This window comes from Helianthus annuus, chromosome 8 (genome assembly GCF_002127325.2).
Source record: "Helianthus annuus cultivar XRQ/B chromosome 8, HanXRQr2.0-SUNRISE, whole genome shotgun sequence".
NCBI lineage: Eukaryota > Viridiplantae > Streptophyta > Magnoliopsida > Asterales > Asteraceae > Helianthus > Helianthus annuus.
The window spans coordinates 30,981,215-31,051,957 of record NC_035440.2 but is presented as its reverse complement, the minus strand read 5'-3'; the positions used below and the strand labels follow the sequence as shown (position 1 = coordinate 31,051,957).

At 37.2% G+C, this 70,743-nt stretch overlaps 4 protein-coding genes across 5 annotated transcripts; 3 read left to right on the top strand and 1 right to left on the bottom strand.

The window, feature by feature from the left end:
• The first annotated feature begins 23,133 nt into the window (after positions 1-23,133).
• On the top strand, positions 23,134-26,505 carry LOC110872533 (ankyrin repeat-containing protein ITN1-like). The gene is made up of 4 exons (XM_022121344.2): positions 23,134-23,299; positions 23,893-24,393; positions 24,482-24,891; positions 25,464-26,505. The coding sequence occupies exons 1-4, from the start codon at positions 23,287-23,289 to the stop codon at positions 26,289-26,291; spliced, it is 1,752 nt and encodes a 583-aa protein (XP_021977036.1). The 5' UTR covers positions 23,134-23,286; the 3' UTR covers positions 26,292-26,505.
• Positions 26,506-27,398: 893 nt separating this feature from the next.
• LOC110869810 (splicing factor U2af large subunit B) lies at positions 27,399-28,311 on the top strand. Its single transcript, XM_022119027.2, has 3 exons — positions 27,399-27,547; positions 27,655-27,722; positions 27,810-28,311. The coding sequence occupies exons 1-3, from the start codon at positions 27,523-27,525 to the stop codon at positions 27,876-27,878; spliced, it is 162 nt and encodes a 53-aa protein (XP_021974719.2). The 5' UTR covers positions 27,399-27,522; the 3' UTR covers positions 27,879-28,311.
• Positions 28,312-35,429: 7,118 nt separating this feature from the next.
• Positions 35,430-37,776, top strand: LOC110872532 (ankyrin repeat-containing protein ITN1-like). 2 transcript variants are annotated; one of them, XM_022121342.2, is made up of 3 exons: positions 35,430-35,552; positions 36,030-36,488; positions 36,561-37,776. In XM_022121342.2, the coding sequence occupies exons 1-3, from the start codon at positions 35,525-35,527 to the stop codon at positions 37,637-37,639; spliced, it is 1,566 nt and encodes a 521-aa protein (XP_021977034.1). In that variant the 5' UTR covers positions 35,430-35,524; the 3' UTR covers positions 37,640-37,776. The 2 variants fall into 2 exon arrangements, with proteins under 2 accessions (XP_021977034.1, XP_021977035.1); XM_022121343.2 differs by having other exon boundaries at positions 35,462-35,530.
• Positions 37,777-38,432: 656 nt separating this feature from the next.
• LOC110872531 (sporulation protein RMD1) lies at positions 38,433-42,336 on the bottom strand. Its single transcript, XM_022121340.2, has 7 exons — positions 41,823-42,336; positions 41,128-41,239; positions 40,821-40,986; positions 40,435-40,583; positions 39,306-39,457; positions 38,831-38,945; positions 38,433-38,742 (listed from the first exon to the last, which is right to left on the bottom strand). Exons 1-7 carry the CDS (start codon positions 42,248-42,250, stop codon positions 38,605-38,607), a joined length of 1,260 nt encoding a protein of 419 aa, XP_021977032.1. The 5' UTR covers positions 42,251-42,336; the 3' UTR covers positions 38,433-38,604.
• Between the last annotated feature and the right edge of the window lie 28,407 nt (positions 42,337-70,743).

Sequence of the window (70,743 nt, the reverse complement as noted above, 5' to 3'; positions counted from 1 at the left end):
GCATTTAATTATCAACATCACACAACATAAACCTCATCACAATTATCCATTATTTTTGTGGGCTACGGTTGACGGCTGAACAGTTGGGCCGCACATGAGACTTGGATTTCTTTTAGTGGGCCGATATCATCACATCATCAGCTAGTATCGTGGGCTTGAGGACATATTGGGCCGAATTGGACGGCAGTAGGTTTTCAACATCAATATCATCATCTTCGACGGCAGGAGAGGTTTTGAATCTCTTCATCAACATCATCGATCATTCATCATCCGCACAAACATCGAATCGATCATGAGTTCAACCTTCGACCAAGCTTTTAATCGAACGAGTATCATGAGCGGCTAAATCTCTTATGGACACTTCGGGTGAATGATTGTTGTTAGACACTTTTAATTCTAGTTTTTGTTTTGTATTGAGATTTGGATTTGTAGTCGGGTGACAGCTGACTATTTACATGATTATATTATTTGTGTGACAGACAAATCCTGAGTGACAGTCAGAGTTATAGTTATGTTTTGAATCCAATTATGCTTTTGTTGATTGAATGATTCCTATGAATGTTTGTTTTAATATTTTTGATCAATTAATATTAAGATTTTGAACTGCATAGGTAATTGGTAGATGTGACAGATTTACTATTCAATCAATAGCATCCAATAAAATCAGAACTAGATTATTAGTAATTACAGAATCTGAATCCCGGAGTGACCACGTTTTTTTATCATTGTTTTTACAATCTCAAAGTTATTGTTTATAGTTTTCTAGCAAGTTCTCAAAGTAATTCAAATATTTAGAAACAAATAATAATTAGCATTAACCACAGACTCCTCTGGATTCGATACCCTGCTTACCCTAGCTATCTAGGTTAATTAGGTTTTTGCATGTCACTAACGACAGACATCAAAATGGCGTCGTTGCCGGGGAGTCGTTCGCTTAGTGCTAGTTTAGTTTAGTTTGGTTTGTTTGCTTTCGTTTTACATAAAAACTAAAAAAAAAATCCAAAAAGTATTTGCCTTTTCTAGTTAGTTTGTTTTTTTTTCTTTCACTTTTGTCTTTGTTTTCTTTTTGTTCGATACTGCTTTTCGTTTGCTACTTGTGCAGGAAATATGAGCTGGGAATATAAAGAATATGTTTCATGCACAAGGTGTGGGTGCCAAGGACATTGGGCATTCATATGCCCAACATTCAAGAGTAAGGCTGAATTTGATGAGTGGGTATGGTCCCAACGCATGCAAAGACAAGAAGATGCGGGTTACCAGTGTTATTCTTATCAAGATAGATATCAAGAAGAGATCGATGAAAGGGACTACCATCATGACCCAAATTAGGAGTACAGTGGTTATGAGATGGATGATGGTCACCGGTACAACCCAGATTAGGGTTGTAATGGAAAATCAGAATATTTTGAGGACTCTGGTTATGGAGGCAATGGTCATTTTAATGAATATGACTCATCAAGTTACGCCCAAGACATCCCTGATATATATCAGATTTATGAAGATGTAGTCAAGCTAGGTGAATTCATAAATGCACTATGCAATGAGCAGGTTAAAAGAGAGTCCGAGAGGTTAGGAAGCAACAATCAAGTGGACTCACAATCTCAAATATCTGAGTCAATCGTGGATTCCTAAGATGAGGTTTGTATTGAAGAACCAGATGTAGAGGCAGTAACTCCTGCACGGGTAATAGTTGATGATAATGATTCACCCGCCCGTTTAAATATTTACAAACAAATAATAATTAGCATTAACCACAGACTCCTCTGGATTCGATACCTTGCTTACCCTAGCTACCTAGGTTAATTAGGTTTTTGCATGTCATTAACGACAGACATCAGAGGTGTAGGATCGTTTGTTGACCTGACGAGTCGTTCAGAAGAGTGCTTAGACTAATTCAGAGGCGGAATTCATTGAATTAGTCTTCGTAAAGCTTGATTTCACTACTTAACGTCTCCTGTATTGATTAACTATCAAATTACAAGCTCTTGGAGACAAACGGGCAGAGCTTCGCCGTTACACTTTGAAAAACACACATATGCTACTCTACACTGCTACTGGAACCGCTCAAATGACCCCCATATATATAGACCTTCTGGTTCGCTTATATGGACATTTCCATATAAGCGACCCACTCATCACGTCACAAAAGCGATCCATATTAGTGACATATGAGCGATCCTATATATATAGTGACATATAAGCGGTCCACCCTATATACCCTATAAGCGACCCTGTCTAATATAAGATTTCTCGTTTACTGTTCACAGTACAATCAGCCCTACCCTAAGACTCGAACGAAGATGTAGTCGACAGACAACTGCACCAACAGACTCCCCCTTGAATGTTGACGGAATCTTCAGTGAGAGTCTTCAATCATTCACAGCTCTTCAATCTTGTTCGGTCTTCTTCAGGAACTCAGCCTGGAATCAAATCTTCTTCAGAAATTCCTTCCTGACACCATATGCCTGTATCTTTCTCTGGCTCTAACTTTCGTCAAACTCCCCCTATCATCATGCTGGGATCTCTGTTTGGAAATCGTTATCACCATTGAAATCAACTCCTGGCTTTCTCTGTTTAAGCTCTTCTCTGGTTCTGATGTGTTTCCTGGCTATCTGTAGCAACAGAATCAGAAACCTGCAAAACTCAAACACTCTATCACAAACCAGAATAATTGTGATTCAACTTAATGAATCAACTAATCATTTGATACTTTTTACAATTAAACACTGATTCACAAATTTGAAACATTCCAATTTCTGATTCAACCTAATGAATCATTTTAAACATTTCAAATGACTTAACCAACCTGTCTGTTCATCAAGTTTAGCCTTTAAGATTTTGAAAATCAGCTCTTCAACATCAGTTGTCGAAAATCTTTTTGGATTTTTTAAAATAAATGTAAATGCAAAGACAGAAATTTAATTGCAGAACAAACATATTTTTGTGAGTTTGTGCAAGAGGATCATATCAGTTTTTGAGACACATCACAAGCACCGTTAAGCTTCTAATCGTTTTAAGTTCTAAACGATTCACGTTGATTGACGATATATTTGTCCTCTTAAATTTTCATACAATTTTCAATCTATTCAGGATACTATTTAGGTGTTTTATGAACTTAGTTCAATTCATGTGTCCCACCTCTTGAATATACTCCCGTATCCAGAATCCCAATATTCAGTCTTACAGGTATGAACACTACAATGATATCTGTACATAAATTAGGGGAAAAATGCGAGAACTGAGGGATCTCAGGTCAGAACTTCCGTTCAGCAGAGAGATATCAGCTTCGACTTAGCAGTGTGTCCCCTTTAGAGGATCTTTTCAGCTACAACAGATGATTATCAATTTTATTGTCTAATCAGCTGAGGGCTTTATGCTATGTTTCAAGCATTTTGCGGAAAGTATTAGCCAAGGACTAGGTCAGAACTACCGTTCAGCAGAAGTCCCGGAATAATACCCCAGACATCATAGAGTATAAACACCTAGTATATCAGAATACGAGACCTTTCAAACGAGATTTCAGGGGTTACCTATATATCCAAGTAGTGTTCCCCACAAATTTCACAAGTTTGAAATTTTAGGTTTATATCCCGAATAAATCTGCTAATTGTACAAAAACCTATCGTCACATCATTAGTGAGACCGTTTATCACATTTTGGCATTACATTTCTTTAGCGTGCTGTGATAGTCCACTGATTTACAATCATTTCCTCTTTTATGCAACAAAAACTCATTTTTACAATTTTTCAATGTTTTTGTCTTTTTCAAATTTTCTGATGTTTTTGGATTTTCTAAAAATTCTTACTCCCCCTAAAATTCAAATACATCTAAAGAAAATTGAAAACAAACTGTACAGAACATGACAACTTGATGAGAATCACTTCAATTCTCCATCCGTTTGGCTTAAACAATCAGAACTCCCCCTCACAACAAACTATTTCCCATAATGATTTCAAAACACTTAAGTTTGTTTTAATCAGAATGGTTTTTCCGGAAAATAAGTTTAGTTGCTTTTACCTTTTGTAAAAATGGGGCAAAATCATCACATTGTTTACCAAATTCTTGAATGATAATTAAATCAAGTCCAATTCAATGACCTTGATTTAACCACTTGTAAGATCTACACCAATCACTACCATACAACCACTTGTAGGTTTAGCAATTAAGCTTATCAAATCTGTTTTTCAACCAATTACCATCTTTTGGTTGAATTCTCAAGGTGCCGATTCCTACTCCTCGCTTACAAACCTGGGAGTTCCGGCAAGTCCTGCAACTTCTCACAAACAGATTTAAAAAGATGCCGATTCATGATCCGCAATACCATCTTGGGATCTCCGGCAAGTCAGGTTTTTCATTTAAAAAGATCCACCCAAGCCCGACCAGCCTTGGGTGTGTTCGACAATTTTTCCTCAACCAATGGCTCTTCTGGCTTTGACGAACCAGAATCATTGCCTGACTTAGGCTTGTCTGACTTTGATGAGCCAGATTCATCGCCTGAAGGTGGCTTGTCTGACTTCGGCACGTCAGATTCATCGCCTACCTTTTCCTTCTTTTTCTCCTCTTTCGTCCCCAGATTTGTATCTGATGAATTCTTTTTGCTTGTCTTTGCAACTGAAGGAGTAGATTCATCAGAACTGTTATTCTGTTTGTCCCGTGAACCCGAGGACAAAATCTTCTCGAGATATTCTCTTGCCCTCTTTCTCTTTTTCCTTAGTCTGTCTTTTTGCCCCTGTGAAAGTTTAACTTTCTTTTCCTGAATTGACTGTTCTTGAACTTTAGGTTTCAGAACCTTCTGTTCCTGGGGCTTGACTTTGACTGGAATCTTTGCCGATTTCTGAGAATTAGCCCTCAATCTTTCATTCGATTTCCTTGGGCAATCTCTGGCAATGTGACCTTTGATGTTGCAGTTAAAGCACCTCCTGGTCTCATAATTCCAATACTGGCAGTTAACAGCAATGTGTCCGTGATATCCACAGCTGTAACACACTCTGTTGTCGTACCAATCACCATTTTGAGTCCAAACGCTCAGATCAAAGCATTGTTTGGCTTGGTGATATTCCTTCCTCAAGTTTGCTGGATTTGGCGCTTTAGCACTGTGGTCCGACCTGCACCACTTATTACCAACAATTTTTGAGTTTTCATTTTTTACTTTTTGTGATTTTTCTTTTTGATTGGATGATCGATCTGATGAGCTTTTATAAACTTTTTGAACAATTTTCTCATTTTTAATTTTTTGTTTCTGTTCTGCTTTCTTCTTCAAAGGTTTTTGCTTCGAGCATTCACCCTTTTCAGTTGATTGCAGAACAGTTTTCTGAAATTTTTCCTTTTTATCATCAGATTTTTCACCACAATCTTTAACTTTGACTTTGTCAAAGTTTGTGACATTGTCACTCATTGGAACAGAATTGATTGGTTTTGGACAGGGAAACTTCAAATTGTCTGATGAAGTCACAAAACCTATCAATTTTTTCTCAAGTTCATCAATCTTGCTTCTGGAATTCTCAGCTTCTTTTTCAAACTGAAATATTTTTTCAAGATGAGACTTGATAGAATTTTCATTTTCATTTTTCAAGTTTTCAAGAACAGATTTTTCATTTTCCAAGACATTTATCTGTTCTTGAAATTTCACTTCATTAGCTTTCAGATTTTTGTTCTCCAATTTTATCCAGAAATCTTCATTTTCTGATGATTTCTGTTTGCTTTCAAAAACCTTTACATTTTCTTTCAAAATTTTGTTTTCTGATGTCAAACTGTTCAGTTTACCCAACAGTTTGTCATTTTCAATTAGAATCTGTTTAATATCAGCTTGCTTCTCGTCTTCCAACTTCTTGACTTTTGATATCAAACTTTCCGCATCCTTCAAGAGTTTGTCATTTTCCGTCTTGAAGTTGTCGCATTCGAAGCATACTGTTTCAGAACATGAAGTTTCATTCTTCACAGATTCTTCAACCTTCGGCACTTGTGCTTTCTCTATCTTATATGTACCTGCACCAAAGATTGTAACAAGATCAAGAGGATTTCTATTATCATCAATATAACAACCTCTTTTCATATCATATACCAAATTTCTTTTCGCTGCCCATCACACATTGATTCTTTTATATATCTCAGTTATCACATCTAAATTCAAATCATCCAAATTCATTTTTATTTTATCCAATATTTCTCTCTTCTTTTGATAATTCTCATTATCATGATTTTTAAGTTCGCTGATGAATGTATTCAAAGTTAATTTTGAAAAATTAGAATTTTCTTTCAAATTTTTCAAAAAATCATCCCATTCAGCTGATAATCCACTAGCAAACTTTGATACCATCTCAGCTTCTGATATCACTATTTGATTTTCCTTCAAATAGTCAATCAAACGATCAAAACGTTTCTCCAAATCATCCAAAGTTTCATCTTTCTTGCTCAGAAAACATTCAAAACGTTTACACCAAACCTCTTTGGACAATTTCCGATAAGAATCACTAAAATATCCTCGATACCAACTATTCATTCTCTCAAGATCATTGTTTTCTTGCACATCAAACCTCATTGTCATTTTTCAAATATCCCGACAAATATTTTGTGAACACAAACGCGAACCAGATGTCCGAATCAGCGAATCAAATGAGCGAACCAAGATATCCGGACCAAATAAGCGGACCAGATGAGGTGTCTAAATAAGCGATTCAAGATTGTTCTAATAAGCGGTCCAGAATGTGTTCCAAGAGCGATCCAGAAAGTTACTTTGGAGCGATCCAGAAACTGTATTGTGGAGCGGTCCAAAAAATGTTCACACGAGCGATTTAGAAACTGACTAATGAACGGTCCAAACAACAATTTTGAGCGAGTCAGAACCAAATTTGTACGAAAAAGCGGTCCATGTTGATGTCACTACGAACGGTCCACATTTCGAACATGATTTGACTGCTAAAAACTTCGAATTTTTGCTTCAAACTTTCCAGGATTTGTCTTGGTACAATTGCGCACAAGCTGTGAAAATTTGAGCGAATTTTGACCGTGAAAACTTCCTGACTCAGTAAAAGAAGGTGTAGAAGTGAGAATTTTGAGCGAAAATCGAGCTAAACGGCAAGAACTCTTCCTCCTGAGCTCTGATACCACTTGTAGGATCGTTTGTTGACCTGACGAGTCGTTCAGAAGAGTGCTTAGACTAATTCAGAGGCGGAATTCATTGAATTAGTCTTCGTAAAGCTTGATTTCACTACTTAACGTCTCCTGTATTGATTAACTATCAAATTACAAGCTCTTGGAGACAAACGGGTAGAGCTTCGCCGTTACACTTTGAAAAACACACATATGCTACTCTACACTGCTACTGGAACCGCTCAAATGACCCCCATATATATAGACCTTCTGGTTCGCTTATATGGACATTTCCATATAAGCGACCCACTCATCATGTCACAAAAGCGATCCATATTAGTGACATATGAGCGATCCTATATATATAGTGACATATAAGCGGTCCACCCTATATACCCTATAAGCGACCCTGTCTAATATAAGATTTCTCGTTTACTGTTCACAGTACAATCAGCCCTACCCTAAGACTCGCACGAAGATGTAGTCGACAGACAACTGCACCAACAAGAGGGTTGTCCGTTTGGGATGGGTGTGTTTGTGTATGATGTGAACTTTGAAGTTTTCGTTGTAGCGTTTTAAAAAGAGAGAAGCATCTCTACCTATTAGGTCGTCCGGTCGAACGGTCATCCGGACGGATGGTCGTTCGTTCGGATGATGATCCGTTCGAGTGAGATGTTTCAAAGATCCAAGTCCCCTGGTAGAATAGTCATTCAATCTTATGGTCGTCCGATTGGATGACTATTCGTTTGGGACTAATATTCTTCATGGTTTTGCAAAATGTTTAACTGTTGAAAGAAAATCACAAGCCATCCGTTCGGATTGTCGATCGGAGGGTGATCCGATCGGATGGCGATTCGTTCGGTAACCTGTTCGTTCGAGTACTAGCAAAATTTGTTAAGTTTAGAAAGTTTTGCGTCTGAACCGAGACGGTATGACTACGTGTCAAACAACGGAAACCCCATGGAGTCCAAGTCATCCGATCGGATGGGAGTCACCCCGTCCGATCAGTAACTGATCTTGACGGAACTTCATGTCCAACCCGCTAAGTCGGTCATCTCTTCGATAGTAATCCGTTCTCAGACCGGCACTTCACTAGAGGATGAGTAGAAGGCCTGAACAAGCTCAGATTCTATCGGTTTTGAATGAAAAGTTGAGGATGTTGAAGAAAAGTTTGAATCTAGTTGAAAATGTTTAGATTTAGGTGAAATCAGTGTTTAAAAATTGTAGAAATCCTTTAGATCTGAGTTGTTCTTGGTGGAATGAGGTCACACTTTGGTGTTCACGAGAACCCATGATGACATCATCCTAGAATAGCCCAAATCCATAGATTTCATGGTGAAAAGTTGAGATTTGATGGTGAAATTGATGAGAAAGTGTGTGCTGATTAAGGAAGTACAAGATTTGAGATGAAAACTTACAAGAATCGTGGGGAATCGAGAGAAAATGGCTGAGAATGCGAAGGGCCGGAGGAGTGCTGTCACATCACATGAACAGTGATGTGACAGGTGAGTATTTATAGGGGAAAGAGGAGAAAGGCGGTGTGGGTTAGTGGGTCGGATGGCCTTTCGATCGGATGGCCATCCGATTGGATGGTAATCCGGTCGGACAGTGGCGGACCCAGGATTTTTTTCATTGGGGTCCATTTTTTGTGTAAGGATTTTTCACAACCAAACATTAAAATTTTCGGGTTGGTCATCGTAGTCGGGTCGGGGCTAGGAAGTAATGTAGAAGCATTATATGTTGGAAGTTTTATTTGCAATAGAGTTGCGATTGCGTTTGCGATTAGTCACCTCAAACATATAATAAACATGCACAAGTAACACATAATAGCACACACACGTAAAACAATATCCAGACTGTGATTCAAGTTGCGATGCGATAGCGATGAGAATAGCGTTAAGTAGATTTATCGTTTAACAGCGTTTATTGCATTGCTACTCCACATAATACAACTTAAATAACATAAACCAAATTATCGATTTTCGACATTCGAGAGTACAAGTAATAATTAAGCAAGGAATGGCAGATCGAATTAGCAATATTTTCCTCATTTGACTTTGACTTTGACTTTGACTTCAAAAAGTCGGGTTGTTACACCACGATATCCGAATACTTACACACCTTCGTTTCCCCAATGTAGGATAACTTCGGTGTTCCAACTCTCAACGCTCGTCAATCTCGCGGTTAATCGGAAAGCTTTGCAAAACCGTGAGTGTACATGACCCCTTTTTACTTTTTGTCACTTTAGGTGAAATACGTATACTTTACGAAACTCACTCATTCACATACTTTATGCTTAAACACAAACAAACAATCCGATATACATGCTTAATACGTTATGCTAGGAATTCAAACATGCTAGAAACTTATTTGCAGTATGCTTTGTCATTAACTTCGATCAAGCCTCCCTTAACATGTATAGCGTTATAGGATTAATGCACCACCAGTATTTTTGAGGTCATGTTAAGTTAAACAAAACGGTATCGTCGTTGCTACGACGAGATTACGCTAGCGGGAAACTTTTAGTTGACAAGTAGGATTGCATGTTAGTATTGCTATGATATGTTATAGATTACGTCTATACCATGTGGATTTGTTTAATCGTTTTATACTTATGCTAGTGACCAAACTTGTATGCTCGCTAATACTCTATGTGTTGACATGTACCTTAATACGTATTGCAGGAAATTGAAGATGATGATGAGCGGAATCTAGTAGGATGGACTAGAAACCCATTTAAATTTTAGTACTTTGTTGTATTTTGCTTCTCGTTCAACTTTGTTGTATTTTGTTTCAAATGATGTACTTGAATTTAGCAATGAAATGAAATTTTGATTTTATTAAATATTGTCACAAATAGTATTATGAAGTCTCTTTCAATCTTGTTTTCGTCTCACTCCGATATTTTCATCATCGGTTGAGTTGTGACACACATGTAGCGCTTTTACAACACCAGAGACCCAGGAAACAAAAAATATCACTCGTATGGTCCGAAAATTTGAAGCTTTTTGGTGGGTTACTCAAATTCAAGAACTAATTCCAGATTTAGAACAAGAACCCAGATCTACTTATATCCCAAACCTTGACTTGGTAACAAGAACAAGTACCCGGATCTACTCGATAACAACACTTGACTGCGAAACTTACAATCACTGGGACCTTAATATAGGTTTATCCTTAACATGTTAAACATATATAAAAAGAAAGTGTGATCGAACAAACCAAAACCACCAAAATCATGCATTTTCAACATACCAGATCTCCTTTATCATTTTATTTAAATTCATATAACTATGAAAACTTTGAAATTTTATCATCATTTTTTGTGTATAAAAAGTTTAAAAGAATGACAAAAGTATTTGGCTTGGTCAACTAGCCCAAATCCCTTACCAAAATCGCATGTTGGGTGACTTGGGTCCATTTCGCTACCTCTAGTCTGAAATTTAAATTAGAGATGGGCATAATACCCGGTTCCAAACCCGAACTCGTAGAACCGGCCCAGAACCGGTTCCAGGTCCTACTAAATACATAGGAGAACCGGGTCCATGTTCAAAAAACCCGGAGGTTCTTACCCGATTCCACTTTTTCTCATAACAAATGGGTAGTACCTGGTTCCTAACCCGTACCCGGTTAATACCTGTACCCGGTTCCTCCAGTACCCGGTTCCTCTAGTGTACCCGGTATAATGTTACCGTTAGAACCGGTTCTATCCGTTGGAAATCAAATTAAATGCATTAAATGCCAATATTACTGTTGGAACCGGTTTCTATCCGAAGGAACCGGTTACTAGCCGTCGTACCCGGTTACTAGCCGTTAGAGTGGAGTTGGCGGCCGCTTTCATAAACTTTCCACAAGCCTTGCACCTAGCCATTTCATGGTTGTCGGTCATCGAACACAAGTCGAAGTGCTTCCAAATAGTCGGGTTTCGTTTGGTTTCCAAAACCATCACAACTTCTTCGTTGCATGCCATTCTCTCTTCGTTTGATGAATTTTTGGATAGTAATTGAAGGTAATGAAGACCTTGGGTAATAATGGGAGTGAAGGGTAAAAATTTGGGGTTTTACAGGAAAAAAAAACCAATTTTTTTAATATAAAATCGGTTTCTAACGGTCATATATCCGTTGGAACCGATTCCAAGCAGTGTTCGGCAGCTTTTGATTTGAAATACTCGACAGAACCGGTTCCTGTTAGTACCCGACATACCCGGTTCCAAACTATACCCGACCCGGTTCGACAATACCCGTAACCGGTTACATCGGTTGCAAATTTTTTGACTTCTACCTGGGTTCAACCCGGACCTGGTGCCTTAGTGTACCCGGTTCCACTCAGTGTCATCAGTACCCGGGTATGGGTAGTACCCGGTTTCGGGTATTAAAAATACCCGATTATGCCCATCTCTAATTTAAATAAGCAACTTTGGTCCATTTCCTCTATAGGCATGCCCTATGAGATCTTTGTTTTCGTTTTTGCATTTTGCCTGTTAGACAACTTCTAAATGGTTAAGGGTCTGTTTGGTGATACGTGGTTGAAAACCGGTAATCGTTTATGCTTAAGTTGATGTTTTTACATAGCTTTTAATCTTGAATAGCCTACTTTTAATGGGATTTTTGTTTTACAGGTCTAAAAGAGTTTAAGGAGCTAATCGGGAGCCTTACGGAGCACCGGGAGCGAACGGGATCAACCGGGGATGTGAAATGAACAAAACCGGGTTAATCACGAAGATTGGATGTGTTTTGGGGGATGTTAATGGATTTAAAATGAATATATTGGAATATGGCATGATAGAGGGCTGAATTACGAGTACGTGGGCGAAAACGGTGCGTAAAACGGAGCTATAATGAAGAAGTTATGAAGAAAACAAAAAATGGTATTTAGAGGCACCGTAGGCGACGCCCAAAAGGACCGTCGGCGACGCCCAAAAGGACCGTCGGCGACGCCCTCTGGTTTGTTCCGTCGGCCAGAAACCTTCGTAAATAGCAGATTAAACCGTCGGGTGAAACTGAGACTTCCAAGGGCCGTCGGGGACGCCCTAAATGGCCGTCGGCGACGCCACCCGCATTCTCACTTCGCGAAAAACTTGATTTTTGAGTTGGGGACGAGTTATAACATCAATTTTGACCAAGAACGGGAGTTACACTCTATTTTGAAGTTAGAACCACCTCTTGGAGCCAAGATACACCACCAATTCATCCTCTAATCCATCCATTCGATTGACAATCATTCGATTCGATCATCATCATCACTTCTACAACCCTGATCATCATTCACCTTTCCAATCCATTCATCACCATCAATCATTCCAAACCCTAATCACTATTTCCACCACTTCAAGGCTTCAAGATGATGATGTTCAGGCTCTCCTTATCCGGTGATCAAGTCCTTTCGATCATGCACGACTAATTCCTTGGAGGTTTCACCCCGGTGTAGACTTTTGTAAGATTTAGGGTTTATTATGTGTTGATGTTTGATTTGTGACAATTTGAATTGCATTTGAATCTTTAGACAATTGTCCTACGTTTGTATTGAATTTACGAATTGTCGAGTGAATCATTAAATTTGACTTTGTGAAACGAATACACGTATTTATGCCTTGTCTTTTGATAGGATTTGTTAGTCCAAGGTAACGAAGTGCATCGTGGTCCGTTGTCTATGATGTTGATAGCGATTGGCACGTAAGCTTTGTGATTGTTGACCCGTTAATGAACTAATTCGAGTAAATCAAATTAAAACGCGTAGTAATCCTAGGTCTTGCATTTGTTGAAACCGGGTGTGAACCTTGTTATTCCATCTTATTTTATTAATCAAGTTTTTTTTTTTTTTTTTTTTGCAATTGCTTATTTCTCTTAGTTAATTAATCCAACCCAATTGTTATTCTCATTAAACATCTTTTCAAAAAATAAAAATCATAAAAATAAATTAGCAAGCTTCATAAATTGTGACACTCGTTCAAATTCAATCAAGTCCATTCGCAAACCATATACTCTTCGTGGTTCGACCCCTTACTACCACTAGCTATTTGTTAAGGGTAATTTGGGTATATAAATATTATCTTTGACCGGAGCGCGACACTCCGATCATTTGGCAACATCTGAATGGTTAAGTGCTGAACCAGTAAGAGGTCTGAACCATTAAGTGCTGAACCAGTAAGAGGTCTGAACCATTAAGAGCATGTATAATGCTTAACCATTCAGAGGTAAATGTCTGACCAATTCAAATTAGAGGTCTTAACTATTCAGACTCTGTATAAATCTTAACCATTCAGAGGCAAATGTCTAAACCATTCAGACATCTGCTTGTGAAACAAAGAGTCTAAACCATTAAGTGCTGAACCAGTAAGAGGTCTGAACCATTAAGAGCCTCATTAAGAGGTAAACAAACAACTCCTAAGACCTAAACTAGTAAGAGGTCTAAAGTATGAACCATCAAGTGCTGAATTAGTAAGATGTCTGAACCATTAAGAGCCAGTATATTGTTTAACCGTTCAGAGACAAATGTCTGACCAATTCAGATTAGAGGTCTTAACTATTCAGACTCGATATAATGCTTGATCATTCAGAAGTAAATGTCTGAACCATTCAGAAATCTGCTCGCGAAACAAACACTCTGAACCATTAAGTGTTGAACCAGTAAGAGGTCTGAACCATTAAGAGCTGAACAAACAGCCCCTTAATTAACCAATGGCTAAATGGGAAGATTATGCATCAGGTCACAACGGAGGTCAAACCAAGTCAGGACAGATTCGTCGACCCCAAGTACTTTCGACTTGTTTATTTGACAATGTTATATATAGTTAACGTGTTAAACATGACTATAAAACTATATTAGTACAATAATAAGCTATTGTTTTTTCTAATTTTTTGAAAAACTATGTTTTCCAAGACTCGAACCCTTACAGTTAAGGGAAGCTCCACTTTAACTCGAAAGGCTCAAGACAAACTAACTCAAGTTTTTAACGAGCTCATTACTATAATCCAAAAAGCAAGTCAGAATGCCAAGCTATTTGGACAACATTAAAAAGAGTAGTCTTATGTTTTTATAGTGTGGTAAATGTTCTAAAAGAGTAAAGATTATATAACAAAGTTTTAAAAAGAGTAGTCGTATGTTTTTAGTGTCGTAAATCTTCTAAAAATGTAAAGATGATATAACAAAGTTTTGAACGATACACTTTGAATGATACACATATAAATTATTTAACTTTATAACTATCGGAGATTTATAACACTTAGATGGAGGTCGGGGGTCAAAGATTTATAACACAAATGGAGGACTTACCTTATCTCTTGTTTTTTTATAATCTATTTTCTTCCCTTTTGAACCACTAATAAATTTATTGGATTTTGTTTGGTGTTTGTGGCACTTAAAGGTTCAACTAATAGAGTTGAACAAGATCACTTATTTTTGTTGTGTCACCCCCAACCTTTTTCTCTTTATCACGATTGCCCACAAGTTTGACCGAAAGCTAAAACAATGTGATCATTATTGTTCCAAATGTAAGAAGAGATAACATGATCAATCTTCAAGTTGAGTTGGCAAATGTGACACTCAATAATTTTAGAATTATAGGTATTGTAAATATGTTTTACAAATATAACTTCCCCATTGTTCTAATAATAATTATGAACGTATTTTTTTTCAAGAGAATAGTTCGACTAATCACTTATTAAACGAGAGCATTCTACAACTATACATTATGGAACATGTTTGTTAGGACGGCATACTTGTTATGTAGCTCGTAACATTCATCGAAGTAATCTTTTGTAGTTAATTGTATGTAATAACAATGCCTCAAATTCAAAACTTAAAACCCAGTAACGCTATATTTTTCTAATTCGATTTTTTTTTTGAACTGACTTTTTCCTCCAAATACTTGCATCTTTCAAGGATTGAATCTTGGTCTCCTCACCCACAAAAGATAATTTCTCTTGATCACTAGGCCAAAGCCTAAGTGGCTCTAATTCGATCTTTTAACTTATCTTCCTAACGATGACATTATGACACATTTAAGAAGAGATGTGACGAGGATAAAAAGATACTCTAGATATCATTTGCTCCTTATTAGTAGTATTCAAAATTTTCAACTAATAAGAATAAGCGGTATGGGGGCCGGCTGAGGCCCGGCTTGGCCCGGCGCCGGTCCCCCATACCGTCCCCTGGTTCCGGCTCGGCAACTTCGGCTCCCCACAGACGGAGAGGACGGGCCACTTTCTCTCACAATAACCTATACATACATACATATATATACATAAAGGGGCTCATCCCCCACCCCCTAGGTCCATCCCCTTGAAGGCTTTCCTACGTGACGGTAACGTGGTGGCCCGTCCCCTTGGGGATGACGCTCTCCATACCCTCCAGTCTAACTCATATCAATGTGTTAGCTTTAAAAAAATCGAATAGAATTCACCCGAGGTGTCTCTAAGAATCCGTTTACCCTATTCAAGCTTGAAAAAATGTGTCATTTCGTAACGTTTATTATTATTATTTTTAAAATCAAATGAGTATTGGGCTCACTAAACCTAATGTCAATGAGCTAAAATCTAAACCATAAAAAATGTTTTGTAAATAGGCTTATCTTGGAGTTGGTGTGGGTATAGTATTTAAAAAAAAATTAACATATGTACATCGGATTTTAAAAAAATACGTGTCCCTCAAAATTACGGGCCCTGTGCTGTGGTCCTCCCCGCACATCATCGGTGCCATTCGAGTACACTACCATTGAGATGACTCAAACTGGGAAAATCTCCTATATGTTGTTGCTCAACTCCGAATCTACCAAATCCAAGGATTTTTGTAGCGTCAGAGGATACAAGGACATTCCACGTATCATTATATTTTTTAGCGATATTTTACATTTTCAACAGAGGATCATAAAAGGACATTCCACGTATTTTTATTTTTTTATTAGCGATATTTTACATTTTCAACTGATAATGATATTAATGTGTCGGTTTGAAGTCATCATAATGATATTTTACTTGTCTCGTAACCAAAGGAAACATGAGCCATATGATAAACCTAATATTGTTTTAATACAAGTTGCTAATTTATATACATAATATTAGTGGCGAAGCTTGACCAGAATGACGGAGGACCGGGGGGGGGGGGGGGTCGAAAACGTATATACCCAAAAATTTCTAAAGAACCAGGGGTCGAAAACGTATATACCAAAAAATTTCTATACGAAAACTACATATATAACACTATACGAAAACTACATATATAACACTACTGAACGGAAAGTTCGGGGGATCGGGCGCCCCTCCCCGCTCCTTCTATACTTCGTCCCTGTATAATATGATTGGCGATGTTGAATTCAACCTGAAATAGACCTCAATCCTAGCATGTTACTGTTAATTTTTTTTAATACAAAACAAAATTGTTTATTTGATAAAATTGTCTTTATATACAGAAATTTCGTTGAGGTTTTATAAAATTAATAAAAGTATCACTAGTCAAATAATCGAGCAACAAACATTGTACTTTATTATTGCTTCTTTAGTATATCTCGAAATTGGACCAATTGCCGAGACTTGTGTGAATGCAAGTCAAATTAGGTGACCACAAGAAGACAAGTGAGACATGCATGGAAATCATCAGGAAACTTACTAATGAAAATAAAATTATGAGATATTATCATAAATGGTCCTCAAACTTTCTTCTTATTTTGTCCTTTAACATATGTTTCATGAGGCATTTTGTCCAAAGTCTATATATACAGTTCATCTATTGCATGATTGGTCAATTATTGGGCGAAATGGTCCGTTTTTAATTTAGAAATCATTAAGCTACTTGTAGGTTAGAAATCGTTCGGGTATTTGTAGCTTAAATTTGGCGAAATGGTGCGTCTTTGATTTGTAAGGTTGTGTTTGTTGTTTCGGCCCATTCCTAATGACTTGCTAGGGGGCGTCTTGAATTAAATTTGCCGTTCCAAAAAAATCTATTGCATGATTGGTCAATTATTCTTTCCTAGGTAGTCTTCTCAATATTTCTAATAAATTAGGTAAAAGCCCAACACTCAATCAATAGTATAAGTTTATATGAATATGAAATTCCCACAACAGTATAACAATTAACACCCACCTTGCTAGCCGTTTATTAGACCAATGTAAACAAGTAAACAACATTATAATATGCATCCCATAAACATTAAAATATTCACAAAGCCCCCCTCTCTCTCTCTTACACATACCCACCCACACATTATTTATATATAATATACACACACTACATATTGTGGGTATTTTATTTTGGCCATGTGGTGTTCGGATCATTGGATGTGTTTTTAAATTTAGTATTGAAAAAGCAAGACTGAAAGTCAAATTGGATACTTGGTGTTTAAACGAGATTAATATAAGATTAATAACATCAATAGTGCAAAGAGCTAAATGCACTTGTAAATATGTCTGACCAGCTGTCACATCAAATTTTTATGAATGCATCAAAAACAGTTATTTTCCCTCAAAACCTACAAACAGAGTCGATCCAACGTTTTTGGAGGCCCCAATCAAAGGGCCCCTTTGAATTGGTAGAAAGAAAACATCAGTTTTGCTTCAAAGTATAAATTAGGGATATAGGGCAAACAATGATTGAGTGAATCGGAATATATAGAGATTACTATAAAAAATAGCTGTTAACCAACCTGTATTATCCTTGGGGCACCATTAATTTCTCCCCAATCCGTGACTCCATTAAGCGGGTTGAGCATGTGCGACGTCACAGTTAGCGAGAATGACGATGTTGGTCTAGGTTAAATATGAATTGCATATTGCTTGGAGTTGGAATTAGCTTCTTTTATTTTAAAATTGGTTCTTTAGTTGGGCCTTGAAATAAATATTGTTTTTGTTTTGTTCATTTGGACATAATACAATAATACACATATATTATATAAAGATTTTTAAAGAATTTGAGGCCCTATTTTTTAGAAGCCCTAGGCCATTGCCTAAATTTGAAAGCCTTTAGGTCTGCCCTGCCTAGAAACATACTTACCAACACTTAAATTTCCACATCATCACTATATTTTACATTTATTTAATACTAAAACTATTTTTTATAATTTATACATGTCTTTCATTTTCATATTATTAAAATGTATTTAGTTGTAATAATTAAAAATATTAAAATATTTAAATATAGTTACAATAACTAAGTAGAATTTTAAACTTCAAAATTTTGAAACTAAAAAAATTAAACATAGCATAAAGAAACAAACATTAACAGAAGAAAACATAAATATAACTAGTCTTCGTTAGACCAAGGGTTTCTACTCAATCACTTCAAGTGCTTGATGAGCTTCTTGGCTATGTAAACTTCTGAACCTTTTTATTTGTTGTTGAAATGCTAAGGGGATCCGGGGTGGAGATACATTTTCCCGTGATATTTGTTTTGCACGTGTGGAAGAATTCAACAAACCACCGCCACCAACAAACTGAACGCATGATAAAATGGTTTCCGTGATAAAATTGATGCGTGATAAAATGGAAGGATGTGAGGGGGTGTGATGGTTTATTGTTGGGTGTTGTGAGTGATGGGCATTTCCACTAAAAAAAATTGTGAGTGATGGAATAATGGTTGATGACATGGCGGAAATTGATTGGATGTTGTGAGTGATAAATGGGTGGTGAGTGATAACCACCCCTACCCCCTAATGACGCATAACTTGATGGTTCTTTCTCGTGCTCATCACGCGACCAATCGGATATGGCATAACCTTCAGACTTTATCCTCCACAATCATATTATGCAATATAATATTAGTATGCATACATTATATCGCTTATTATTTTTGGAAAAATTACAAGTTTTGTCCTTTATCTTTATATCACTTTTCAGGCGGTGTCCTTTTTAACGAATGTTGACAGGCGGTGTCCTTTACTAGGTATTTTGTTGCAAGTTTAGTCCTTTACACCCAACCTAGTTAAAAAACCCTGTTAACTGTTGGGTGTAAAGGACTAAACTTGCAACAAAATACCTAGGTAAAGGACTAAACTTGTAACAAAATACCTAGTAAAGGACACCGCCTGTCAACAATTAATAGGGTTTTTTAACTGTGTTGGGTGTAAAGGACTAACTTGCAACAAAATACCTAGTAAAGGACACCGCCTGTGAACATTCGTTAAAAAGGACACCGCCTGAAAAGTGGTATAAAGATAAAGGACAAAACTTGTAATTTTTCCTTATTTTTAAGTTCCAAGCTCTTGCTGGACTTCGTAAAATTCCCCACCGAGCTTGAAGGACACTGAAGGCTCTTTCGACATTTACTATACTCTTGATACCGCTAGAGATTGATCGTGAACTTGCGTCATGACCTATGACCTGTGTCATTCTTTTCAACTTGAAAAAGTAATGAAACTGATTATTACAACTATAAGATGAATGTTAACATATTCAATAAGGGTTTAATTTATAATCAGTGTTCTTTAAAAGATCGTATGGATAGATATCTATATATAATTAGCTTGCTTTAAAAAAGGTTAGAACATAATCAGTTTTTCAGACCTATAAAATTTAGGATTTAAGCAAATCCAAACAATGTTATAATGATCAATCGTTTGATTCAAGTCAAAAGATTGTCAATTACTAAATCTTTATTTTCTTAACATATGCTTATAAGAAATATACTTTAATCCTAAGATAGTAAGAAGAAGAGGGAAATACACAACAACAAACTTAAGAAAAAAATCATTTCAATATTCTTGTTAACTTAATATACTGTAGAGAAATGGTTGCTTATACGTATGTGATACTTTTAGTAACTATATGCGGCAAAACACGTCTAATCATGTTAAAAAGGTTAAGATAATGCGATTAACACAAATAACAAACATGAAAATGACTCATTTAAGTACTTTACATCTCATGTATACAATTGTTTATATGTTTTATAAATTTATATATCAAGAAAGAGAAAGGATAGATCATAGCCAAAATTTTAGTTACTCTTAAAAAATATAAAGAGTAAATTGCCAAATTGGTCTCTAAGATTTGGTCACTTTTAACACTTTAGTCCAAAACTTAAACCTTTTGAATCTGGGTCCCTGTGGTTTTAATTTTGTTGCCATTTTCGTCCAAAAGCAAAATCTGTTCAGATTTTTCAGTTAACATCCAGTTTTTTTTTTGTCATTTTCCTCCCTTTTAATGAAGGGTAAAATAATCAGATTTTTTTAATTTGTTATGATAAAACGTTAAAAGACCATTTTGCCCTTCATTATATAAGTACAGTTCCTGCAGGGTAACTGTCGCTTATCAGTTCTGGTCAACCAAAGCAGAAGTCCAAGTTAAAGTCAACGATAATGAAGAAAGACCACATGAAGACCATGCACTGATCAAGTGGGAGTTTGTTAATGCACTTTGGGTGAAAAGTGCATTCCTTCCAATTGTTAGGGTCTTTATTGTACATGTCTTGAAACTTAGTCCAAGGTTTATCCTTGGACAATTTGTCCAAGTTTCTGTCTAAGAATTTTGGTCAGGGGTTTGGTTTAGTGTAGATTGGTTTGTCCGAGCTTTAGTCCCTAGTCTATATATATGTATTGAATAGGATTAGGGCACATATACACAACGAAGAAAACCCTTGAGTGCTTGGTGCACCTCTCAGAAGATCCCATCTATTCTCCATCACTGTGTGTATTCTAGAGAGAGAGGGAGGCTATGTGTTAGTGAGAGAAAGCTAGGTTTAGATCTTTGTGATCTAAACCAGCTTGTAGATGATGTATACTCCTTTGGTTTGTGTAATCTGTGATGACTGATTCATCAATAAAGAGATTCATCTTCTACATATTTCTATCTTGTTCATATTTTGTTCTTCATGTCTTGAATCAAGTGCAATGTTTGATGTTCGTCATCGATCCGGTGCTTTCACACATTAAACAGGAGGAAAAAGTCAGAAAAGCTGGATGTTAACTGAAAAACCTGAGCAGATTTTGATTTTGGATGAAAATGACAACAAAATTGAAACCACAGGGACTCAGATTCAAAAGATTTGAGTTTTGGACTAAAGTGTCAAAAGTGACCAAACCTCAAGGACCATTTTGGCAGTTTACTCAAATATAAAATGCCCCAATTATATATATTATTATATATATTGTTTTCGAGTGATGATGAATAGTAACTTTATTTTTATAATAATATATAGTTTTTTATTATTTTATTCTTTAATACATTATATTATATATTATAAATTTGCAACATAATGTTGCATTGTAAGTTGTACATTGTGCATAAATGTTGTTTCATGTCTAAATTGGTTGTACTATTGGTTGTTAGCTTTGTAATTTCCAAACTATAAATTAGAAACATGTTTTTGCATTATATACTTGTAACATGTGCATTGGGAGCCTTTAAAAAAAATTGTATTTTTCACTTTCAATTCAATTGTTTTTATCTTTTATATTTTAACCCCTTTGGCTTTTTTAAATTTAACCCAAAGCTTTTCAACTTTTTAATTTAACCCCAATACTATTTTATTTTCAACTTTGGTTGCGAGTCAACATGCAGCAACATGCGTGAGGGGTTCAACATTTTTGCCTGTTTTTTCCCGTTTGATAGGCAAGTCGCAACGCGTCTATTCTTCTCCGTTTGACAAGTTCGTCGCAACGCCCGGATCCTAGATCGACTTAGTTATTCTTTTCTACGTTTTACGTTTTTGTCTAATTGTTTCATATTAACACGCCACAATGGGCGTGCGTGATTCAACGATTTTATGTATTTTTTTGGTTTGGTGTTATGTTTTACTTTTTTATTTAATTTAGTTTTACAAGCTCTTCTGATGTTGGTGTTCGCTGCCAGTGGTTTGGCATTAGTGCTACTTGGCACAATTTTACGAACGTATTTAACATATTAAGTTTGTTACTAATAATTTGTTTCGAGTTTACCGTTATGCCTCCTTTAATTAAGAAAAAACAATTTTTTTCACGTGTTTATTTTTATGTACGTACCAGTATAAATTCGATTTGCTCTATGTGTCGACATAAACTTTTTCTAGAAACGAGTCAGGTCAAATATAATATATTTTCGTTTAAAAAAAAAACATTTTTTACGTGCAAATTTTTATTTACGTTTCAGTATATATTTGAGTTGGTGATGTTTTGTAAATTTTGTTTCGCACCGAGTGGAGTCAAATTGTGGTTTGTTTTTCCATTTTTTCAAAAGCTCTAATTCATCTCTTTTGATTATACGTGTTAACTTTTCCATTATACCCGTTACATTTTCTATGTATGACTCGAGTCACATATAATACGTTATGATTGTACGGTATAAATTTGATTTACTTTATATTTGATCCAATTGCAATGCTTATATAGGTTACATTTAGTTCAATCAGATACGTCGAAACGTGTGTTTTCATATGGTTAACGCATCACATAACGTTTAGACTAATCCATTCAATGTTTGCGATGTACCGCGCCGCAACGCGCGCAGGTGTTATATCTAGTTATAATATAATAGTTTATTATTATATTTACGTTTAATAACATATTTTTCTTTTATTTAAACATATATTTCCTTTACCTTTTTTTAATAAGTGTTTTTTTTTAATTTTTTTTGAACATATATTAATTTATCGATTAATTTGATACTTCTTTAATAAATTACGTTTATAACTTTTTTCTAAAAGCTTAAGTATGTAGTTGTGCTTGATTTCTTTCCCTGACATTCCGTTATAAGTTTGTAAAAACGAGGTTATACTCAACATAAAGTATTTATTTGGTATTATAAAACAATACGATGATAAACTAAATCGTTCTAATGGTTTGACTTTCTAAACAACATACTTTATTTTCAAATCACGTTTTTTTTACATTATCATTTGCTCGGTTTCGCCGCAACGCGTGATACAAAAAACTAGTATAACTTTTATTAAACAAGTTTAATCATGTCAGGATTTACCAGATTTGATACCATGTTAGTTTTGAAGCACATCCAAACTTTGTTTAAAAAAAAAACTCAAAAGTGAGGGGTTTTATATGTAACATCAGTAAACTTGAAGGACTAAAACACAGTGATGTAGTGAAGTGTTAGAATTTGAAGCTTCTCAACACCTTCTTCTTGTTGTTCATGGAGTAGTTGTGCACTTTCTCGTGTTTTAGTGGGCTAACTTTTTCTTCATTGTTGCCAAATGCAATCCAAACTCTTCAGTATATTAAATACTTGTGAAACACCTCACATTCCAGACTTTAGTCTTTGTTTTGCTTCTTCAAATTTCCAATGACTCACGAAGGTATTCTTCCAACACTTAAATTTATGTATCTGTTCTTGCTTTTTGTTGATTACGTCATCGAATTCATCAAGTTTTTGCGTCCTGTTTTTATCCTGAATGTGTGAAATTCAAGTTTAAAATGCTTTTCAATGCTTGTCTATTTCTAATTTTGTGATAAGTTTGTATTGTATGTATATTTCTAGGGTTTTAAACTCATATTTTTAACCTGATCGTGTCAACATGAAGCTTGAAAGATAAAATTATGCACAACGAAATGATATATCTGGTTTAATTTAGGTTTGTGGTGATCGAATTAATATCGTCTGAAATTCGGAACTTGTGTGTACTGTATTTTGTGATAAAAGTTGTTAGTTTGATATAGGTTTTGTGTAATTGCTTGATGGTGATGATTTAGGAATTTTACAGTTTGTGTTTGATCAAAACCTGTTATTTGCACATATGTTATGTCATCATAAAGGCTTTGTTGGTTAATTGATTGATTGAGTAGTTATTGCGGTTCGTATTTACGCATTTGCATCAGTTGGAACAAACATGCTAAAAACAGTCATTTCTTTTGCTTTATTAACCATTGCTAGTTACTTAATGATGTATAGATTTAGAGAGAGGGACACTCATGACTTCGTCAAAGCAAAATCAAAATTCTAACCTTCTTGATCCATCGTCATCACAATCGGCATCACCGTCTGCTACATCTGCTCCAGCACTGGTACTTACAGCTTCCGGAAAACGGATGGATCAGGCTGGAAAGAAGAAATACGTGAAGCAAGTGACAGGCAAGCATAATGACACCGAGCTGCATTTAGCATCCCAACGAGGCGATCTGGCATCTGTGAAGCGTATTCTTGACGAAATCAATTCACAAATGGTGGGAACTTTAAGCGGAGCTGATTTTGATGCTGAGGTGGCCAAAATCCGAGCATCCGTGGTGAATGAAGTGAACGAATTGGGAGAAACCGCACTGTATACAGCTGCTGAAAAAGGGCATCTTGAGGTTGTGAAAGAACTTTTGAAGTATTCTGATAAAGAAACGCTTACAAGAAGAAGCCGTTTGGAATTCGATCCTTTGCATATAGCCGCCAGTCAAGGACACCATGGTAAATATTTTTAAAACATAGTTCATGTTTCGATCTTTATCACTATAAGTTAGTATACCAACATCTTTTTTATTGATTCTTATTGCAGAGATAGTCAAACTACTACTTGACCATGATGTATCCCTATGCCAAACGAGATCACAAGGAAACGCAACTCCACTTATTACTGCAGCTTCAAAAGGACACACTACAGTTGTTGAGGAGCTACTTTCAAAGGATCCAAGCTTGTTAGATATTCCCAGATCCAACGGTAAAAACGCGTTGCATCTGGCAGCCAGATCGGGGCATGTCGAGACTGTGAAAAGTCTGCTTGCAAAAGACCCGCAACTGGCTCGAAGGACCGACAAAAAGGGTCAAACTGCGTTACATATGGCTGTAAAAGGGGCTAGCAGCGAGGTGGTTAAGTTGCTGCTTGAGGCTGATGCTGCGATTGTAATGCTGCCGGATAAGTCCGGTTTTACTGCTTTGCATGTTGCCACAAGAAAAAAGAGAGCAGAGGTATATTTTGAAATAAAAATAAACATAAATAAATAAAAAAGTAAAATGCCATTTTCATCCTGAGATGAGGTTTGACCAGTTTTGTGACGTTCGTCTAAAGGTTTGTTTTTTCGCATCTGGATCCAAAAGGTTTGAATTTTGAAATCTCGTTATTTTCATCCGGGTCGCCAACTCCATCCCTTTCTCTCTGTTAAGTCAGGGGTATTTTCGTCTTTTATGTTTACTTAAAGGGCAATTCGGTCTTTTGAATACTTGTGCATTATGCTAAATGCTTGTACATAAAGTGAAAAAGACCGAATTGCCCTTTAAGTTAACAAAAAGCCGGAAATACCCATCACTTAACGGAGAAAAATGGATGGAGTCAACGAGCCGGATGAAAATGGCAAGATTTCAAACCTTTTGGATCCAGATGTGAAAAAACAAACCTTTGGACGAAAGTCGCAAAACTGGCCAAACCTCAAGGATTAAAAGGGCATTTTACTCTAAATAAAATAATGGGCCAGCCCGATCTTATTAGCTTGACCCAATATTGAAAACGATTCGTTTTGACCTGAACCTGCGCTTTCTTACAGATTGTAAACGAGCTGCTTTGTCTCCCTGATACGAACGTCAACGCGCTAACCCGAGAGCACAAAACCGCACTCGACATAGCCGAAGGGCTTTCTCTATCAGAAGAATCAACCGACATACGAGCCTGTCTGGTCCGCCGTGGTGCTGTTCGAGCTAACGAACTGAACCAACCACGAGACGAGTTAAGAAACACTGTGACACAGATCAAAAACGACGTCCACATCCAGCTCTTACAAACCAAAAAAACAAACAAAAACGTTCACGGAATTGCCAAAGAGCTAAGAAAACTCCACCGCGAGGGAATCAACAATGCCACCAACTCCGTCACTGTGGTAGCAGTGCTGTTCGCAACGGTGGCCTTTGCGGCCATTTTCACGGTCCCCGGTGGGGACAACGATCATGGGATGGCGGTGGTCGTCCACCGGACTTCATTCAAAATCTTCTTTATCTTCAACGCGATCGCTCTTTTTACGTCATTAGCCGTAGTGGTGGTTCAGATAACGTTGGTTCGAGGTGAGACGAAAGCTGAGAGAAAAGTGGTTGAGGTTATTAACAAGTTAATGTGGTTAGCTTCCGTGTGCACTTCGGTGGCTTTCATGGCGTCGTCGTATATAGTGGTCGGGCGGAAGTACGAGTGGGCTGCAATTTTGATTACAGTGGTTGGCGGGGTTATAATGGTGGGCGTGCTTGGAACGATGACGTATTATGTGGTTAAGTCGAAGAAAACGCGGTCGATGAGAAGGAGGGAGAAGATTGCGAAAAGTGGGACGAATTCGTGGATGGCATCCGAGTTTTCTAACTCGGATGTCGAACGAATTTATGCTATTTGATTCATCAGAAAGAAAAACTTATTCAACAGTGTAATGTTGTTTATAGTCAAATGAGTAAAATTGGAACAAGTTTCGGTTGTAACTTGATTTGGCAATGTCAAGAGCATTCTTTTGTAGGAGCAGTTCAAATGTTAAAAAGATATTTCATGATGTTTGATAATACAGTGTACATTGTTTATGATTTTACAAAGTTATAATAATTGGAAATTTGTTATAGAAGTATTTTTCACGTTTTGATTTTGATTATTCAATATAAAAATAAAGTTTTAATCAGAATAGATTTGAGACCATTTACACTGTTAGGGTGGTCGGTATGGTTCGGTGAGTTTGATCGGGGATCAAGTTTGCCGCACGGGGAATGATTGCCGGCCTCTTTTCGGTGAGTGGGGAGTGCTTTCTTCGGTGACTACTCACCGCTGCAGGGAAGGAGGGAGGGGGGGGAGGGGGGGGGGGGAGGTTAATGGTGGGTTCCAATCCCTTTCAACCAATCACAATTTTTTTTTTTAAATTGTTTACCACTCTCTAGGTGTTTAAACCATTGCCAGTGTTTGAGTGCAGAATGGGGAGTGGAATGAGGACTTGACATGGCATGTTATTATTGATTAGGGAATAACTTAAACACCCTAAGTGATTGAACGATACCCTCCACCTTTACTGTTTGGTCCAAGGCGTGATGCAAAACTACTATCGAGCCGAAGGTCTCACTGGAAACCACCTCTCTACTCCTACAGGGTAGAGGTAAGGCTGTCTACATCTTACCCTCCTCAGACCCTACCTTAGCTTTGCTGTTGGTGGGATTTACCGAGTATGATGATGACGGCTTGACGGTATAAATTGGAGTTAGTCAGGTCGCAAATAATATGTTGTACGTTATAAATTCGATTCCTTTATGTTTTGATAATTTGATCCAATCGCAATGCCCATATAGGTTCCATTGAGTTCAATCGGATACGTCGAAATAGGTGTTTTCATATGGTTAACGCATCACATAACGCTCGGAAAAATCTATTGGACGTTTGCAAGGTACCCGCGCCAGAACGCGCGCGGGTCTTATTATATGATTACAAAAGATATACACTTAGACCAGTAGCGGTTTTGTTTGTTATCTTATAAATCATTTGATTTGCAGGGATTGTCGTTACAACCTCCTACTAAGGTTCTATCTTTGACACAAGTGGTAACTGAAGAAGACCTCATAAAGGATGAAGATTACGAATTCATATTGGAAGACATGGAGACAGAATGTGGAAAATTCGGTAATCGTTTGATTGTTGCCTTTTATATATTTCTTGATCTACAGCCTCTTGTATCCTTATGTCAATATGTGTTATTCATTATCTCAAATCTTAACACTAATTTGCAGGTAGTCTAGTCAACGTGGTCATCCCGCGCCCTAATCCTAATGGTGAACCTGTAGCAGGAATTGGCAAGGTCGGTTCAATCTAGTCTTATAATTACTGTTAGTTACCATTAAAACAAATTCTCGGGGTTAGCGGTTGGCTATTTCTATGGGTGTAGGTTTTCTTGGAGTATGCAGACACGGAAAGTTGTACGAGAGCTCGGGCAGGATGGGATGGAAAACCGTAGGAACATGGTTGTCGGAAAACAGTAGGTACACGGTGGTCGGAAAATAGTAGGAAACGGTGGTCAAAAAGCTGTAGGAAAATTGTGGTCGGTACTTTGTCGGAAATAGTAACCTCTTTTTTTGTCGGAAATTTGTCGCCAATTTAGTCGGAAACTGGTTGGAAACGCCGTTTTCCGACAAAAACCTTGGTCGTAAACGAGACAATTTTTTAGTAGTGGAAGGAAGTTTGGCGAGAACCAAGTGGTGGCGAGTTTTTACCCGGAGAATAAGTTTTGTCAGGGAGAGTATGATGGATGATAACCATGTTTTCCTCTTTTGTTTTGTTACAGCATAGAGGTGTGCAATGTCTCTTTTGGATATTTGCTTAGGAATTAGGAGGTGTTGTTGTATTGTTTCTTTATCCCATCATAATCATTCATCCTTATGCCTTAACTAACTATTCTAACTTACATTTATTTATTGTCAAGTTAAACGAACTGTGATGATAAAAAACGAAATTGAGGATACCAATTAATAAGATTTATAATAATCATTTAGTTATTTGATTCATGGATTAAAACCAATTGTAGCATGCTGTAAAGACACATTTAAGAATGCAAATTAAATAACCATCACTAGTGCTCTAGTGGTGGCCACGGGTATTTAAGTTTCATTTATGGTGGGCCTGAGTTAGTTTTCCTCTCCAGGTCTCAAGTTCGAGTCTGTGTGATAGGAGTTTCTCATTGAGGGTTTAAATTGGGGATCTACTGATCTATTGTGCGAGGGGGCTCATGGACGAGTGTGGCTTCCATCCCGCAGTCATCGCATCAAATTTTTGTACTTTGCAAAATTTTGACCATTTGAAAGTTACCACTGGGGAGGGTAAAAAAAGAAAATTTAATTTAATTATATTTAAACTATATAAAAACAGGTTACTTATTTTTAGTTACGAGTTTTTAGGACACGCGTGTTGCAGCGGTACTATTATACCGTACCAAAAAATAGACTAAATAGCTGTAAATGTAAAAATATTATCGTAGAAAAGAGTAATTAAGTCGCTTATATAAAAAGAAAATTGACGTTGAAACGACAATAAATAGAGACAATCTTTAACTAAGTCACTCATGTAAAAAGAAAATTGATGTTGAAACGGCAACAAGTAAAGACAATTTTTAACTAAGTCGCTCACGTCAAAAGAAAATTGACGTTGAAACGGCAATAAGTAGAGACAATATTTAACACGTCTAAATAAGCATGGATGTCGAATGATTAAGTAAATATGTCTAATCCAATTAGGAGTAAGGAGTAAACGACAAAAAATATCAATATCCCTTGCATAATATTAAAGGGAGGGAAACTACTTAATATAATATTATTATGCCCTTTTATTTGTGTATTGATTTTTAAAATTTAATAAATTGTATGACTCATAACGTCTATTGTAACTTCTAAGAAAAAAATAAAAGGTTTTTTAAAAATTTATCATCCAAGGTTTTTAAAAATTTATACATAGCCACATTCATAATTGTGCACTTAATAAATGGGCTTTAATTGAAGCCCATAGGTATTAAAGATATTCTTGAAAACAGGCTTAGATCGGAAAAAATGACCAAGCATCTTCTTGATTGCTTACTTTATTTAAATTTAATTTAAATTTAATTTAAATAAATTAACAAAAACAAAGTATAAATGAATAGTAATATGTGAGAGAGGAACAAAGTTGATAATTAATACAGGGAAAATATGTCGTACACATGATGTGCGTGACAACTTTAATATTAATGATAAACCCGTCTTCACAGACGAGGACAAAATACAAGAAATACAAGAATCTAAATGCCCAATCCGGAGAGACAAAGTGAACAAGACTCGTCACCGAAACGGGAATCGTCAAAGAAAGCTCCTGAAGGGTCCAAAATGGATAACATAATGAGTAAGTTCGCCGAATTTAACGAGTTATAAAAGGAGAGACTAAAGTTAAAACAAAAAGTTAGTGAACAAACAACTAGGCGGGAGATGAAGAGGCTTTGGTTAGAAAAAGAAGCGATTGTGATGGAGGTATTATGTAGTTTTTTTTTTTTATTATTAATAACTTGTTATTTTAATTAACAAATTACTAGAGACCATTAACATAGGCTAAGGGATAGAGGTGATGAATGAGATGAGATACTTTATTAATATAGGTTAAGGGATAGCGGTGATGAATGAGATGAGATGGTTGATAGCAAAACCACTATACCCAATGTTTTAAATACCCGTATATACCGGCTAGTAATATTGGTCCTACCAGCTACCGGACACGGCCTTGGTACGATAATAGCCGGTAAAAATAGGACACGGTGTGAGTTATGTATCACTGGTAAATCTATTTCTACCAGTTCAAATTGTTTGCAAAACCTTCAAATTTGATTTTTATATTTTAATAAAATCAGATATTATGATTAGTTTCTGGAAATACCACCCTTGCATATTACAATCGATTAGTCTAGCAGCCTTCCATACAAACCTCGTTGTGTCTGCGTTAATAGTTCCTGCGTTTCGAGTGCAAAATCTTCAAGCTGTTGTTGTTGCGTTCCCAGTTCCATTGTGCGTTCCAAGTTCCAATTGATCGTCCAATCGAGCAGTCAAATCCTTCATTCAATCGGTAAGCATATAGTTTTAGAGTTCATGATTACTGGAATTTTTCGTGTTTTTTTATGATATCAATATTATCGACAATTATTATGATGTAGTATTGTAGTTGGTTATACATGGTGAAATCTCTTAAGAAAAGGGTTAACTACCGGTTAAACTATCTGATACAACCGATTAAACTATTTTTGAATTGAACCCGATGCAGTCATAAAACCGGTATTAAAACATTTATGATACCTATATATTAAAAAAAATATTAGCTATAGTATATTCACTTATAAATGGCTGGTTCTAACTTCTAAATCAAATAACAACACCACTACCCTTTGAATAAGCCAATTGAGTTTCCACTTCCACAAATTATGAATACTGGACCATGAGGTAAATTTTAACTCTTTTTAACTCTATATAAACACTAAATTATTCGTTTGTCCCTTTTTACTCCGTTTCATTTTAAGGAAACGGTTTAATCTTGTTAACTATCATATCTATATTTTTTAAAATTAGTTTAATATTAAATATTTAAATTAAATACAAAATAAATAATAATACCATTTCATTAATTCTTAGCTAAAATAAACATTGACACTAAATAGTATTAATTTCTTATTCTTTATTGCCTAAGTTAACATGTTAAGAAGGAGAGGTTTTAACACCCCTTAATATGGGGAGAGATTGGTTTGAAAGACATATTAACTTATCATGTTATCTTTAACACCAATAAAGTTAGAATCCACGTATCATTATTGATTTTGAATTAAACAATAATTTTGTAATTGCTTTAAGGAAGGTTGCCATTTTTAAAGTTAACATACAATTTTTATGTAACATAACAATTCACGTCGTTCCTTATGTATAGTGTCATAGGGGCATTTTCGAAATTTCCCACGTTCAGATATTTTAGAGTGTGAGGTCAGCAGTGTAGTGTCTGTTTGCTGTCAAGAAAGAAAGAGAAGATATATGTTTTCAAGAAAGAAAGACAGAGGGTTTTCGTCAGGGGACACTGTTGCGCATCTACCGTCATTCCCCGGTCTTCATCGGAAGGCCAACAACCACCTCTGGATGCTACCACCATAGCAAACGATCTGAGCGAGCTCAAACGGCCATTTTCCTCTTCTCTGGCGGGTTGCTTAAGTCAAATCGGCTGTTGAAATGGCAACGTCGATGGTGGTGCTATGGTGGCGGCGATTAGGTTGTGGTGGCCGTCAGGTGATTGTCATGTGGTGATAGTAGCTGACGGATGGTTGTGGTGTGGTGGTGGTGCGGGTCGGTGGTTGTGTCGTTTAGGCGGTAGTAGGGCTGCAAACAAACCAAACGTTTGGTGAACAGTTCGTGAACCATTCGGCAGGAAGTTTGTTTGTGTCTGTTCGCTTATTAAACAAATGAACACGAACAAAAAATTTCGTTCGTTTAGTTAAATGAACGAACATGAACATAGGTCGTGGTCGTTTATTTATGTTCGTGAACGTTCAGTAACGTGTTCATTTGTGTTCGATAATTCATTAGTGTTTTTAGTTTTATATTTTATTTAAATGCCGAAAAATTTCGATAAATAAAATATTTAATAAGTGTCAGCGTATTATATATTATGTTCACGAACGCTTGTTTGTGTTCGTTTGTTTCCATTTGTGTTCATGAACATCAGTTTTCGTTCATTGCCTAAAATTAACAAACAAACACAAATGAACACGAACAAGTTCATTTCCTTAACAAACGAATACAAACATAAATCTCGTTCGGTAAGCGTTCATGAACAGTTCGTGAACACCTAAGTAACACTGGAACGGGTACGGGATCGGGGTACGGGGATGATACAGGAACGAGGAACGGCAAAACTCAAAATTCCAAGATTCAGGTACGGCAATAAAAAATATAAAAAAATAAAAATACATTAAACAAATTCCAAAAATACTACATCTTCCAAAGGTAATTAATTATCAATAATCAAATCATTTTAAAATTCCGGTTCATCTAGTGAGAGATCGGTAATCGATAGAGAATTAGAGATGATGAGACTTGAGAGTTTAGAGATTAGAGAAGCCGAATATGATAGGTCTATTTATTTAATGGCCGGTTGTGGAATTTGAAAAGGTAAAAACCCTAAAAATAAATGGAAACGAGCTGGATACTTCTACGAGATTCGTCTCCGACATTGGAAACGTTTAGGAAACGTCCCGACGAGTACCCATGGTGTTTCCGTCCCCGACAAGTACCCGAGACGGGCACGGCCACATAAATGGAGTCCCCGTGCTACATAGGTGAACACATATATTTCTTAATAAACGAACACGGACAAGGCCTTATTTGTGTTTGTTCGATTCGTTTGCAGCCCTAGACGATAGCATTGGGGGTGTGATGATGTTGGTGTTGGATGGTTGTTGTGAATGTCAATAAGAGAAAAATATGGTAGAGAGAAAGTGAATTAGGGTTAGTCGAGTGTGTTTGGGAGAAAATCTATGGAGATCTTTAACAAAGACCTAGAAAAGAGTGTAAAAACACAAATTGGCCAAGAAAAAGAGCTATTTGTAGCTAACAAAATAAATTGGTAAAAGTGGGTTCGTAAATTGGGATCAAAACTATCATAAATTTGCAGGGATGGTAGATCATGGTAATGCGACTCATGTATGGGAGAAATTGTTCTCTTTCTTTGTCACCGAATTTAGTTGTTTTATAAATATTTAAAGATAAAGAAATGCAATATAGAAAGTTAACTAATTTAAAGTAACTTGTGAAAAATTGATTTTTTTACCTTCTGATGGTTAGTGGTTATGTTAGATGGTCTCCGCCATAAAAATCAAGAAAAAAAATAAAAAGGTTAAAGGGAAACATAAATTGAGTAAATATCCGCAAAGGTTGAAGTGGTGGAGAACACGACTGCATACGTTGGAGATTTTTGGATGTTGATTTGGTTCGATTAGCATCCAGCTGTTGTTCATCCCGTCGGAGGATCATTCAGCTTAGTTAGAATGTGACGCGAATCCTTAACACCGACATCCCCATTGGTGGTTGACGACGGTTTGATTGATGGTAGGAAAGAGGACCGCCATGCGCCACCACCCTAAGACCCCACCGTCGTAAACCCTCTGTATCAGATGGTATATTGAAATAATATAGCACCCCTCTGCCTATTGCTACGAGGTCGTTTAGTTGAACGAGTTTATTGCTACGATACCGTAATTGTATTTATCAGATGATCCTCAGTAAATTTATTTAGTTGCGTTATTAGTTTAACTAGAATTACGACCCGCCGCAATGCGGCGGGGATTCTTTAGTTATAACTAAGTCGACTTAGGACGCGCACGTTATGTTGAACCTGTCAAACGGGAAAAAATAGACGATGTAAAAACGTTCACCCACACACGCACGTTGCGTCGTGTTAACTCGCGTTAGAACGAAATGTAAAAACATTAAACCAAAGACGCACGTTGCGATGTGTTAAGTCACAAAATTTCGAATGAACCATAAAGCGAAAAAATTTGAAAAATCCCCAAAGCCAAGGTTACCACAACGGAACAACCATATGAATAACCATTTTTTCTTTGAACCCCCCCCCCCCCCCCCCCCCCCAAAAAAAAAAAAAAAAAAAAAGAGCCAAGATTACAACACATAAGTAAAAAAAATCAAAGTGGTTAAATCGCAAAAAATTGAAACTTTTGAATTAGAAGTGAAAAATCAAATTAATCAAAGGGGTTAAATTACCAAAGATTAAACTTTAAACTTAAATTGTCAAAGATTAAAACTCTAGGGTTAAAAAGGAAACAAAGATTAAAACTTTAAACTTAAATTGTCAAGGATTAAAACTTCAAGGTTAAAAAGGAAAATTTCATTTTTTTTTTGAAGAACTCCCAAAGCTAAAGTTACAACAACCTTAAGCACAAGTTAGTTGCTTATTTATAGGTTAATAATTTGAATTTATATTTCACAAAAGTCATACTTTAGTTAACTTGAAATTAAATAAATATCTTTTATTTACTTTTAAAATATTTTTAACAAACCGATAACGTTTCGCTACTCTTTTTAAAGTCAAGTCGATGAACGTTCGACTCCTCGCAAAGCATCAATTAATACCCACTAGTTATATACACCAAAATGTTTTTTTTTTTTTTTTTTTTTTTTTTTTTTTTTTTTTGTCAATGTCAAACATAAACACCTCATCTATTTTAATTTAATTTTTATTTACACAACCTGCAATTTAGTTGGTTTATTTTTTCCCAATACACTTTTGTTTTATTTTTGCTTAACTGATTTACAATACGCCCTTTGAATTTTGATGAAGTTATCATTGTGAGTTTTAACGAATTTTTCAGTATGCGATTTTTTTAATGGTCTTGTTTTTTATATCAACACTCTATATGAGTTATTTTTATTTACGTTTTGACGTGAATTTTCATAACGTTTTTTTTAAACTACTGATTATTTTAAACAATTTGTTAAACTGTTAGGTATTTTAAACAGCCTGACAATCATCTCTAAATACACCACTGCGACATGCCTTTTTTTATCTATGCTTAAACCGACCCTGTGTAGTGTGTGGTTGTTGTGTTTATTTTCATATACGTTTTGATGTAAGTTTTGTTCAAATAACATGACTGTCGTATACAACAACGTGACTTTTTCGTGACTATTGAATATATAGACGCGGCGTGATTTTTTAAGCGTCATGTAGAATATCCAGTTACCATTTGCTTATTTTTCTACGTTTTAAATCCGTCACAGAGCGTCGTTCGTAACCCACTTAGTTAATAATCAACAACCAACGAATACGGGAATCAATCATGACCATCCCTTGATTGAAATCCAATGGTTGTAAATTGAGTAGATGTTAACATTGTAGGGGTAGTTTTGTAAAGTTAATATCTTCATTTCTTCGTACACTCACTATTTGCATGTTGTGTACCTTCTCAGTATTTAAAAGAGAAGAGAAGGTACACAATTTGCATGTTGTGTACCTTCTCTTCTCTTTTAAATACTCCGACTCTCTCAGAAACACCTCAAATTCTAGGGTTTACTCCTTGTTTCACACTTCTTTTCTACGATGAAGGTAGGTTCAGCCATTGATGAAGGTACTCATCTAACTCATAAAAATGTTTTGTGCGTTTCTGTTACTTATGCGATCGATCAAACGAATCCTGAAGTGTGTGCATCGTGTTATTAGCTTGAATGTATGATGTTGAAGTTTGAAATATGCTTGTGAGATGAAGATTAGCTAGAAATTGTGTACAAAATCGGTTGATATTCTGCGTTTGGTTTATATTTGTGCTTTTCTCTTTCTAATTTTGTGATCGACAGAAATCAGTTTGACTCCTAGGGTTTTAAATCATATTATAATGAGTGTTAATTATGCACCAAAACGATAGGTGTTGTATGTAAACGCTGGTGATAACTTGGTAATTTTGTAGTATGTGTTTGATAGAAACTTGGTATATGCAAATATGCCATCACAATGAGTTTGCTGGTTGATTGTTCGGTTGTTCATATTCGTGCATTTGCGTCTTTTGCAACAAATATGCTATTAACAATTGCTACTCAACGAAATGTAGATATAGAGACAGGGAAACTCATGACTCCATCAATGCAAAATCAAAATTCCAGCCTTCTTGATCCGGCGCTGGTACTTACAGCTTCTGAAAAACGGATTGATCAGGCTGGAAAGATGAAATACGTAAAGCAAGTGGTAGGCAGGTATAATGATACGGAGCTGCATTTAGCAGCCTATCGAGGTGATCTGGCATCTGTGAAGCATATACTTGATGAAATCACTTCACAAATGGTGGGGAATTTAAGTGGAGGTGATTTTGATGCTGAGGTGTCCAAAATCCGAGCATCCGTGGTGAATGAAGTGAATGAATTGGGAGAAACAGCACTGTATACAGCTGCTGAAAAGGGACATCTTGAGGTTGTGAAAGAGCTTTTGAAGTACTCAGATAAAGAAACACTTACAAGAAGAAGCCATTCGAAATATGATCCTTTGCATGTAGCTGCCCGTCAAGGGCACCATGGTAAATATACTTTAAATTAATTGATTTAGTTTTTAATGGATACTAACATCTTTTTATTGACTCTTATTGCAGCGATAGTCAAGCTACTACTTGACCATGACGTATCCCTATGCCAAACGAGATCAAAAGGAAATGCAACTCCACTTATTACTGCAGCTTCAAAAGGACACACTGCCGTTGTTCATGAGCTACTTTCAAAGGACCCGAGCTTGTTAAGTAATCCTGTACTTAATGGTAGAAAAGCATTGCATCTGGCAGCAAGATCAGGGCATGTTGAGATTGTGAAAAGTTTGCTTGAAAAGAACCCACAACTGGCTCGAAAGACCGACAAAAAGGGTCAAACCGCATTACATATGGCTGTAGAAGGGGCTAGCAGTGAGGTGGTTAAGTTGCTGCTTTGTCTTCTTGATACGAATGTCAATGCTTTGACCAAAGACTACAAAACCGCACTTGACATAGCCGAATGGCTTTTCCCATCAGAACAATCAGCAGACATACGTGCCTGCCTGGCCCACCATGGTGCGGTCCGAGCTAGCGAGCTGATCCAACCACGAGACGAGTTGAGAAGCACTATGACCCAAATCAAAAGCGACGTCAACGCAATTGGTAAAAATGTTAGAAAACTCCACCGTCAAGGAAACAACCAAACCAACTCCGTCACCATGGCAATGGTGTTAGCTGCCATTGCCCTTGCTGCTATGTTTACGGTTCCCGGTGGGTACAACGATGATGGGATGGCGGTAGTGATCGACTTGACGTCATTCAAAATCTTCTATCTTTTCAACTCGATGGCTCTTTATACGTCTTTAGCGGTTGTGGTGATTCATATGACGTTGGGAATTAGAGGTGAGAAGAAAGCCAAAAAAAGACAAGTGGTTGAGGTTATTAACAAGTTCCTGTGGTTAGCTTGTGTGTGCACTTCGGTGGCTTTTATGGCATCGTCTTATATAGTGGTGGGTCGGAAGCATGAGCGGGTTGCCGTTGCTATTACTGTGCTTGGTGGGGCTATAATGTTGGTGGTGCTTGGATCGATTATGGGCTATGTGGGTGAATGGAAGATACTGCGGTCATTGGGAAGGTTGGAGAAGACTGCAAAAAAGATGGACAAATTCAAGCAAAAACTAGAAGTATTCAAGTATGAGATGATTTGAGTTATGCCACTAGTATCTATGCCACTGTTTATGCTACTGTTTCAGAATATGTTGCTTTGACTACTTGACTCCTTACTATGTTAATGTCTTTTTAACCTTTAATACTATGATTATGACTTCCTTAGTATTGTTATCAACTTCTATACATTATCATCTTTTAGAGATTCATTGATTTTCACAATGTAATTGTTATGAAACTGCATGGGCTCCTCATCAAGCAAGAAGACAATTTAATGATTGACTTGTGTATGTTGAGAGTAAGACGATAGCCACGATGAGTGTTAGCTACCAGGTACCGACACATCACTTGCTCATAAGGAGATGTCGAATGGCACCATATTACCATTGCCATGTTTGTGGACGGGCTACATACATACGATCACAACATGTAGTTCAAGTATCATCTGACCCTAGCAGAGAGAGACCCTTAGATGTATAACACAAACCGCCAACCCTACGACATGCACCATAAATAGAAGGTAGCTAATTTTTTCTACGTAGTGTCATCTATATCTTAGCTGTTATTTCTTTCGCATCCGAGTGATGCACATATTTTGTTGGTCTTTCTCATCAAAGATTTATGCTATTTGATTTATCAAAAACCTTATTTGAGATTTATCAAAAACCTTATTGAGACTAATATGGTTTGTAGTCAAGTGAAGTGAGAACTATTTGACTACGTTGCCATGCTTTGTTACCTAATATGGTTTGACTAACCCAACCCAACCCAACCCAACCCATATCATACAAATTAGATGTGAATCATACCAATCTTATCAGTTTCTCCATCATATATGAAGCAGCCCTTTTTTGGGCTTTAACCATTAAAAGAGCGAGAAAATCATACTACATTAACTAAAATGTTGTCCCAGGACTTATGCATCTTCCCATAGAAAGACTATTTCTGTAGACTGAATATAAAGGTTAAATACATACTCGCAAAATTATTAACAAAATGAATTGTTCTATAGAGACGTGACAGACTTGTGCGCGATGTCATAAACAGATATAAGAATTTCGGCACCTATGAGAATAATAATCAGCCACTCTAGAAAGTCTGATTTCCTGTTCTGCAGTATCTCTTGAAGGAACCGGATGTTGTGCTGCAATCATATATGAAGAAAAACAATTTAGTGCAACGCCAAAAAAAAAATACAAAAATTAATGGGATTTGCAGAAAAAGTATCTTACCTCCACAAATTTCAACTTAAAATCCAAACTTGCAAATCTCTGAGTTAACTCAAATTCATCTCTTAGATACTCCCAAATTTGTGCATATTTCGCATCCTTCCAGGCAATATCAGATCTACATCCAACCACCAACGTTAACACCTTTCTTATACTAATTTTTTCTTTTATTAATAATTATTAAATGAAAAAATATTCTAACGAAACTGGGTCTATTTTTCTTTATAAAAAAAACAAAAACACACTCTTTATGTGTGGGAAACAGTATATTACAATACCGTTCATAAATATAATTATTTGTGTCCAAAGTTAGTGAAAAATCATATCTACAACTAATTTTTCCATCATATATAACATAAGGGAAAATTAAAGTAAATTCATATTGAGTTATTGACAAATGCAGGTATTCAATAATACTTGTGATGTTTTAACTACAGTTTTCTTTAGATAGAAAATAACTAGGTAAAATAAAAGTTACCTCTCAAAAAGCCCAAGCTTAAGTATGACATCAGCAAGATTTGAATTTGCCTTCCCCACCAACTGAAATAATTTTTTTCTTTTCATTGTGAAGGTTCCAGTTTTTTCCATGCCACGATTAATGTCTGTAAATTCCCCGACCATCCCATCAACCTAAAACAAGAAAGTATGAGAAATAGTATTAAGTATTCATATTTGCTACAAACTGATGGACCATGAGGGTAAGTTAACGGGTCAGGTCAAGTTGACCCAAAACGATGCCCTAAAATTTTAATGTTTTCAGAAATAACTAGTGTGTTAAATATAATACAAGAACTAATTTATCTTAATTACAAGCAGACTTTTTATAAGACAATTAAAAAGATTTACACATTACAGATATACTCTGGTAGTCTTTCGACCCGGTCTACCCATTTCCTTCTTAAGTTTTAAGCAAACTTATGGTGTAAGTTTCTTTGGAGTGCTAGAGATAAAATGTTACCCGAATTGACCCTTTCTTGGTCTAAAAAAGCGAGCTTAAAGCGTGAAGCGATGAAGCGCTAGGGTTGTCGCTTTTTTTGCTCTGAGGCGACAAATCACGTGAAGCGTTTGGAAGCGCGCTTTAAGCCCGAAGCGCCATTGGTTTGAAGCGATGCTTCAGCCCAATCAGGTCAGATTTAGGTTTTTAAATTAGGCCCAATAGTCTCTAATAGGGTTTAATTGAGGCCCGCTACTTCTTTACCCTAAAAAAAAGAACGTTAGTAAACATCTTCAGCCGCTCCCTCCCTCTTCTCCATCGATTCTTCATACTTTCTCCAATAATTGACTTTAATTTATGTTTTAATTATGTTTTTTATGTGTTAAGCGTGTTTTTTAATCATGGTTTTGTGTTTATTATTGATTAACAAGTAGAATATGTCATATTGATGTGTACAAATATTTTTTTATTTTTTTAATTTTGAGCGCTTCGTATACGTGAAGCTCTCGCTTCGCGCTTGAAGCTTTGCTTAAAGCTTTTGTAACCAAAACGCTTACGGAGCGCCTCAAGCTTTTTTAAACCAAGGACCCTTTCTGTAGTAAATGGATCGAAATTGTCATCTCTAATAACTACTAAGAGAAACTTAGACTGTAGATCTCATGAGTTATCATACCTGACGAACATAGTAATCAAGAGCTACACTCTGGCCCAGAACACTGCCAATTGTACGAATCCCATCAGTATTCAAATATTGAAGCATTATGTAATCTAATCCACCTTCCATCCATGTCTCCAACGTTGGTTTCTCCTTTACTTCATACTCTGAAATAATCATAAAAAACTGATAATTTAATCAATATTTATAGGTCAAAAGAACATGTTCATACCAAGCTGCAACAAAATTGTAATATAAGAATAGCAGATATGTTGCTTAGAAACAAATCAAAAATAAAGAAATAAAAATAAGCGATTGTTAAACCTAATAAGAAATGATTATAATATTAAAGTAAGAATTGAAGAATAAAAAAAGTAAATATTATAAATACAATGAGACCTTACCATCCTTTCTCATTTCCTGTTCGGATAGCTCTCCTGAAGCATGTTCTTTTACAATTTTAAGATACCGCTCACTTTCATGTTCACGAACGTTAAACAAGACAACTGAACCATACTGAAAAACTACCATATAGACACTGTCACTCCCACTTAAACTTGCACCCAAACCCTGTAAAGCATAATCATCAAGATATAAATGACTCCACTGCTATTATATTAACCCAAATATAGCTAATAAGATAATTAGAATTAGAATATACAACAAATGCAACCATAAACTAACATTTATATATGCAAAATATCGACTTACAATAGACTCAGGCTTGGTGTTGCCAAATCTCAGTACAACATAATTAGTCATCCTGGAAGTAGGCTGGATGTAATTAGGTCTGTTTTGGTCCATTAACTCCTTCAAATTCACACTGAAACCAAACAAAAAGTCAATAATCACATTGACGAAATATGTTCATCAAAGATGTAAACTTTAGCGAACCATTCATGGACCGTCTGGGGGAAATCCATTTTCATGCCCTCGTTTAATAAACGAATGAACATGAACAAAGAATTCCATTCGGCTAATTAAATAAATGAACACCAACACAGGTCACATTCATTCAATTGTGTTCGTGAACGTTTGGTAATCTGCCAGTTTGTGTTCGTTTAGAGTTAACCGACTAAGCACAAACAAATTCAATTCCTTAACAAACAAACAAACATGATATTTCTTTAGATTACATGTTCCCAAACCGTCTGTTTGCCCGATAAAAGCTCAACAAACAAACACGAAAAAGGTCTAATTCAGTTCAATTCCATCAGTTTACAGCCCTGTCTACAATAGCATATACACAGTCTTGCATATCATCTAACTGTCAAATATCAATTCCCAACAGTCCCTCACACTCTTCTAAAATGTCATATATACATATCTTTAGCAACTAACAACACGATTACACATCAAAATACCGAAAAACAAGCCAATTCAAGCAATTACAATCAATCATATACCTAGTAGAGAAGAAATAAGCCCTAACAGGAATAGACGGCTTCACATCCTCATCAACCACCTCATCACCGGACTCCTCACCTTTCTCATCCACCTCCACCGCATCCGCCACCGACGGAGCCGAAGAAGACGACGACGAAACAGACGAAATACATTTACTGATTACAGCGTTCGGACTAAAACCGAAGAATTCACGAACCGGCGGTACAATCGGAGGCGAATTGGACGAATGTGAGAACCGGCGTAGAGTTAGGGTTTGATTGAAGAGTGGTATGGGGTTCTGTGGTGGTGTGAACAGAGTGATAGGGTTTGATGAGAGGGAGATGAGTGTTCGGAATGATCGGAGAATTAGGGTTTGAGACGACGGTGAGGAGAGGAAGAGCATGGTGGCGTTTGTGTGGTGGCTGAATAACCGTCGGTATCGACACATTATGACCTTGACCGGAGCATTGCGCCGCCGTGTCTATCCGTCGTGGGGTTTAGGTTGTTCTATTCTGCTGGTAAAATGAGGGGTTGAATTTTTTTATTTATATTTCGTGGGTTATTGGATTTTATCAAACTATCGACTATTGGCCGCTGCCACCTTGACGCCTGACATCTCTAACTTGACTTTTAGACCGTAGGGTATGGTGGGGCGGGGACCCACATTGTAGACGGTATGGTGGGGCGGGGGTTTGGGGCGGGGGTTTGGTGGGCTTCGCTGGGCTGACCCAAACCGTGGGCTATTTGAATATTTTTTAAAACAACAAAATTTAATTTTTTTTAATATTTTTAAATAAAGAAAATTACATAAAAAAATTCCTAACGCTTATATTTATTTGTTCTTTATCTCTTCTCTCATCTCCAAGACTAGTTGCCACTCGTCACCCTCTAGGTGATCAATGGGCTGGGATAGAAATTTCAAATCATCCCGTTTTTGTTTCAGGGCATCTCTAGCATTTTTGCTCTTTCGAAGTTCGGCCCTTTGTTGTTGGAATACGTTGAATGTATCTAACTTGCATGCAATGTCATCCAACTGATCGCTGTATATTTCCCTACGCGAGCCCGAACTCCCAGCTGAAGGCGATGTCGTACTCGATCTTGATTTTTGAGCGCGCCTTTTTGCGACATCTCTTCCATATTCAGGACGGTTTGGCGAATCATCCAAAAGGTCCTCAAACTCTTGATCTCGTGCATCAGATTGGGCTTGGGATGAGGCCCTTGAACTTTTGGAAGACGTGTTCGATTCGCTACCACTGGGGATATTCGCCCACTTTGGATGGAACTTACAAATCTCCCAACAATGCATGAAACGGAAGTCGCTCCCCACATTTGTTTTGAATGTAACCAAAGCATTTGTCACAATGTCGGCTTCGGTTCCACCATTTTTTGGGTTTTGCTTTGCTTTATTTAAAAAACCACTAAATTTTGTAAGTTGGTCGCTTATCTCGCTCCACTTCGAGGATAAGCTATCGTTTTCACGATAAGTCTCCATTCCCAATTCTTCATGGAATGCTCTACTAACCGCTTCCCACAAATGGGTTCGATGTTGAGAATTTCCTATTTTAATAAAAACAAAATTTAATATATTACAAAGTTATATAAAAAATAACCATAAATGTTAAATAAAATAAGGGCTACAAAATATTTAAGAATACCTAAAGTTGGATGTTGAGATTGTTGACACCAAGCCCTCGCCAATGCAAGTTCTTCATTAACGACCCATTTTTGTTGTTTTCGTTTGACGGTTTCAAGTGCTTTCTCTGCCTCGGTTTTTTTCTTATGACTTCTCTTTTTGGGAACTATTGAGGCGGAAGGACCATCGTTGGGTGGTTGAGTTTCGGGGATGGTTTCGGTTTGTGAAAGGTCGATGGAGGTTGGTGAAAGGTTGATGGGCGTTTGTGTAAACGGGGTAGGTATCGAATCGTCAGTGTGTGGGAAGTTAGTAAACACACGATTCCCGAGATACGATGCATAACTCGCTTCAAGGGGCATAGGGGAGTGTATGAAAAATGGACGAGGCATTGGACGATTGGGTGGTGGGCTAGCATTATTTTCTTGGAACCCAAACGGGTTGTTCGGGTCGTAAACACGATTATGAGGATGCATTTTCGGTTTTGTAGAATGAGAATTCAAGATGATTATGGAAGATGTGGAGTGTATTGTGGTTGAATGTGGTAAACATAGGAATTGAAGTGTGATATTTATAGTGAAAAAATAATTTTTTTAACATAGCCGTTGGCCAACAGCTAGTTTGCTTTGGCTATTGACAGCCTGCCATGTCACCTTGCTTCCCCCGCCCCACGCCCAGCTTCAAACCCAAGCCCCAAGGGCCACGCCCCAACCCAAGCCCCATACCCCATAGTCTTAGTTTATGTTGGCACCACATCGTTAGCCAAACACTAACTTAATTAATTCGTGGCACTCCATTTCCTATGTGGCAAGATGAGGTGGATTATTTGGGGGCTTATGTGTGTATTTTAATTACTATAATTAATATACATAATATATACATATATATAAACTATAATTGATTAATACATCTAATATATACATAATATTGTAGACAAAAAACACATAGTTTGTATGTGTTTATCTCCCTCACATTGTCCATCTACATCAACCACCACCCTCCATAACCGTCATCAACCACCACTGCCCTACCTGCCGCAAAACAGATCCCTCTATCTCTACCCGCTCTCTTTCTACATCTCTCTATCTCTCCCTCCCATACTCCACCAACATCATCCACCACCGCCCTACCTGTGGTTAACTTGAAACCAAACTATCGGTGTCGGAAGAGACGACGACGGTGGTTATGGCCTGAGGAAATGATTTCAGCGACGGCGGCAGGGTTCCAACAAATCTTTAGTCAGTTCAGATCGTTTATGTCACACCCCCAAATTCCACATGCGGAGTACTACCGCGAGGCGTGTGACTGACCAGGATCATGCCACCAATCATATTGAACGATAAATAAAAGTAAATAAAAACCCATCACAATCAATACAATTAGTGTTTAAATATTTAAAGGACCAAAACAAAGTTTGAGTATCAGCGGAAGCATAAAGTTTAAAACCCAATTAAAAGTTAATAGTTCATAATGTCTTATAAGAACCCAACAACGGTTCTTCGCCACAATGACCCTTCCATCATGCAAGCTTCAGCAAAGCACCTAACGACCTGCAAAGCATATAGTAGCGTGTCAACTAAAGTTGGCGAGTTCACAGTTTATCACTGTTGTTCCAAAAACGTAAGTTGTTAAATTATTCTGTTTTATAAAACATGTCATGGGGAGTTACCCCATCTTTTTAAGCTACTAAACTCGTGCCATACCGAAACTAACTGTAGTCATGTTTGTGCCCCAGGTCAATCATCATTGACTCGTGCCATACTAAACTCGTGCCATACCGAAACTAAATGTCTATCATCATTGACCAGTTGCCTAGGCATAATAGTTCACTCCCGTCCTCTGCGGCACGGTGTGAGGTTTGTTAGACATAATAGCGCTACTAATTAATATCCCGTTCGCTAGGCCCCGACGATTAATCAGTATAAATGTGTGGGGACTTTCAGATAGAGTTCCGTCTAGTCCGCTTAAGACATGTAGTATAAATAGTAAAGTAACCGTATTCCATCCCCAGGAGTACTAGGCAATCCCAAACCAGGGAAAGTGTTGTTCGTTCCCAACCACCGGGAATACATGCTTTTAGTAAAATGTGTGAACTCACATTAGTTTAGCTTAGTAGATAAAATCACTTGAGCTAATGTGGTCAACCACGTCCTACTATGGTTACCATTGTTTATTAGAACTGTATACAAGAAATTCACGTATTGTTCTACACGTATTCTAACAAGTCTCATAGGTTATCACGTAACACGTATAACACATAAGTCAAACATGGATCCACAACAAAGGCCCAAAGTGTACGATGTAAATGTATGGCCCAACATTCGTCATAGCCCTATATACGGATTTACAACTTGAACGAGAAATGGTAGGTTGCTTCTTTGCACTATAGGATATAATATTCCCGCTGAAAATATAGAATAACAACAACTCCAGCCAAGGTGCCTTTGACGTATTAAAGAATGTGCTTGACTTCTTAATAGTGATGAGTAGTTGGAGCATGCAAAAACTGACTAACTTGATTAACTGCGTATGAATGTCAGGCCGTGTGATTGTGAGATACTGTTGTGCTCCCACAATGAACCGATAGTGAGTAGTGTTAGAAAACATTTTACCTATAGAAACAAATGAAACATTGTGCTTAAAGGCGTTGGAGCCCATTTGGCGTCCAACATTTTAGCACGAGTTAGAATATCAGTTGCATATTTAGATTGATTAAAAATTAACAATTTTCAGTGTTTGTAACCTCTAGCCCAAGAAAGTAGTTGAGTTCTCCCATATCCTTAATGGCAAATTCTTTGTTAAGTTGTTTAATGAAAGTGGTGAGTGTATTGGTTTGGTTTCTGGTTAGGATAAGATCATCAACATAGACGAGGAGATACATGATACAAGTAACCTTTTTGAAGATAAATAGAGACGCAACATGACAAGGTAAAATCGGTGTGGACAAGAAAGGCACCCAGAACTTGAAACCATGCTCTAGGGCTTGTTTTAGACTATATAGAGCTTTGTTTAATTTGCACCCATGGTTTGGGTGGTTAAAATCAATAAACCCTAGTGATATTTCCATGAAGACGCATTCAGTTAGATGTCCATGTAAAAACACATTGTTAACATCCAATCGGTGAAGTTTCCATTGATTGATGACAACTAAGGCTAAGACTGTACGAACCGTAGTAGCCTATATAAGAGGACTGGACGTGGGAGTATAATCGAGTTTAGGGATTTGGCTAAACCCCTGAGCTAGAAAACGAGCCTTTTATCGTTCAATGGTTCCATCCGAATGATATTTTCTACGGTAAATCAATTTAGACCCCACAATATTACAATCTAGGGGATGAGGAACTAATGACCAAGTGTTTTTTTTATGAAGAGCATCGATCTCATGATGCATGGCAACGACCCATTTATCATCTTTTGAGGCACTATTCTAACTTTTAGGATAAGTGGTGGAAAAAAAGAGCTTGATGAAATGGTATGTTTTTAGTAGGGGTGTGCAAAAAACCAAATTAACCGAACCATAACTGAATTAACCGAAAAAACCAAACCGAAAAAACCAAACCAGATAAAAAACCGGTAGTTCGGTTAATGGTTTTTTTGAAAACCGAAAGTAGCGGCTCGGTTATGGTTATCATTTTTTTCATATCCACCATAACTGAACCGAACCGACATGTAATAAATCTTTGTAGGATTTAGGACTTTTCACCATATTTTTTAATATTTGATGTTTTTTTACTGAAGATTTTTAGTACTTATGGGTTTTTTCATATCATTTTGTGGTTTTGGTTCAATATCTATTTGAATTTATAGAATGTATCATATCAATTTATTTGAATATTCGATAATAATTTGTAGAGACGGGGTTAGGAGAAAACGCCCAAAAGTGTGAGAACGCTGAGAACGCATTCTGGCCAAACACGTGTCTTTGGACATGATCAGGGTCCGAGGGGTTTTTTTTGTCTTTTCAATCTTCTTTTATTTTCCCAACGCGCTATAACATTTTCTGGTGTCTAAGATTTTTTTGGCGTTAATTGTATTTATTAAACTTTTTGCCGTTGAATTAATATATATATATATATATATATATATTAATAAAAATAATTCGAGCGAAACCGAGCGATCGACGAGCGAGCGGACCTTTGCTCATGCTTGGATTGAATTTGAATCGAACCGATCCGAGCGGCTCATTTACAAACTGAGCGGGAATCGGACGAGCATTTTTTCGAGCGATTGTCGAGCAGTTTGGACAACCCTAATTACTAGGTACGAGAGATGGACTGGAACATTTTTTTGTGTAACAGTCCGGTGGTCGGAAGCACCCGTATCACAAGTCCAACTGGGTATAGGGTTAGTCATATGGCAGTGAGCGTGGAAGGCATGTGCAAGCTAGATGTTCATCCGATGGTGTGGGCGAAGTTGCAAAGGATGTAAGCTTTGGACATTAGGTGGCATAGTGACAAGGTGTGTGACAAAGTTGGCATCGGGGTGGTATTCGATTATGGTTGTTGAATGAGCCGGCACAACGAATTGGATGAATATGTTGTCCACGATATGGTTGGTTGCCAAGAAACTGAGACCCACGCCCATGAGAGGGGCGGTTGGGTCGGTGAGAAGGTTGTTGTGCCGTGAATAGAACGGCTGGGTTTTAGGTTCCGTGTAGGGCCTTCACTTCATGGCTTTCCGCCCTAGCGAGGAAATCTTGGAAGGAAGGGAGGGGACGGTTGGAGAGAACCGAGGTGGAAAAGGTTTCAAAGGATGGGCCAAGGCCACATAGGAACCAATGGAGTTGGTCGGAAGGATCAATGGGGTGGCCAATTGCACTAAGTTGGTCGCAAATTGCTTTGAAAAACATGCCCGAATTCAGAAACAAAGCGGTCACCCTTGTGAGTTAGCCTTAAATTATCACGTAAAATTTGTACCCGCTCAATCGATGAATTGTTATAGGTTGTTTCAAGAGCAACCCAGATTTCGCGAGTTATACACAAGCCAACTGTAAGTGATAATGCCTCTTTGGTGAGAGAGGCATTGAGCAATATTATGGCTTGTTGTTTCGCCACCACCCATGCAACATATTCCGGGTTTTCAAGCGGCTTTGTTGGTCCCAATCTATGAACTTGATACGAAAATAAAGATGAAACAGCAAATAGAATAAACAACAAGAATTCAATTGAACCTGATTGAATGTGATTGTACAGAATGATTGAGAGTTATATATACAATTGAAAATCCTAACCCTATTTATACATATCGAAGAGGTACGATCCAATAGACGTGTCCCTTGACGAAGAGTCATGTCCTTTGATCTGGTGGCTGTGATTGAAGATGAAGAGTTGCGTCCTTTGTCCCTGTGCTTGCTGTCGTCGATCAGAGAAGGGGTACGTCCCCTGGATATATCGATCCAACATGTAGGGTTTTAACTTTCATTTTGTCGCATCTAGTCCCCGCACTTCTATCACTAATCTAATTCTAACATAAACTATCTTTATACTAATTACATAACGAACCCTTATACTATAGGATGTGAAGGAGATTATGATTTCATTCACCCCCCCTAATCTCGAACATCCTTGAGTTGCACCTTGATCTTTCTCTATGTCTTACTTGCCATCACGTGTTTCTCCATTTTTATCACGAACTTGTTGTAGTAGATCCTTGTCTCTGAGCATCGGCTTTCTACCCGTTACTTGCTTGACATCTTGATCCAGTTCTTCAACTTGTGCCATTCGGAGAGTTGGTTCTTCATCTTCTTGCACGATATTTGCTTCTTCTTTTATTTGGTTTGGTTTAGGACAATCTGAGGCATAGTGTCCATAATCATTGCAATTATAACACCTTACCTTACTTATGTCAAACACGAATTTGTCTTGATTTCTTGGGTATCTCTTCTGTCTATCATAATCATGATTATTATCGTGTGACATGTCATCTTCTCTTTCTTCTTGTCTGAACCTGCCACGGCCTCGGCCTCGTGACTGAGTAAGCGTCACACCCCAACCGTTGGCGGAAACATCGGGGTGCGAGCACAAAGCGTTCAGATTGCTCATGAGATTCCACAACACTATTTGTTTCAATAGAAATTAGATCAAATTCGTCATAACATTGTCTAAAAGCATCCACAACCAATTCAAGTATCAGATACAAACCATAATGAATATTATTCAATTTGTTCAAAAGATTCTAAGTTAACTAGGTGACGTTTCTAAGCATCTCCTAGCTGGATTCCATGCATTCCTAAGCATCCTATCAGCCTGCAACATGTATTAAAATATCAATACAAAAGTATTGGCGAGTATACAAGTTTGATAATAGAATAATAGATTAAAACAACTCATATCCACAGTGTAAGCAATAAAATAGTTTCAGCCGTGCTAGTGTCGCAGTCAACGCAGTGATAGCCCAAGTTTCCAATGCGTTAAGTGCCCTTCGCAAAGTTTAACGGGAGGTTATATGTCTCCTCCTAACAATACCCCAAAGACTAATGGGGAGGTGCATTACTCCTATAGCGCTACTATTGATAAAGCGGAACTACACACTCTGGATTAAAGGTCACATAGCACAAAGAGTCAAGAATCAAGAATCACAAGTTTCACGAACACATAGGATATAGTATAAGTTTCCAAAGAATCAAGTTTAAGTTTCATAGAATACATGTTGCACCCCAAATGTTTAAAGTAAAAGGGAATCGAGTATACTCACAATGATTGTTTAACAGTTGCAACTGTTATTGGATCAAAGTGAGCTCTTTTGGAAATTAGCCTGATTAGATTATAATAGGATAAGAGTCGGGCAAGATAACAAGGTTGCTCAAAGTGTCAAGTTGGTCACTGGATCAGATGGCTGTCCGATCAGATGGCTATCCGATCGAATAGTCGGTCGGTCGAATGCCACACATTTGTGAAGAGATAGATGGCTGCCCGATCGGATGGCCATCCGATCGGGTTGCCACTTGAGTGAAGTTCATAAATAAGGGGACTAGGGTGGCTGTCCGATCGGACGGTAATCCAATCGGATTGCCACTCGATCCGAGTGTAGGTATTCTGGTCGTCCCAATCGGATGGCTGCTCGATCGGAGTTTGAAAGTTTCAAGACAAAAGGCAAGTGTCACCTGATAGGGTGGCTGTCCGATCGGATTGCCGCTCGATCGGGCGACCCTTGTTCTTGTTCATCATTTTTGTAAAAAGTTTCTAAGTTTCTAGATCAGTGGTGACGGCATGACACGTATTGAGACAACGGTAAAACTCCTCAACACACAGAAACTTCGATCCGGTGGGAATCACCCCTGTTCGACCAGTAGTCCGTTTCTGACGGTTTTATGTTGGAATCCGTTGCCATGCTCGTCCTTGCTGGTAATAACTCAGATCCAAGCCGACCTTAGACTATTTATCTAGTCCACGTCCTACTTGGACCCGGTTCTCACCGAATAAAGTGAAGGATTTTGAAGAAATAATGAGAAAATTCAAGTTTTATAGGAAAAAGTCTAGATTTAGCTTAGATTTAGTGTGAAAACGCATGAAATACCTTAGATCTGAGCTAGATCTTGCTTAGAATGATATCACATGGTAGTTTGTACAAACCTCCATGATGACATCACCCTCAAGAACTCAGATCTGAGAGATTTCACGGTGAAAAGTGTGATTTCAAGTGAGAATCACGTAAAGGATGATGTGTAGAGCGAGAAACTACAAGGATCTAGAGCAAAACGTACCGAAATCAACAAGAAAATGGAGAAAGAAGGAGAATAGCGTGTCTGGTCGTGTAGAGCTGTCACATCACTGAAAATGGTGATGTGATAGGCCTATTTATAGGGGGGGAGTGTGTGAAGGAGATAAGAGTTCACGGGTCAGATGGCAGTCCGATCGGACGGCTGTCCGATCGGGTGGTCATCCGATAGGGTGACAATCCGATCGGATGACAATCCGTTCGGATGGCTGTCCGATCGGATTGCCGCTCGATCCAATCCAATCTTTCCGCATTCCCGTTTTTGATTCGTTTAGCGAGTTAGATTAAGCGTTGCGTTGCGTATAGTTTAGGTAAAGCATCTAGATTACATAACAAACCAAAAGTCTCCAAGTTTCATAGATTCCGCCAGTGACAAGACTTCCAGTCTCTCGTTCAACCAAGAATCAAGTCTTACGAGTCTAAGGAGTCAAGCACCAAATAAGTTTCAAGAGTCCGAAATCATAGTTTTCTCAAGTTTCAAGAATCAAGAGTCCAAGTATCAAGCATCAGGAATCAACAATAAGAATCTAGCTTTCATAGTGTAAAGAATCAAGTATCTAGTTTAATCATAAGAATCAAGTATCTGGATTAAGCATCAAGAGTCACGTTTCTAGATTAAGTATCAAGTCTCATAGTTTATGTTTCAAGAGTCAAGCATCTAGATTAAAGAATCAAGTATCATAGGATAAAGAATCAAGTATCATGGGATAAAGAATCAAGTATCATAGTGTTAAGCATCAAGTATCAATAAGATTCATACCGAAATTGCCAAAGTATCAACATCACATAACCACAAGGACCAAAGATGACAATAGACTAAACTTCAGGGACTAATCTTGACAAGATCCTAAAGTTTAGGGACGCAGGGCGTTACAGTAAGTCTTCCTTGTCCACGGTTTCCAGAGTGTCTACCATGACCAAAATTGTTGTCGTGATGTGTGACAAGAGTTTGTCTTGGCTATCTCCAAGGATTCAATTCTTACACTTGATTCTTTCTTCGAAGGTTTTTAATCTTCCAATTGCTTCATCAAGAGTCATAGTGTCTAAATCTGAGTATTGTTTAATAGATGCAATAATCTGAATGAATCTATCTGGCACGGAGTTTAAAAGTTTCCGCACTAGGGTTGGTTGATCAAATGTTGATCCCAAGCCGTTTGCCCTCGTAACAATACTTGTCAATTTTGCGGTGAAGGAATCGATCGTATCTTCGTCATTCGTTTGTAGCATCTCAAATTCTGATTTGAGAGTATGTAGGCGTGCAAACAAAAGTAATTTATCATGTAGTCATGTATTCACATTATTCTTCATGAAACCTTCTATCCTTCCTAGTCTCCCAGACTAACTTCCCCAGTCTCAAAGACTAAACTTCCCTAGTCTCTAAGACTGAACCTCCCTCAGTCTCTAAGACTGAACCTCCCTCAGTCTCTAAGACTGAATTATAAACATAGCCTAGAAATGTGTTTTTGTGTCTTTTGTTTGTAAAAATGTTTGTTCCCTGGATCTGGACGCTTTGTGTATGCAATGAAAAACATGTTATGAAAACATTTTCGTGAGAGCCCTAATGATCGTAGTCTAGACTCGAGAAGGAATCCTAGTTCGCTACGATCGAAGCTCTGATACCAAGCTGTCACACCCTGACTTTTGCGGAAGCGTGATTATGGTGTGACTTTCTTAATATCATTGCATTCAACCATAACATCAACTATATGATAAAACCATAGGTTTGTCATCCATTAAATAAGTTTAAAACATAACAACATCGTTTTAAAACGTAGACTTCGAATTCAGGTTTTACAAATCGTACAAATTGTTTATGAGTTCATTAAGGACTCGTTAAAAGATATTGAATAACACCAAGGTTTGGAAGACGTGTCTCGTCCAGGAATAAGACACACTAACCAAACTCAAAGACCATGGATGACATCTTTATTCTTAACGCAGCATAACAACTTCCAACGCCCGCCAGATCCACTTTACAATTTCCCTGAAATACATGTAGTTTGAAAAACATCAACAAAAGTTGAGCGAGTTCATGTGTTCGTTTGTGTGTATGTATAAACCTTTGAAACGTTGTAAGTATGTATGTAAGTCCCTGGTATGTAGCAATAAGGAAAAAGAGATCACCAATGGTTTGCAAGACCATTGATATGTGTGAAGTGATCCAGGAAGACTCAAACCTAGCAGATTTGTACCGGGCTTCCGGCTGGAAGACATAGTCACCACATGGTCCACTCAGCGGACTCAGGGGTGGGGCTCGCTACACCCAAATAGATCTATCACACATGCCCCTCGGTCCTACAACGAGGATTGATGGTCTTAATCACCCTACCCATTCACATGATCTAGCAGTAACCCTCCTTAAGCTAATCATACCATGTATAAAGTGTTCGTAATAATTGTAGCATGTATTTCACCCCCGAAGTATAAAACTGAAAACAGTTAAAAGAAAAGGGGGACATGAACTCACAGTATTGCGTCTTCAGAATCGTAACCCAAAGTCTCTTCAGCAAACCCGACTACCTACAACGTGCTAATGTCTATTAGGCTAACGGGCCGTGCCTTGCCTTAGTATATACGTTTTTGAGTTACGTTTCTTATGTTCCCAATATTATTCCGAGTTATAATTTCTTGTTAAAATAAATTATTTTAACTTTAAATTAAATTTCGTTTTGGAATACTCGTGTAATCAATATTTTGTATTAATACTTCTCAAGTATTTAACTCCGTATTTCCTTCCCAAGGATGGGGGTATTTCATACATGTATATTTGTAGTCTTGTATTCGTATTCTCAAACTAATATATTTCCAAACCAATATATTTTCAAGTATTACTTTAGAAAATATATATAACTTATTTGTAAAAAATAATGTATTCCCAAGAAAATATATATTTTTCCCAAAAATCACATATCTTCTAAATATACTAGGAAAATATATTTTAACTTCCCAAAAATAATATATTTTTTCTTTGTCGAAAATATGATATACTTGGTAATATGTACAAAAATCATATTTTCACTTTTTGTACCCAAAATAATATCTACTAAAAATACACGTGATGGTATTTCCGGAATATTTGTAAGTTACGTTCTTCACAATATTAAGTGTGTAACTTAAATATTTATTCCTTGTGATTTTGGTATTATTTTGGAGTTATAATTTCCATGGTATTTGTTAAGTAATATTATTTTACCCTAAAATAATATAACTGTTTCACAAAGTATACACATAATCACACACAATGTGTCTTTAACATAAATATATATTCTAAATATATATTCACCCATTTTTATTTACAAAAACCAACCTCCAATACTTGTATTTTTTTGTAACAAAATTTATGGCAAAGCTTATATTGAAAAACATAGTTTAAAACATACTTGTAAATACTTGTCTAGAAAATATTTTCTAAGTGTTTGCATTTTTAGAAAATTTCGCCATAGTTTCCTTTGAAAATGGAGGTGTCCATGCTATTTAGCATATCATTTTCTTTTCAAAATCACACACAATGATCAACAATCAATCCCTAAACATCTTGCACTTACCAAGTGCAAAAACTATTCAATTTACATAATAACATGAACTTGATCTTTCACAAAAATGCGTAGTAACTTGGTAAAGTGTTTAGTAGCCTTAGTTACCCTCAAAAATATGTTTACTTCTTGGTAAACTTCATTCTTGGAAATTTTAGATGTTTACAACTTGTAAACATATTTCACAAAAACGTTTCTTTATTAACCTTCTTGTTTCTCTAGTGTTTTTACACTTATTTCCTCACCAAAAATAGTGTATGTTTAGTAAAAACCATGGTCTTTCAAAAATCATATTTTGAACTTGGTTTTCTTGGAAAATCATTCATAAATCTTGGATCTACAAGTTTACTAGCTCACTTTGTTTATTATTTTACAAGAAATCTCTTTCTTCATCAAGTTCATGTTCATACAAGAAGATGATCATCATATGTTGTTACATGATCATCCTCCCACTTGCTAGATTATGTGTTTAATCACCATCTAGCAAGCTTCATGTGATGATGATCATCGTCATCTCAAGAAATCAACAAGCAAGCATTATACATATACTAAACAACATCATTTCAACAAGATTTCATCATGTTTCAAGCTTTATGTTCAAGATTCAAGTGTATGTCTTTTAGTGATCTTATGATTTTCAACATAACATATCTTTTAACCACTAAAAATAGGAGTGAACAAGAGTTAAAAAGGATCTTACTACTAGCTTTAAGCTAGGGAAGAAACAAGATGAATATCGAGTGGATAAAAGCTTATGTGAGTGGTCCTTCAAGATCCGTGAGCACCGAGCTTCCTAAAGCACCTTGTTACACCTTTGTACATGTATGGAATGAATGAAATTGAGGTGAAGATGATGGTAGTATGATGGTGGTGGTGGGCCGTGAGTTTTAGGGGTGTAGAGGGAGGTTTCTTGTGTTGAGGAAGGTGATGGAATAGGTTAAGAACTAAGGGTTTAAATAAGAGTCTTCCAACACAACATTAACCAATGGTCATTATGTTACCCAAGTACTTAACATATCTCATAAAATATTGAAGAGAATCAAGGTGGATCTAGTAAGATCTTGTAGGATTATGGTGGGCCACATAAGTGACCATCCATATGGATGGGGAGGGGGGGGGGGTAAGTGTAAATTTTAACCATATAAGATCAAATAAAATCCAAGGAAGATCTATAGGATATCCAAGGAAAATCAAAAGAGATCTTGTAATATCTAGTGAGATCATGTAGGATCTTGATGGTGGGCCACCTCCATAACCATAACTCCAAGGTGGGGGGGGGGGGTTAATTGTAACTTTGAATGGTAACTTGGGTAATTAGTTGGAGGTTAAGTGTAATGTCTAGTGTTTTAAGTGTAGCTTGCATTATGTAGTATGTTAGGGTGTTCGGGAACCATAACTAGTTCAAAAATATTAAAACAATGCTTCTAGCAATATTTTGGTGTTCCGGGTAATGTCCGGTTGTTCAGTTGGATACCGGTTCGTTAAAGTGTCAAGTTATTCCGTTTAGTGACTTTTAAGTACCTTTTTGTGACACTTTTAATTCCCGACACTTAGGAAAGCATGCATGACCATTTTGCCAAATTTTTGCATGTTACTAGCATATTAAAATGCTGATTTTTGCTGATTAATGCAGAATTCTGCACTTTGAGTGGGTTTTAGGCACTTTCCGGCACTTAAACTATCACCTAGTGACGCAGTTTTATGGTCCTTACTTCCCTACACCCCATACTAGTGTAGTACCTTGTCTCTGGCTCGTACTGGGTCTCAAAACACTGTCTGTCTATGTACTGACATTGTCAGCATGTTTCTGATTTATCCGCCAATTGTGCTAACTGTGCTTTGTGCATCGTTTATGTCACTAGAGTTTGTATGTGATAAATGGTGTGACAGTATGTGATATGTGATGCACATGTATGTATGATACGGAGATCAGAAAGTAGTTTAAGTCATTAGTTGTAATTTAGCACAGTCATTAAGCACTAATCAATATTAATTAATTATACGGATATATGCAAATTTGACAGTTGTCACATTCTCTCCCTGTTAAAAAAATTTCGTCCTCGAAATTTATACTACCTTATCTCCTTAGGGTTACATTATGCGTATATGTATGTGGATAATATTGAGGTAGGTAATCACAAAACCGATTTAGACCTTATTCACATCAGGTGAACCCAAGAATATATATAACAACACGAATCCAATGGTTAAAAGGTATGTGCTTTAAGCGTTTGATGTCAAAGGACATGAGATGTATAGACGTATAGTCTAGTGTAATCTAGTTAACAGGGGTTCCACAAAAGAGGAGTTTTGACCAATAGGATTCACAAACAATCGGTCACAATATGCAAACGAGTTTTCACAAACCATAGCATCCGCTATATGAACTCAAAATCAACAACTTGAATATGAAAATGATCTGTCAACTTTCGAATAAATAAATGGTAAGGATTAGTGTGTTGACATTCTTGAATTACAAAAATACGCCGAATGAAGTACAAGTGAACCTGGTGTATCATTGTCTTAATTCGTAGTTGCATCAGAAATGTTTAAATGACAAGTCAAACAAAAGTATGTGTAGTCGCGTGTGAAACGGTTGAGCATGATTAGCACAAGCTACAAGTTTGTAATGATGTAATTTAATAATAGTGATGACTGAGCAAGTTCACTGTGTTTGTAATCAAATGGAAGTGTACTGAGATAATCCGAAGATTTGATTTACACAATGTCATAGAGTTTTCAGTTGAATACGGAACATCAAAGAACTACTATTTCTGATTGAAGATGGAAAGCAATAAACACTGCAAGGTTTTCAATTTGTAATGAAAGAATCGTTAGGAGGTACACCGTGCTATGAAATGAATCTATATACCGTTGTCTTAACACATAACTGTGTTGAGACTGCTTTAATTGTGAATATCCAAATGGATTTTGAACTGATAGATATACAATTAAATCCGTGTATGAGGTGCGTAACCAATTTAGCGCAAGCTTCAACTCTGTGAAAGTATCACCACAAGGTATCGAAACCAATCAAACGAATTAGTGGAGTCGTAGACCAACCAAGTCTACTACGACTCGAAATGAAAGAATCATTGCAACACTATTTGAATATGATGCTCTCAATACATCATATGACGTCTTAAACTGAATATGCGAAATGGATAAGTTTAAGCAATTGAAATTGGTTCTAGAGTAATCCGACAACAAACGTATGTATCAACAAGGGGAATCTCAACATGGTTACAAAAATTAAACCATGAATATGACTTGAAAGAAAATGGGGTTTCAAGTAAATGTGTTGACTTGATAGCAAAAGAGCCCACAATTACAATAATGTAGGTTATTCTAATCATAAATCAATAGTCAACTTTAGCAAAATAATATTTGAACTTTAATGAAGCGTTTGTTCGAAACGAAACCACATGCGTAGCAAATGGTGCATGTGTGTCATAGAAGTTTCCGAGTACTGAACAATGAGTATTTGCTAAAAATGAAGAAATGACCAAGTATCGAAGCAAATGTGTGTTCGCTCTCAGCGAAGAAAATTAACGCGATGCAACTACCATTAAGGGGAGTAGAGATGCAAATATCTACTTGCTATAAGCAAAAGTGAAGGATTCAACAAAAGAAATATAAGTACTTTCTGGTTGGTTAACTGAAATGGCATATACGTCAGGATAGCGAGGTTTGCTTCAGTTAACAGATGCGGTTCCTAAGTAACAAACCTTATGAGTTTGGACCTGGGTTTCCAAAGGTCCTAAGTACATGATTTCTAGATTCTCAAAGTCTTGTATTCTGTGTAAAACGGTTGTGTGCATTATGTAGGAAACACCATTTTTGTGTATGTTTAAAACAAGTTATTGTCCCACAATTTCCCGGTATACCCTCTTCCTGAATTCACAGCTAATGACACTCGATCATCGATCAGTCGTGAAATAGTAGTTGGATCCTCATGGTTAGTTAAATAAGTAATACGTTAATCCTTAGCAAGAGTCACCGACCCTTGTTGGTTAGCTCATTCAGCTCCTGATAGTTGATGCTCATTGAAAATCATCGTCCTTCCTCTTGACGAGCAGAACTGGGGTTACTCAAAATGGAAAACTTGGTCTGTTATCTTCCTTTTCTATCCACTACTAAAACTACACTGACAATCCTTGCATCTCCAAAGGTGTAAGCCGCTAAGGTGCATTAATAGCAGGCGCAGCGCCTGGGATCAAATTGATGCGAAATTGACTTGTCGTTGAGGAGATAATTATGGCAAGTCCTTGGGGGAGACTTCAGGGTATTCCCTTATCACAGGAATATCTTCGTGTTTTGGTCCTTCGAACCCCTTGTCCATGACATGAGTCAAGAAAACAACACATCCTATTCGCAACATCTATCGTGCCTTCAAGCAATTAGTAATTTGTAAAGGCGTACCCTGCTTCATGAGTCAAGATCATTTCTTCGTTCGCCATCGGGATGCGGATATCAACCTCCGCTCGATCATTTGAAAACCAATCCATCCAGTTACCTTGTCGAGGCTTCCCAATTCAACTGGCAGTAGATCAAGCGTAAACTCACGCTCTCTGGGTTCTATCTTGCCGTTTTCCAATTACTTCGTTGGCTTCTACTAGCTTCCCATTAGCTAGTTCTATCGAGTGTGGATTATCTAACTTACTTGCTACTAAACCAAGTATACTCTCAAACTCTAGAGATGCGAAGCTAAAATTTGCAACAATATCTAGTAGCACAGATGCATAACGTTGAGTAATATGGGACGTACCGATATCCACGCTTGGATTCCTAGTGTACTCCCCTAGCTCTGCTACTGAGCTTTTATCCTTGTGCCTGATTCTTCTTAGGGCAGTATTTTCTGAAATGCTTCTTGTTCCCACAGTTAAGACAACCTTGAGCACGTTTTTGTTTGTCACTCGTCCTGCCTTTGTCGTTGTCGTTGTTTTCTTCGTGATTCTTGCTGCCATCTTGGCCTCCATTTCTACGTTCAGTGTCTTGCCTACAAGTTTCCTTAGGATGCCCCCTCTTACCACAGTTATCGCATTTTCCATATTTACATCGCCTGACATGATAACGTAGACAATTGTCGCACTTAGGTAGGATACCCATTGTCACACCCCGATTTCCACGTGTCTCACCGGTGGGCCCGGTGGGGGATTACCGTGACGATGTTGGCAACAATATAGTCAAACCACACAATTATATAATGCACAGCGGAAGCATAAGATAAATATATAAAATTTCAACCTCTGATTGTAATATCAAAATGTATTACAGGGGTTGGATATATCCACAGTGGATTGTAATTAAATATAAAGTATTGTTCCATCAGATACTGCAATCAAGCTTGCGAGGCTTATCCCGACGCTAGGGAGCTAATACCAGCCAAATTACGTTTAGGTACCTGCACTTAATCTTTTTGGGGAAAAATACGTCAGTTTACACTGGTAAATACATTCAACTGACACATTTGAAAATGTTTATTAAAATTGATTTGAATGCACAAGGCACAAACTCTTTTATAACTTGGGAAAATTCATAATGATCTTGTGAACGTTTTACATGTTCTTTTATGCGTTCAGTAGCCCGGGTCGTGCCGGGTTAAAGATTTATAGACACACCACGTTTGCGTAAAACCGTAGTATGAAAACCAACAGCTACGTCTTTTAATTTTAATGTCGACACTTTATACCGGGTGTACGCCTACACCGGGATGTCGATGGTCGTGGCCATTTCGTAAAATGATGCCAAGGATATCCGGGACAACGGTCATTAAACCCCCCAAAGGCTTATAAGCAACAAAACTGTTTAAATGAGCCGATCATATTTAATCAATTAACCACCTAAGCGATGGAATTATATAATGCTCAATCAAGCGGTATTAATATACCGTAACCCAAGCCCATATAGGGGAAATAAGTTAAAGTATTTACCTTTGCAAGTATTAATCCTTAATTTAGATCAAGTCACCGATAGCTTTTACTGGGGCTCCTAATCTGGAACGAAGGTTTTAATTAACCTCTTAGAATCCTAACGGTCCTTATATTAGCCGTAGCTTAAACCGGTTGATTCCGATATATGGATATGGTTAATTCGCACGAAAAGGAGAAAACCGAGAATGAAGTATGATTTGGACCCAACAAGTTCAGTGACTTGTTTTATATGGGTTTATAGTTCATACTCTGGATTTTGGGGTTCAAATAATATAATTTGACCCATATCGGCTATTGCACGAAAACTAGTTCCATGAGCCGTACCGTGTGCGCAAATAGGCGAAACGGTTAATCATAAGAGTCGTACGCTTATTTCCTAAGTCAATATGCCTTAAAAGTATTTTGGTATCAGTAGGATACCTTCCGTAATGCCCGTAACGAGTTTAAGTTTATATTATGCCCCGTAGGGGCTTTTCGGTCATTTTAAAGGCTTTTAAAGAGCTTTTCGGGTTCTACAGGAAATCTGAGTTTCCCGAACAGTTTATAAAGTTTAAAATACTTTATTTATTATTTAAAATCAGTGGCAACCAGAATCGGGTCAAAAGACCTTGTAGAACTCCCGTTTTGGCCAAAAAGGGCATATTCGGTATTTACCGAACCGTAGCCATAACCGCAGGTTATGAGCAAGGTAAAAATTATTAAAAATCTTTAAAATTCCTAAAATATTATTTTACCACAGTGGGTAAATGTTTTGGTGACGAAACTCGGGTTAGATGGGCGTTATTCTAATTGCGCCGTTAATTACAAAACTTTCTTAAAAGTGCGCCTTTTAGCATAACTCTCATTCTAGGCCTCGGATTGACGTGAAACTTTAAAGACATGCTTATAATTTAACAAGCAAGGTTTTGGTCCGTTCACGTGTCCGAAACACTCGTTTTAATTTTAAAAGGCCGTTACGGTCGACTTTTAGGCGAATGACGGAATTGCGCAAAAGACTCGGATAACTCATGAACCGACCACAGAGGTTTATACCAACATGTGACCTGGTCCTAAGAGAGTCCTAAGGTATATTTATACCTCACTAAAACGGGTCAGAACTGAAGTCAAAGCAAAAGTCAAACTTTTGCGACATTCGGCTCCGAACCGGTTCTATATAATAAATGATCGATTCAAACGAGCGCAAACAAGTTTATATACTTATTATCATGTTTTATGATTGTCAAAACAGGTTCCATAACATATACATTGCAGATTATGCATAAATTGCTAAAATAGCTTTCTGTTGACTTTTTAACCGCACGTTTGACTCGACATTTGACATAGTTAGAGTGGTGATCAGGGGGAACCATTTTAGAGGTTTAATACCCACATAAATACCAACTCATAGCCATTTTTGATTCGTCATAAGACTGAATTATTTGCGAGTTATTGTAATGACAACCGTTAGTTACGACGGTTGCGTTTATGAGCTATAACTATGGAAATATGAAACCAAAATGGTTATGAACGACTTACAGAAGTTGCTTCTTGATTATAGAGCAGAAGAGAATGCTTGGGAGCACTTAGAATGATCAGAGAGGTGTTGTTTGATTTGTGTGAATGTTATGTGCCAAACTTGGCTATTTATAGCCAATGTCAAGCAAGCATGATCATTACAAGCACTACAACAGGTCAAGGGTGATGGGTAGGTGTCCCCTGAAGCTATGGGTCAAGTGTAGGGTGCCCATGCCTCATACATTGGTGTTTGATCATTCAAAAGCTCCAAAAGCCAAGTAGTTACAACCATTCTGCATCTGGGCACTTTACGCGGCCCGCATGGGAGTTCCCATGCATTTTAATGCGGGTCGCCTAAAGGTTAAGAAATCAGGCGAATTAGTGAGGAGGCTCGCGGCCCGCCTCAACTAATCCTTAACCTTCACGCGGGTCGCCTAAGGTTAAGATTTCAGGATTTTTAAATCTTTTTGCAATAATTACAGAATCTGGCCATTAATAACGAAATCTTTCGTAATGATTCACCTGACCTTTCGGTTTTGAAGGGGTAACTTTGCGGTTTGGCCCTCGGTTATTTACCGATAGGGGCCTCGTGTTAATTACCCACATTATTAAGTCCCCGGTTTATTTATTAATTATATAGTGAAAGCTTTAACTTTCACTGTTGACGCTTTTAGCCCTTCTTCTACGAATTCGATCGTAACTTTCTCGTTTCATATCGAAACTTCGCGAAATTCATATATATTATTTTAGTGAGGGTATAATACCGTTACAAAGTCTTTGGGACGTTAAAGGGTCACTCAGAGGTATTATTAAACATGTTGACACAGTTAACCCCTGTAGTTTGTAATCTCTCACTTTCTTCCGCGTTTTATTTTTGTACGATCTATAATTTATTCGTTTGAAGGTTTAAGCATTATTTAGGGATACTATACAGTATATTTACCCTTGTTGACATTTATAACCCTCGAATTTATATACTTTCAAGGTTTGTCAAAATTAGTCCTTTATTTATTATAGATGCCACGTGTAAACAAATGACACGTGTTAACACATCATTGGACACAAAATTTCGAGGTGTTACACCCATGTAGTCTTTTCCCTTTTTGGCCTTCTTCTGGTTACTTGCCCGAGTAACCTCCTTGAAACTTGCGAGCTTTCTCTTGTTATCCCCAGATGACTCTGCAGGAGTCTCCTTTTTCTATTCCGGAGTGGAAAATTTTCCTAGTCTAATCGCTTCTTCAGTGAGCGCCACGCTCATGTCGATAGCCTCGGTGATTGTTGGATGTTTAGATGTTGTTACCAGGCTTAGAATCTGAGGTGCCAATCCCCCGATGAAGCGTTCGATCTTCCTAGATTCTGGTTCCACCAAGCGCGAAGTAACTTGTGATAATTCGCCAAATTTCTGCACATACTCGTTTATCTTTGGGCCTTCCATTTTCAAGTTCCACAGTTCAGTCTCCAACTTCTGGACTTCTGCCCTAGAGCAATATCTTTTACGCATCAGTTCTATCAGTTCGTCCCACGTCAAAGCATTCACAGCAGTCTCGCCCATTGTCTGAACCTGAAGGTTCCACCATGACAGAGCCCTATCTATAAACAGTCCAGCTATGTACGTGACCTGATGTTCGGGGGCGCATTTACTTAGTCGCAAAACATAATCCGTCTTCTCAACCCAGCGCACGAAGGCTAAAGCACCCCCAGTGCCGTCGAATTCTCGAGGTTTGTGGTTCAAGAACTGCTTGTAGGTGCAGCCGTTGGGTGAGTTACTTCCTGAGGTACCTTCGCCGCGATTGGGGCGAAGGGCCTCGAGCTGTGCAATAGCTTGTGAAATGCGCTCTTGTAGTTCTGCCGCTATCGTCGGTAGAGGGTTGTTGGTATCGACGTTCCCTTGTATCGACATCTTCTAAGAAGAAGATTGGTTAGACCAGGTCTTATTTATTCAGGAAGTGCATTTAGTTGTTTAGTGGTCATATGTATATACACATAATAGGTCATCGTACCAACCAATCAAGTAATAGCATAATCATAGCATAACCAAGTAATTTGGGAATTATGTTTAATGAGAGCATAGCAAGCAAGCACGTAGCATTATAATTATAGCACACACATATAGATCAACAACGTGCTTAGCGAAGACATAGCGACTGAGTTTTCATTAGGTTTTGGCCACAAAGTATTGTCGCATGTTTAATGATGATTGGGCTAATTGCATTGTCTTACAAATTGTATCACATCAAAGGGACACAGGGTCACCCTACCCTTGTCCAATAAGTGTATTAATGTATCAAAGTTATGTAGTCAGAAGTGGTCTTCAAAAGTTTCCATAATCCCGGCTTATCATTAGTGTCTTTACCCAAATGTAATGCAATCCGCATAACCCAGAAATCCCTATACTGGTGACTGAGATAGAGGATGAAAGAAAAGTAAACTGTTAACATGCGTGAATTCCTCCACGAGCTTGTATATACGTCGAAGTAGTTAACTGATCTACCGCTCGACAGTAAAGACACAAGCCTCAAAAACCTAGGAAAGGTGTAATAGCAGCAGGTGAGAGGAATCCTTGATAAATGTGGAGGATCAAAGTATACTGGCACTAGACAAGGTGGAGGATGTGGTGTCAGCTCAAGCTCCAAAACTCTGCGACTTATATCCTCAAACTGTAGCTGATGTTACCGGAGCACTCATCCCGTGTGTAGCCTCCATAATGTGAGGGATGGTAAGGATCTAAAATTAACATAGTGTATTATAGGAACCATCGAAATGGCTCATCCAGCGATGTAGAGGTGAATGTAGCAAACGGTGCGGCCTGTGAGGTCGGGGAAAATACTGCTGTAGCAAAAGGATCGTCATGCAGGTGCTAACCTAGAGTACCTTCCCGGGTTATGGGTGTGTCTTGAAAGAAAGCGATAGGCATGTTGGCGCAATGGGCGTCGGTTTCCATAGGAGCAACATCAGCGGGTGAAGGTGCATGAACAAATGTCTCAACCGATAAGGAGATCATCAGGTGAAGGTACTGGGTCATGTATAAGGGGTGCAATGTCCGGTATACCAAAAAGAAACAGGGTCATAATCAAACAAGGGTGCAGGATCAGCAGGTGCAACATCAAGCTAACCCAAAAGGGACAGGAGCTGGCTCAGGGTCGTATGACGGTGTGGTGCCTCGAGCAGGTGATAGTGCAGCAGTCATAGCAGCATCGTCGTCCGAGTCAGTAGCAAAAAGTGGTGACCTGACCGTCTGTAAAGCTGAAAATGTCGTAGACCCAAAGGAGTCTGAAATCGAGTGTAAACTAGAATCAGAGGAAAGCCTGATAACAAGGGTCTCAGAAGTAAAATTTGTAATAACGTTCTCGTCTAACTTTTCATTATCATGGGCGTCCTCAGGAGGACCATCAATAAACATGTCAAGGTCATCATCAACTATTCGTTGAGTAGCCAACCTTTGGAAGGAATGTCCATTGGAGGCGCATTGTCGAGGATCGGAGCCATGGTGTATTCACCATCCGGATGACCAGTGATGAAGTGGTCATGGACTAAAACAAAAGTGCAGGAGGATTCTTGTCAGAGAAGCCATCAGTGAGGGTAAGTCATCACCAAAAATCTGGCAGCGCGGATGGTTGAAAGTCGTCCTCATCCTTGGTCAGCGTATCAGGATCACTCTCAGTGTCTGACGTAAATATCTCCGGCGTAGGTTCAATCTCATTATTTGTGGCGGTGGCCATAGGTTCAATCACTGACAATTAGCGTATGCAAACAAAAGTAATTTATCATGTAGTCATGTATTCACATTATTCTTCATGAAACCTTCTATCCTTCCTAGTCTCCAAGACTAACTTCCCCAGTCTCTAAGACTAAACTTCCCTAGTCTCTAAGACTAAACCTCCCCCAATCTCTAAGACTGAACCTTCCTCAGTCTCTAAGACTGAACCTCCCTTAGTCTCTAAGACTGAATTATAAACATAGCCTAGAAATGTGTTTTTGTGTCTTTTGTTTGTAAAAATGTTTGTTCCCTGGATCTGGACGCTTTGTGTATGCAATGAAAAACATGTTATGAAAACATTTTCGTGAGAGCCCTAATGATCGTAGTCTAGACTCGAGAAGGAATCCTAGTTCGCTACGATCGAAGCTCTGATACCAAGCTGTCACACCCTGACTTTTGCGGAAGCGTGATTATGGTTTGACTCTCTTAATATCATTGCATTCAACCATAACATCAACTATATGATAAAACCATAGGTTTGTCATCCATTAAATAAGTTTAAAACATAACAACATCGTTTTAAAACGTAGACTTCGAATTCAAGTTTTACAAATCGTACAAATTGTTTATGAGTTCATTAAGGACTCGTCAAAAGATATTGAATAACACCAAGGTTTGGAAGACGTGTCTCGTCCAGGAATAAGACACACTAACCAAACTCAAAGACCATGGATGACATCTTTATTCTTAAAGTAGCATAACAACTTCCAACGCCCGCCAGATCTACTTTACAATTTCCCTGAAATACATGTAGTTTGAAAAACATCAACAAAAGTTGAGCGAGTTCATGTGTTCGTTTGTGTGTATGTATAAACCTTTGAAACGTTGTAAGTATGTATGTAAGTCCCTGGTATGTAGCAATAAGGAAAAAGAGATCACCAATGTTTTGCAAGGCCATTGATATGTGTGAAGTGATGCAGGAAGACTCAAACCTAGCAGATTTGTACCGGGCTTCCGGCTGGAAGACATAGTCACCACATGGTCCACTCAGCGGACTCAGGGGTGGGGCTCGCTACACCCAAATAGATCTATCACACATGCCCCTCGGTCCTACAACGAGGATTGATGGTCTTAATCACCCTACCCATTCACATGATCTAGCAGTAACCCTCCTTAAGCTAATCATACCATGTATAAAGCGTTCGTAATAATTGTAGCATGTATTTCACCCCCGAAGTATAAAACTGAAAACAGTTAAAAGAAAAGGGGGACATGAACTCACAGTATTGCGTCTTCAGAATCGTAACCCAAAGTCTCTTCAGCAAACCCGACTACCTACAACGTGCTAATGTCTAATAGGCTAACGGGTCGTGCCTTGCCTTAGTATATACGTTTTTGAGTTCGTTTCTTATGTTTCCAATATTATTCCGAGTTATAATTTCTTGTTAAAATAAATTATTTTAACTTTAAATTACATTTCGTTTTTGAATAATTGTGTAATCAATATTTTGTATTAATACTTCTCAAGTATTTAACTCCGTATTTCCTTCCCAAGGATGGGGGTATTTCATACATGTATATTTGTAGTCTCGTATTCGTATTCTCAAACTAATATATTTTCAAGTATTACTTTAGAAAATATATATAACTTATTTGTAAAAAATAATGTATTCCCAAGAAAATATATATTTTTCCCAAAAATCACATATCTTCTAAATATACTAGGAAAATATATTTTAACTTCCCAAAAATAATATATTTTCTTTTTGTCGAAAATATGATATACTTGGTAATATGTACAAAAATCATATTTTCACTTCTTGTGCCCAAAATAATATCTACCAAAAATACATGTGATGGTATTTCCGGAATATTTGTAAGTTACGTTCTTCACAATATTAAGTGTGTAACTTAGATATTTATTCCTTGTGATTTTGGTATTATTTTGGAGTTGTAATTTCCATGGTATTTGTTAAGTTATATTATTTTACCCTAAAATAACATAACTGTTTCACAAAGTATACAAATAATCACACACAATGTGTCTTTAATATAAATATATATTCTAAACACATATTCACCCATTTTTATTTACAAAAACCAACCTCCAATACTTGTATTTTTTGTAACAAAATTTATGGCAAAACTTATATTGAAAAACATAGTTTAAAACATACTTGTAAATACTTGTCTAGAAAATATTTCTAAGTGTTTGCATTTTTAGAAAATTTCGCCATAGTTTCCTTTGAAAATGGAGGTGTCCATGCTATTTAGCATATCATTTTCTTTTCAAAATCACACACAATGATCAACAATCAATCCCTAAACATCTTGCACTTACCAAGTGCAAAAACTATTCAATTTACATAATAACATGAACTTGATCTTTTAAAAAAATACGTAGTAACTTGGTAAAGTGTTTAGTAGCCTTAGTTACCCTCCAAAATATGTTTACTTCTTGGTAAACTTCATTCTTGGAAATTTTAGATGTTTACAACTTATAAACATATTTCACAAAAACGTTTCTTTATTAACCTTCTTGTTTCTCTAGTGTTTTTTACACTTATTTCCTCGCCAAAAATAGTGTAAGTCTAGTAAAAACCATGATCTTTCAAAAATCATATTTTGAACTTGGTTTTCTTGGAAAATCATTCATAAATCTTGGATCTACAAGTTTACTAGCTCACTTTGTTTATTATTTTACAGGAAATCTCTTTCTTTATCAAGTTCATGTTCATACAAGAAGATGATCATCATATGTTGTTAATCATCCTCCTACTTGCTAGATTATGTGTTTAATCACCATCTAGCAAGCTTCATGTGATGATCGTCATCATCATCTCAAGAAATCAACAAGCAAGCATTATACATACTAAACAACATCATTTCAACAAGATTTCATCATGTTTAAGCTTTATGTTCAAGATTCAAGTGTATGTCTTTTAGTGATCTTATGATTTTCAACATAACATATCTTTTAACCACTAAAAATAGGAGTGAACAAGAGTTAAAAAGGATCTTACTACTAGCTTTAAGCTAGGGAAGAAACAAGATGAATATGGAGTGGATAAAAGCTTATGTGAGTGGTCCTTCAAGATCCGTGAGCACCGAGCTTCCTAAAGCACCTTGTTACACCTTTGTACATGTATGGAATGAATGAAATTGAGGTGAAGATGATGGTAGTATGATGGTGGTGGTGGGCCATGAGTTTTGGGGGTGTAGAGGGAGGTTTCTTGTGTTGAGGAAGGTGATGGAATAGGTTAAGAACTAAGGGTTTAAATAAGAGTCTTCCAACACAACATTAACCAATGGTCATTATGTTACCCAAGTACTTAACATATCTCATAAAATATTGAAGAGAATCAAGGTGGATCTAGTAAGATCTTGTAGGATTATGGTGGGCCACATAAGTGACCGTCCATATGGATGGGGAGGGGGGGGGGTAAGTGTAAATTTTAACCATATAAGATCAAATAAAATCCAAGGAAGATCTATAGAATATCCAAGGAAGATCTATAGGATATCCAAGGAAAATCAAAAGAGATCTTGTAATATCTAGTGAGATCATGTAGGATATTGATGGTGGGCCACCTCCATAACCGTAACTCCAAGGGGGGGGGGGTTCATTGTAACTTTGAATGGTAACTTGGGTAATTACTTGGAGGTTAAGTGTAATGTCTAGTGTTTTAAGTGTAGCTTGCATTATGTAGTATGTTAGGGTGTTCGGGAACCATAACTAGTTCAAAAATAATAAAACAATGCTTCTAGCAGTATTTTGGTGTTCCGGGTAATGTCCGGTTATTCGGTTGGATACCGGTTCGTTAAAGTGTCAAGTTATTCCGTTTAGTGACTTTTAAGTATCCTTTTATGACACTTTTAATTCCCGACACTTAGGAAAGCATGCATGACCATTTTGCCATATTTTTGCATGTAACTAGCATGTTAAAATGCTGATTTTTGTTGATTAATGCAGAATTATGCACTTTGAGTGGGTTTTAGGCACTTTCCGGCACTTAAACTATCACCTAGTGACGCAGTTTTATGGTCCTTACTTCCCTACACCCCATACTAGTGTAGTACCTTGTCTCTGGCTCGTACTGGGTCTCAAAACACTATCTGTCTATGTACTGACATTGTCAGCATGTTTCTGAGTTATCCGTCAATTGTGCTAACTGTGCTTTGTGCATCGTTTATGTCACTAGAGTTTGTATGTGATAAATGGTGTGACAATATGTGATATGTGATGCACATGTATGTATGATACGGAGATCAGAAAACAGTTTAAGTCATTAATTGTAATTTAGCACAGTCATTAAACATTAATCAATATTAATTAATTGTATGGATATATGCAAATTTGACAGTTGTCACAATATCTCACCTTCAAAGCTTCCCAAATTTCTTTTGCGCTCTTATAACTAGCAACTTGTAATACTATATCCTCTGATAGTGCTTGAAACAAGTACGCAATTGCAGCTTTGTCTTTCTTGACATCAAGTTGCGTACCAGCACTTGGTTCTATCATTTCCCATAGCCTGTTTGCTTCAAGTAGGGTTTTAATACGGATAGCCCATATGGTATAGTTTGTAGATGTCAAAATGGGGCATTGGAAATGTGTCAAGGATCCTATATCCTTATGTGGTACAATTGCACTATTGTTTGTATCTAACGATGATTTTTCTGACATCGTGACTCAGGTTTTCTTCTAAACCAACAATGATTCTAATGGGAATTACTAAACTAAATTACTAAAAACTGTAATAATTTTTAAAATTCCAGAATAATAAGAACGTATAACCTGGAGTTTTTGAATCCTATGTAATTCTGAACTCTTTTGCTTTTGTGTTGTAGCCAATGAACAAACTTGAAAATTTCCCTTTTCTTCTCTGACTTCCAGCAGTAACCCAAATGACAAACAAAACTTGTTTCCCTTTTTCG

What these genes read in the sequence shown, in the direction of transcription:
- LOC110872533 (XM_022121344.2), top strand. An exon ending in CGCCAGTCAAGGACACCATG is followed by an intron (nt 24,394 to 24,481) that starts GTAAATATTTTT and finishes TTCTTATTGCAG; the next exon opens with AGATAGTCAAACTACTACTT. An exon ending in CAAGAAAAAAGAGAGCAGAG is followed by an intron (nt 24,892 to 25,463) that starts GTATATTTTGAA and finishes GCTTTCTTACAG; the next exon opens with ATTGTAAACGAGCTGCTTTG.
- LOC110869810 (XM_022119027.2), top strand. Translation starts at nt 27,523, where the DNA reads ATGGAGACAGAATGTGGAAAATTCG. An exon ending in GACAGAATGTGGAAAATTCG is followed by an intron (nt 27,548 to 27,654) that starts GTAATCGTTTGA and finishes ACTAATTTGCAG; the next exon opens with GTAGTCTAGTCAACGTGGTC. An exon ending in CTGTAGCAGGAATTGGCAAG is followed by an intron (nt 27,723 to 27,809) that starts GTCGGTTCAATC and finishes CTATGGGTGTAG; the next exon opens with GTTTTCTTGGAGTATGCAGA.
- LOC110872532 (XM_022121342.2), top strand. Translation starts at nt 35,525, where the DNA reads ATGAAGGTAGGTTCAGCCATTGATGAAG. An exon ending in AGGTTCAGCCATTGATGAAG is followed by an intron (nt 35,553 to 36,029) that starts GTACTCATCTAA and finishes AACGAAATGTAG; the next exon opens with ATATAGAGACAGGGAAACTC. An exon ending in TGCCCGTCAAGGGCACCATG is followed by an intron (nt 36,489 to 36,560) that starts GTAAATATACTT and finishes CTCTTATTGCAG; the next exon opens with CGATAGTCAAGCTACTACTT.
- LOC110872531 (XM_022121340.2), bottom strand. Translation starts at nt 42,250, where the DNA reads ATGTGTCGATACCGACGGTTATTCAGCCACCACACAAACGCCACCATG. An exon ending in GCTTATTTCTTCTCTACTAG is followed by an intron (nt 41,240 to 41,822) that starts GTATATGATTGA and finishes GTTTGGTTTCAG; the next exon opens with TGTGAATTTGAAGGAGTTAA. An exon ending in TTGATTACTATGTTCGTCAG is followed by an intron (nt 39,458 to 40,434) that starts GTATGATAACTC and finishes TTCTTGTTTTAG; the next exon opens with GTTGATGGGATGGTCGGGGA.